Below are 65,371 nucleotides of genomic sequence, written 5' to 3'. Positions count from 1 at the left end.
ACCCGCACCCAAATAGCCCGACAACCCTAGTGGATTGGCCCGAACCCGAGCGGGTTAGCCACATTGATATCCCTAGTCGGAACGATCTCGCGGCGATGTGAAAACGAGAAGGGACTCGTCCACGCCGCCGGCTAAGACCGCGGCGTCGATCTTCTTCACCAAACACGACGGACGACGGCGGTGGAAGGAAACGAAGGCCGCTGCTCGTCCGAGAGCAGCGGAAACCCTAACCCTAATCGGAACCCTAACCCTAATCGAACCCAGCCACGCGACGCGAGACCGGAGCTGCACCGTGTTGAGCGGTTGCCGCTGGTTTATGCGAGGTCGTCGGGGCGGAGGGAGGTCGCCGGAGAAACGCGGCTCTCGCCGCGTTCTGGTTGATGTCGATGGAGGGAGATAACCGCGTTTATACGCCGGAAAAAAGGGGGGAAAGGAAGCAGCTGCGTCTCCAGCGCGGGCTGTCAGTGATCATCGGACGACGAAATGGCCGTTCCGGCAAGCCAATCGCCGGCAAATCTTCGTCGTCGATGATCATGCGAACCTTGGTCTCGAGATAACGATGAATGATTATTGTAATGATTATTTGATTCCTAAATTAAAAGATATCATTGAAAATAATATTATTTAATGAAATAAAATATTTTGGGAAGATTTTCTTAGATTTTAGGAATATTTTATTATTTTCTATATCTATAGAATATTTTATATCCTAGATGATATAGATAAGAATAATTTAATAGTTTCATAATTATTATATATCTAGAATCCTAATTAGGATAAATATGTAAGATTACATTAAATAATATAATTATTTTCTTCCTAATCTTGAACATGGATTTAAATTTGAATTTAATTTTTCATGTCTAATTAAGATTTAAATAATGAAATTTATTTTAGATATATCTTATAGAAAGACATGAATAAGAATTAAATTCTAGAATTAATTAATTCATAAACTAAGATACTTAAAGATAATAAAATATTTAATTATCCAGTCAATTAAATACCAACAGAATTTAATTAGTCTTAATCTGTCTTAAGGATAAAGGATAATTAATGAAAAACACTAACCCAAATATCTAAACGATAATTATGAACTTAAAGTTTATATATGGTCTTCATCGGTTGGACTGCCAAATTTTGTGAAGCTAGTTTCTAATATTATCGTCACCCACTCTGTGGGGACAATAATCCTACGAAACAGTAAGTTCATAAGGGCGGACTTCTCACATAATAAATAGAATGAACTAGAAAGTGGTTCCTAATATTATCGTCACCTGCTCTGTGGGGACAATAATCCTAAGGAACTCTGAGTTTCAGGGTTCAATCAAAATTTATGAGATAGCTTGATTTTGTTATTAGCACATGAACATTGTCATGGGAGTGTGTTGTAGAAATAAAATTCTGTAATGCTAAATCTGATGGTCGTGCTTAGGCAACATTAGGCGGCCATGCCATTTTGTGGTCCCTGGACTATTCGTCGGTGTTGTAACCAGTAAAATTGTCAAAATTTTAATGCGTATTAACCTCCTCTGGAGGGTACAAAATTTTTAATTTTGTTGTTGTAAGATTTTGAAAAGTTTTATGGTTAATCTACTCAATTTCCTTACATAAGTTTATGACAAATAGTAAATTTTTCTGTTTGCAGTGCAATAAAATCCGTCAAGATGTCTTTTAATCCTCTTTCTGCAATACTCAAAGAAAACAAACTCGAGGGTCAAAATTACATAGAATGGAAACAAAATTTGGATATCGTTCTCACAGCAGAAGAGTACAAGTTTGTGCTCACTACTCCACAGCCTCCAGTTCCCGCGGCTAACGCAGCGGTGGGAGTTCAGAATGCGCATAAACGGTGGCATAAGGCGAATGAGATGGCTAAGTGCTACATGTTGGCATCTATGTCTTCAGTACTCAAACATCAGCATTCTGCCATGGCTACTGCCGCCGAGATTATGCAAAATCTTGCAAATCCTTTTGGTACTCAGAATCGAATGGCTAAGTCTCAAGCTTTTCGGAGTATCATGACGAAGACTATGAAGGAAGGAACATCTATGAGGCAACATGTCCTCGAGATGATGAGCCACCTCAACCAGATTGAGGTATTGGGAGGGACGATTGATCCTGAGTCCCAGATTACTATAATCCTTCAGAGTCTTCCCCCTAGCTTCCAGCAGTTCAAGCTCAATTTCGAGATGAACAAGCGGGATTACACTTTGGCTGAGCTGCTGACTGAGCTTCAGTCGGCGGAGAACCTCATGGTTCAGGCTAAGGTAGCTATGCTGAGTTTGGCACCTAATTCCTCTGGCTCTAAGCCTCGCGTAGGAAAGAAAAAGGCGCCGAACCCAGTTGCAGCTAAGAATGCTAGGGAAAGAAGAAGAAGAAGAAGAAGGCCGATGAGAAGCATACTGGAAAATGCTTCAAATGTGGAGAGAAAGGTCATTGGAAGCCAGACTGTCCTAAAAAGAGCAAGGCTACAGGTATGCACCATGCTCCAGTAGTCGAGTCATGTTTGGCTTCGACATCTACTCATACGTGGGTTATTGATACTAGAGAAACTGATCATATATGTTTTGATCCTGACTTAATGCAGGTGACAAGATAGTTACATGATCGTGAGATCGAAGTCCAGCTGGGCGACGCTACTAAAGTGGCGGCCGTTGCAGTGGGAGACATTTATTTACGTTTTAGCAGTGATAGATTTTTGATTTTGAAGAATGTTTTGTTGATACCTTCTTTTAGAAGAAATTTAATTTCAGTTTCTAAATTGTCTTTTGATGGATATTCGATTTCTTTTAAGGACAATTGCGTTATTAAGAATATGGTTCTTATATCTGTCGTGGTATCATGGAAAATAATCTGTACACAATCACTTCTACACAGTTTAATCAACGTAAATAAGAACTCAATGCTACATCGAAAGTTTCTAAGAAAAGAAAAGAACCTTCAATTTCAATAAACGAAACGTACTTATGGAACCTTAGACTTGGTCATGCCAACGAGAGAAGGATTCATGCGATGGTTGATCAAGATCTTATTAAAGGTCTTGAGAAGGAACCGTTTTCAAAATGTGAATCATGTTTGGAAGGCAAGATGACTAAGAGACCTTTTAGGTCAAAGGGTAATAGGGCCAAGGAAGTACTTGAGCTCGTTCATACTGATGTGTGTGGACCAATGTTAACCGAGGCAAGGGGCGGTTTTCGATATTTCATCACCTTCATTGATGACTTCTCGAAAATTGGATACGGCTATTTGATGTGCTACAAGTCTGAAACTTTTGACAAGTTCAAGGAGTTTAAGGCTAGTGTAGAGACGCGTCATGGCAAGAGTATCAAATGTCTGCGATCTGATCGCGGAGGCGAGTACCTAAGTGCCGAGTTTTTGGACTACTTATCAGCGTCGGGAAATCAATCCTAACTGACTGCGCCGGGCACACCCCAGCAGAATGGCGTAGTTGAAAGAAGGAATATGACCTTTTTAAACATGGTCCGATCGATGATGAGTTATGCACGGTTACCAATTTCATTTTGGGGACACGCCTTACTATCAACAAGCCATATATTAGACAATTTACCTTCCAAATCAGTTCCTACTACCCCATATGAGTTGTGGACTGGGCGTAAGCCCAATCTAGAACATCTCAAAGTGTGGGGGTGTCCGGCTCATGTGTTGGAAAAGGATCCAACTAAGCTGGAATCTAGGACGGAGGTATGTGTGTTTATAGGTTACCCTAGAGGATCGAAAGCTTATGAATTCTATAGTCTCCGAGATAAGAAAGTCATTGTGAGCACATATGCCACATTTTTAGAGGAAGACTTTGTAATGAATCATAAATCCAGCAGTGAGATAGCTCTTGAAGAGCTAACTTCAGTCACAAGTTCCATTAACCAAGAACATGTACTTAGTATAACAACAATTCCAGAAATTTCAACTACTACTCCAAATGTTGTAGTGCCGCGTCGCAGTGGGAGGGTCTTTCATGAGCCCGTAAGGTACATTGGTTTGGGAGAGTGCATGGATCACTCCTCGGACAACAATGTACTTGATCCCTGGAATCTTGCAGAGGCGCAGGAAGATGTCGATCATTGCGAATGGGTGAAAGCAATTGATTCGAAACTACAATCAATGGTAGACAAAGATGTCTATGATTTGTCTATCCTACCCGAAGGCTGTACTGCCATTGGGAGCAAGTGGATATACAAACGTAAACGTGGACCCGGTGGACGAGTTAAAGTCTTTAAGGCAAGACTAGTGGCTAAGGGATATATCCAAAGGGAAGTCATCGATTACGATGAGACCTTCTCCCCAGTAGCCATGCTCAAATCGATCCGTATTCTTTTGTCTATAGCAGCTTACATAGATTGGGAAGTATGGCAGATGGACGTTAAGACTGCATTTTTAAATGAGAGTCTTGAGGAGACCATCTACATGGAACAACCCGAAGGCTATGTGGTAAAGGGCAAGGAACACATGGTTTGGAAGATTACGAAGGCCATTTATAGCCTCAAACAAGCATCTAGATCATGGAACCAGTGTTTTGATCAAACTGTTCAAAAGTTTGGATTCGAAAAGTGTCCTAATGAAAGTTGCGTGTACAAGAAGGTTGAAAAATGAAATGTTGTGTTCTTAGTTTTATATGTAGATGACATTCTTCTAATTGGAAACAATAAAAAGATGTTGTCATCAGTACGAACTTGGTTGTCCAGCCAGTTCGAGATGAAAGATATTGGTGATGCGGGACACATTCTCGGTATCAAGGTTCTTTGCAACCGTGCAAAGAGAACGTTGTGCTTATCCCAAGAATCTTGCATCGATTCAGTACTTAGACGCTTGAAGGAACTGGCAGCGGAAGCGCTGGTGGCTCAATTAATTTGCATGAATTAACATAATTTAGCAATCATTAATCACACCAATAAATCACATAATAATCAGATCTATTTAGAAGATTATTTAGACAAAATCTATTCGCGAAATTCTTACATGCATCATGCTCATAACTTGAATTAATCATGCTTTAGAATATTGAAACCTAAAACATGCTTTTCTACGGAGCAGAAAAGTACCTAATTAATTCTCCAAAGAATTGAAGATGGCTAGCAGCTTCTCCACGTGACGATTTGAATACTAGACCACAAATCTTCTCTCTGGTTCCCGAACTGTACTCCGATATCAGTGTGGGCTGATCTCACCAGAATACTAGGACTTAAATAAAGAAGACAGAAGAAATCCTTTTGTGAAAAGGAGAGGAATTCGAAAATCTCCTCGGCTGGGGAAGGGAATTTTCGAAAATTGCTAGGCTGGAAAAATTGTTATTTCTGTCTCCTTTATTCTCCTATTTATATTAAGTTCCTTTTGGGCCCAGACAGGGATCTATGGAAGGTTTTGGATATGGGCTCATCCAATTTACTTTTTACTAATTAAATTGAACCCACGATTTAATATAAGTTATAATTGGAATATTACGAGCAGCCACTACAGAAGTAATATTGAACTATCCCCATCAAAATCCGAAATTATAAGTAATCCGTTTAACTTTCATTTCCCGCGCTTAAGATAAAAATGTCCATTAAGTAATTAATGTCTGCTATGGACTTAATTAATTAACTTCTTATTAATTCCAAGAGTGGACTTAGCATGAAACGCTTATTTATTATTCACAGAGTAATCAAACTCCAACTAGCTAGGTTCCGAATAATAAAACCTTGTTTCGCGCTCCTCTTGAGGACATTATCAAACGAGACTCACCTCGCGCACGATTCAATATAATAGCAATCCTAGCACCGCTAGATATTGATCACCACTACCCAATATATCAGGATAATTGGGTTACGAAAAACCCGCACCATTTGATAAGTCAAAATAATGCATAATCAATACCGTATGCTCAATGCTAACCTACATTGATTAAGAAACAAATATTATCAAGACCTCGCCTTTCAGTAGATAGCCCAAGGACAAGTCTTTCTGTTAGATCCGTTTAGTGCTATACCACACCAATGTCATCTTATTTCAGTAAGGCTTAGAAATATGCGGACTGACATTGCAACCTTTCTCGATGGATAGTCAAATTCCATCTAGGTTGTGAAATTCATCTTTTTCTTTGTTTAGAACTGACCGTGTTACCTTAAAGTGGACGACGCCCACAACCGGTCTACTAAAACAAAGACTTAGACTTTGTTAAGTTAACTTATACATTTAAAATGCATTAACATCCATTAAATGTAAAACATAACAACATTATGACAAAAATAATCTGTTTTATTCATTGAAAAATAAAATAAGAGTTTTACAGTATTCAATCACTCGAAACGTGATTTCTAGTATACAAACTCTAACAATCTCCCACTTATACTCAAAACACTTTCGAGTATACAAAATGTGTTAACGTCAAATTCTCCCACTTATACTGAAAGCGGATTGAGGTCTTGAATTAGTCAAACTCCCATTCCTTCAACATGGCTTTCATACGGCTTTACCGCTAATGTCTTCGTGAAAGGATCTGCCAGGTTGTTCTCTGACTCAATCTTGACCACTTTTATGTCTCCTCTCTGCACTATATCTCGAATAATATGATACTTCCTCTCTATGTGCTTGCTCGCTTTATGAGCCCGTGGATCCCTCGAATTTGCCACAGCACCAGAATTGTCACAATAAATGGTGATGCTCTTGGGCATATTCGAAACCACACCTAAGTTCAGAAGGAAGTTCTTAAGCCATACAGCCTCTTTTGCAGCCTCCGAAGCGGCCACATACTCGGCATCCATGGTAGAGTCTGCAATGCATTTCTGCTTTACACTCTTCCAAATTACGGCTCCACCTCCTAAGGTAAACACATATCCGGAAGTTGATTTTCTCGAATCTATATCAGCTTGAAAATCTGAATCTGTATATCCTAAAGGACAGAGCTCGGCTGCATTGTAAACTAGAACATAGTCCTTAGTCCGATTAAGGTACTTGAGTATGTTTTTTACGGCAGTCCAATGTCCTTGGCCGGGATTTGATTGATATCTTGCTACCATGCCAACAGCAAAGCAGATATCGGGTCTAGTACAAAGCATATCATACATGAGACTACCAACTGCAGAGGCATATGGTATTCTTCTCATCTCTGCTATCTCAGATGCTGTCTTAGGACACATCTCTTGAGATAAATGGATGCCATGTCTAAAAGGTAGGAAACCTTTCTTGGCATCCTGCATGCTAAAGCGTCTAAGTACTGAGTCGATGTAAGATTCTTGGGATAAGCACAACATTCTCTTTGCACGGTTCCTTAGAACCTTGATACCGAGAATGTGTCCCGCATCACCCATATCTTTCATCTCGAACTGGCTGGACAACCAAGTTCGCACTGATGACAACATCTTTTTATTGTTTCCAATTAGAAGAATGTCATCTACATACAAAACTAAGAACACAACATTTCCCTTTTCAACCTTCTTATACACGCAGCTTTCATTAGGGCATTTTTCGAATCCAAACTTTTGAACAGTTTGATCGAAACACTGGTTCCATGATCTAGATGCTTGCTTGAGGCCATAAATGGCCTTCTTAAGCTTCCAAACCATGTGTTCCTTGCCCTTTACCACATAGCCTTCGGGTTGTTCCATGTAGATGGTCTCCTCAAGACTCCCGTTCAAAAACGCAGTCTTAACGTCCATCTGCCATACTTCCCAATCCATGTAAGCTGCTATAGACAAAAGTATACGGATCAATTTGAGCATGGCCACTGGGGAGAAGGTCTCATCGTAATCGATGCCTTCCTTTTGGGTATACCCCTTAGCCACTAGTCTTGCCTTGAAGACTTTAACTCGTCCATCGGGTCCATGTTTACGTTTGTATATCCACTTGCTCCCAATGGCAGTACAGCCTTCGGGTAGGACAAACAAATCATAGACGTCCTTATCTACCATTGATTGTAGTTCCGAATCCATTGCTTTCACCCTTTCGCAATGATCGACATATGCCTGCGTCTCTGCAAAATTCCAGGGATCAAGTACATTGCTGTCCGAGGAGTGATCCATGCACTCACCCAAACCAATGTATCTATCGGGCTCATGAGAGACCCTCCCACTGCGGCGCGGCACTACAACATCTGGTGTAGTAGTTGAAGTTTCTGGAATTGTTGTTACACTAGGTAATTGTTCTTGGTTAATGGAAGTTGTGACTTGAGTTAGCTCATCAAGAGCTATCTCACTGCGGGACTTATGATTCATTACATAGTCTTCCTCTAAGAATGTGGCATGAGTGCTCACAATTACTTTCTGATATCTGAGACTATAGAATTCATAAGCTTTTGTTCCTCTAGGGTATCCTATAAACACACATACCTCCGTCCTAGATTCCAGCTTAGTTGGATCCTTTTCCAATACATGGGCCGGACACCCCCACACTCTGAGATGTTCCAGATTGGGCTTCCGCCCATTCCACAACTCATATGGGGTAGTAGGAACTGATTTAGAAGGTAAGTGGTCTAAGAGATAGCTTGCCGAAAGCAAAGCATGCCCCCAAAACGAAATAGGTAACCGTGCGTAACTCATCATCGAGCGGACCATATTTAATAAGGTCCTATTCCTTCTTTCAGCTACGCCATTCTGCTGGAGTGTGCCCGGCGCAGTTGATGCACTTTTTATTTGCACTATAAATACCTGCAAGTATACAGAGTAGGTATAGTATAGCAAAAGGTTAGTACCGGGTATCGAACACGGGGAAGATGTACACAAAGTGTCTATCTTCTACTAGAACTCAATTACTATCTGGAGAAACAAGAATTTTTGGAAACTTTTGAAAACAGTAAATATTAAAAACAGTAAACAACTAAATGCAAGCAAATCACGGAGAGAAAAGTATAGAGATAAGGGGAATTCCAGGGATGTGCTTTCACTTTTATGGTTATACAAATTCCAAACTACAATACCCTAGCACAGTTAATACTTTGAAAGGACGAGTCACCTAGCTTATGCTCATGCGATACAAACGTTGATTACTAACATTAGGGTTGTCAATCCTAACACGTAACTCCAAAAAGCTCCTAAGACCCTTGAAAAGTCCTCACTCTCAATTAACAGTGCCGTATTAAAGGAAGCTAACTGTAGTGTCTACTAAGTGGATCTAACTCGCTAGAACTCTGTCACAGTTATGAAGCAAGTTGTATTGAATCATACATAATTGTGTCACTCAATTATGAAGCATCATGATTAACTTAGGGAAGAAACAAAGTAAAAACAAAACGGATATTAAATAGAAAACGGAATTGTATAACCAAAGTTGCTACTAACACATCCCTAGAATCCTATGAGTTTAGTTACACATGACTGAATAAACTAAAAACATAGATTGAAGGGAAAGTAATTTGAACATAAAACTAAAGCAAATAAAACCCGTAGGTTGAATCCTTGTCGTTCTTGATGTTCATGAAATCCTTCTTCAACTCCTTGCACAATTGAAGTACTCTAGCTTTTGATCTCTATGAATGTGTTCTTGTTGTGTGTCCCTCAAAAAAAACTCTTTTTTGATGAAGCTTGAGGTCCTATTTATAGGGGATGATTATTCCTCATCATAGAATGAAAAGGTCTTCAAAATTTGGTAAATCTTGGAGCAAATCTAGGGCTGGTCGGATTCGCCACCTTTCTCCGGCGGGCCGCCGCACCTTGGCCGGCGGTCGCCGGGCTGGAGTCCAGAGAATCTGACTCTTCGGTGGCGGACCGCCACATGTCCTCCGGCGGTCGCCGGGCGAGACTCTTCTCCTAGCGTAAATTTCCGAGGCGGGCCGCCACATAGCTCTGACCGCCGGGCGCCGGCGGTCGCCGTACAACTTCGCGGCGGTCGCTGGTCGCCGTCTGACTCCAGATTTCCAGACTATGCGTTTTTACTCCCCTTTTCGGCTCAAATATGCACATTTCTCACAAAACACGTCAAAATACCAAAATGTATAGAATATGCAAATAATGGACATGTAGAGTGATTTTGATAACAAAAACGGACCAAATAATGGCCTTAAAACAGTGCAAAATCCGGGCGTATCAGCAGTCGTTTGGATTGAATTCCCGCTACTGATAAATAGTCCAAAAACTCGGCACTTAGGTATTCGCCTCCGCGATCAGATCGCAGGCATTTGATAGTCTTACCATGACGCGTCTCTACTTTAGCCTTAAACTCCTTGAACTTGTCAAAAGTTTCAGACTTGTAGCGCATCAAATAGACGTATCCAACTTTCGAGAAGTCATCTATAAAGGTGACGAAGTATCGATAGCCGCCCCTTGCCTCGGTTGACATTGGTCCACACACATCAGTATGAATGAGCTCAAGTACTTCATTGGCCCTATTCCCCTTTGACCTAAAAGGTCTCTTAGTCATCTTGCCTTCGAGACAGGATTCACACTTCGAAAATGGTTCCTTCTCAAGACCTTTGAGAAGATCTTGATCAACCATCGCATGAATTCTTCTTTCGTTGGCATGACCAAGTCTAAGGTGCCATAAGTACGTATCATTCATTGAACTTGAAGGTTCTTTTCTTTTCTTAGAAATTTTCGATGTAGCATTGAGTTCTGATTTACGTTGATTAAATTGTGTAGAAGTGATTGTATACAGATTGTTTTCCATGATACCACGACAGATATAAGAACCATCTTTCTTAATAACGCAATTGTCATTAAAAGAAATCGAATATCCATCAAAAGACAATTTAGATACTGAAATTAAATTTCTTCTAAAAGAAGGTATCAACAAAATATTCTTCAAAATAAAAAATCTATCACTAGAAAAACGCAAATAAACGTCTCCCACTGCAACGGCCGCCACTTTAGTAGCGTCGCCCAGCTGGACTTCGATCTCACGATCATGTAACCGTCTTGTCACCTGCATTAAGTCAGGATCAAAACATATATGATCAGTTGCTCCAGTATCAATAACCCAAGTATGAGTAGATGTCAAAGCCAAACATGACTCGACTACTAGAGCATGGTGCATACCTGTAGCCTTGCCCTTCTTAGGACAATCTGGCTTCCAATGACCTTTCTCTCCACACTTGAAGCACTTTCCAGTAGGCTTCTTGTCACCCCACTTCTTCTTCTTTCCCTTAGCATTCTTAGCTGTCACTGGGTTCGGTGCCTTTTTCTTTCCTGGGCGAGGCTTAGAGCCAGAGGAATTAGGCGCCAAACTCAGCATAGCTACCTTAGCCTGAACCATAAGGTCCTCCGCCGACTGAAGTTCAGTCAGCAGCTCTGCCAAAGTGCAATTCCGCTTGTTCTCTCGAAATTGAGCTTGAACTGTTGGAAGCTAGGGGGAAGACTTTGAAGGATTATAGTAACTTGAGACTCGGGATCGATCGTCCATCCCAAAACCTCAATCTGGTTGAGGTGGCTCATCATCTCGAGGACATGTGTCCTCACTGACGAGCCTTCCTTCATAGTCTTCGTCATGATACTCCGAAAGGCTTGAGACTTAGCCGTTCGATTCTGAGTACCAGAAAGATTTGCGAGATTTGTCATAATCTCGGCGGTAGTTTCCATGGCTGAATGTTGATGCTTCAGTACTGATGACATAGAAGCCAACATGTAGCACTTAGCCATCTCATTCGCCTTATGCCACCGTCTATGCACATCTCGCAGTCCTTGCGCGGCGTTAGCTGCCGGCACTGCTGGGCGTGGAGTAGTGAGCACAAACTTGTACTCTTCGCTTGTGAGAACGATATCCAAGTTTTGTTTCCATTCGATGTAATTTTGGCCCTCGAGTTTGTTTTCTTTGAGAATGGCAGAAAGAGGATTAAAAGACATTTTGACGGATTTTATTGCACTGCAAACAAAAGAATTTACTATTTGTCATAAACTTATGTAAGGAAATTGAGTAGATTAACCATAAAACTTTTCAAAATCTTACAATAGCAAAATTAATAAATTGTATCCTCCATTGGAGGTTAATACGCATTAAAACTTTGACAATTTTACTGGTCACAACACCGACGTATCAATATCTTCCTCCTTTGGAGGTCAACACGCCTAATGCTGCCTAAGCACGACCATCAGATCTTATAAATAAAATTATGTAATGCTAAATCTGATGGTCGTGCTTAGGAAACATTTGGCGGCCATGCCGTGCTGCGGTCTCTGGACTATTCGTCGATGTTGTGACCAGTAAAAATGTTAAAATTTTAATGCGTATTGACCTCTGCTTGAGGGTACAAAATTTTAATTTTACAGTTGTGAAAATTTGAAAAGTTTTATGGTTAATCTACTCAATTTCATCACATAAGTTTATGACAAATAGTAAATATTATGTTTTGCAGTGCAACCTAAATCATCAACATATCAGTCAATCCTCTTTCTGCAATTCTTAAAGAAAACAAACTCGAGGGACAAAATTACATAGAATGGAAACAAAATTTGGACATCGTTCTCACGGCTGATGAGTACAAGTTTGTGCTCACTACTCCACGGCCCCCAGTGCCGGCGGCTAACGCCGCGCAGGCAGCGCGAGATGCCCATAGACGGTGGCACAAGGCGAATGAGATGGCTAAGTGTTATATGTTGGCCTCCATGTCAACAGTGCTTAGACATCAGCATGCTGCCATGGCAAGTGCCACCGAGATTATGGAAAATCTCACAAATCTCTTTGGTACTCAGAATCGAACAGCTAAGTCTCAAACTTTTCGGAGTATCATGTGCAAGTCTATGAAGGAAGGCTCGTCTGTGAGGGACCATGTCCTCGAGATGATGAGCCACCTCAATCAAATTGAGGTTTTGGGAGGCGTCATTGATGCCGAGTCCCAAGTTACTATTATCCTTCAGAGTCTGCCTCCTAGCTTCCAGCAGTTCAAGCTCAACTTTGAGATGAACAAAAGGAATTACACCTTGGCTGAGTTGTTGACTGAACTTCAGTCGGCAGAGGATCTCATGAACCAAGCTAAGGCTGCGATGGTTAGTTCGTCACATTGTTCCTCTGGCCCTAGGCCTGGCGCAGGAAAGAAGAAAGTGACGAACCATGTCGCACCTAAGGAAGCTAAGGGAAAGAAAAAGAGGAGGTCGGGAAAGAAGCAAATCGAAAAATGTTTCAAGTTTGGAGAGAAGGGGCATTGGAAGCCAGACTGCCCTAAAAAGGGCAAGGCTACAGGTATGCACCAAGCTTTTGTTGTCGAATCTTGTTTAGCTTCGACTTCATCTCATACTTGGGTTATAGACACTGGAGCTACTGATCATATTTGTTTTGATCCTGACTTAATGCAGGTGACAAGACGGCTATATGATGGTGAGATAGAAGTCTAGCTGGGCGACGCTACTAAAGTGGCGGCCGTTGCAGTGGAGGACGTTTATTTGCGTTTTAGTAGTGATAGATTTTTGGTTATGAAGAATGTTTTGTTGATACCTTCTTTTAGAAGAAATTTAATTTCAGTTTCTAAATTGGTTTTTGATGGATATTCGATTTCTTTTAATGACAGTTGTGTTATTAAGAAAGATGGTTTTTATATCTGTCGTGGTATCAGGAAAACAATCTGTACACAATCATATCTACACAATTTAATAATCGCAAATTAGAACTCAATAATGCATCGAAAATTTCAAAGAAGAGAAAAGAACCTTCAAGTTCAATGAACAAAACGTACTTATGGCACCTTAGACTTGGTCATGCCAACCAAAAGAGGATTCAGACTCTCGTGGATCAAGACCTTCTTAAAGGGCTAGATACTGAATCATTTTCTACGTGTGAATCCTGTTTGGAAGGCAAGATGACTAAGAGACCTTTTAGGGTGAAAGGTAATAGGGCCAAGGAAGCACTAGAACTCGTTCATACTAATGTGTGTGGACCAATGTCAACCGAGGCAAGAGGCGGCTTTCGCTATTTCATCACTTTTATTGATGATTACTCGAAAGTCGGATATGTTTATTTGATGCGCTTTAAGTCTGAAGCTTTTGACAAGTTCAAGGAGTTTAAGGCTTATGCGGAGACGCATCATGGAAAACGTATCAAGAGCCTGCGATCTGATCGCGGAAGCGAATACCTCAGTGCCGAGTTTTTGGACTACTTATTAGTAGAGGGAATTGAATCCCAAACGACTGCGCCGGGCACACCCCAGCATAATGGCGTAGCTGAAAGAAGGAATAGGACCTTGTTGAACATGATCCGATCGATGATGAGTTATGCACGACTGCCTATTTCGTTTTGGGGGCATGCCTTGCTTTCCGCGAGTCATATTTTAGACAATTTACCGTCAAAATCTGTTCCTGCTACTCCATATGAGTTGTGGACTGGGCGCAAGCCCAATCTAGAGCATCTCAAGATATGGGGGTGTCCAGCTCATGTTTTGGAAAAGGATCCAACTAAGCTGGGCTCAAGGACAGAGGTATGTTTGTTTATAGGGTACCCCAAAGGTTCGAAAGCTTATGAATTCTATAGTCTCCGAGACAAGAAAGTCATTGTGAGTACTCACGCGACATTCTTAGAGGAAGACTTTGTTATGAATCAAAACCCAGCAGTGAGGTAGCTCTAGAAGAGCTCACTTCAGTCACAAGTTCCATTAACCAAGAACAAGTCTCAATTGTTCAACATATTCCCGAACCTTCAACTTCTACACCTAATGTTGTAGTGCCACGCCGCAGTGGGAGGGTCTCTCATGAGCCCGATAGGTACATTGGTTTGGGGGAATCCATGGATCACTCCACGGACAGCAATGTACTAGATCCCTGGAATTTTGCAGAGGCGCATGCGGATATCGATCATTGCGAATGGGTAAAAGCAATGGATTCGGAACTACAATCTATGATAGACAAAGATGTCTACGATTTGTCCGTCCTACCCGAAGGCTGTACTGCCATTGGGAGCAAGTGGATATACAAACGTAAACGTGGACCCGATGGACGAGTTAAAGTCTAGTGGCTAAGGGGTATACCCAAAAAGGAAGGTGTCGATTACGACGAGACCTTCTCCCCAGTGGCCATGCTCAAATCGATCCGGATTCTATTGTCTATAGCAGCTTATATGGATTGGGATGTGTGGCAGATAGACGTTAAGACTGCGTTCTTGAACGGTAGTCTTGAGGAGACCATCTACATGGAACAACCCGAGGGTTATGCCGTGAAGGGCAAAGAGCACATGGTTTGGAAGCTTAAGAAGGCCATTTATGGCCTCAAGCAAGCATCTAGATCATGGAATCAGTGCTTCGATCAAACTGTTCATAAGTTTGGATTCGAAAAATGCCCTAATGAGAGTTGCGTTTACAAGAAGGTAGAAAAAGGGAATGTGGTGTTCTTAGTTTTGTATGTAGATGACATTCTTCTAATTGGAAACAATAAAAAAAATGTTGTCATCAGTTCGAACTTGGTTGTCCCGCCAGTTCGAGATGAAAGATATGGGAGATGCGGGACACATCCCAGGTATCAAGGTCCTTAGGGATCGTGAGAAAAGGATGTTGTGCTTATCCCAAGAACCCTACATCGATACTGTACTTAGTCATTTTAGCATGCAAGATGCCACCCTAAACCCTAAACCCTAAGGTTTCTTACCTTTTAGACATGGCATCCATTTATCTCAAGAGATGTGTCCTAAGACTGCATCTGAGATAGCAGAGATGAGAAGGATACCATACGCTTCGGCAGTTGGTAGTCTCATGTATGCTATGCTTTGTACAAGGTCTGATATTTGCTTTGCTGTTGGCATGGTAGCAAGATATCAGTCAAATCCGGGCCAAGGACATTGGACTGCAGTAAAGAACATACTCAAGTACCTTAAACGGACTAAGGACTATGTTCTAGTTTACAAAGCAGGCGAGCTATGTCCTATGGGATATACTGATTTAGACTTTCAAGCTGATCAGGACTCGAGGAAATCTACTTCTGGTTATGTGTTTACCTTAGGAGGTGGAGCCGTAATTTGGAAGAGTGTAAAGCAGAAATGCATTGCAGACTCTACCATGGAAGCCGAATATGTGGCCGCTTCGGAGGCTGCAAATGAGGCTGTATGGCTCAAGAACTTTCTTATGGACTTAGGTGTGGTTACGAATCTGCCCAAGAGCATCACCATTTATTGTGACAATTCTGGTGCTGTGGCAAATTCGAAGGAACCAAGAGCTCACAAAGCGAGCAAACGCATTGAGAGGAAGTATCATATCATCAAAGATATAGTGCAGAGAGGAGACATACAAGTGGTCAAGATTGCGTCAGAGAACAACCTGGCAGATCCTTTTACTAAGGCATTGGCGGTCAAACCGTTCGAGCGCCATGTAGAAGGAATGGGAGTTCGACTCGCTCGAGACCTCAACTCGCTTTCAGTATAAGTGGGAGAATTAGACGTAGTGCACATTTTTTTGTATGCTCGAAAGCTGTTTTTAGTATAAGTGGGAGATTGTTAGAGTTTGTATACTAGAAATCACCTTTCGAGTGATTGAATACTGTTAAAACTCTTATTTTATTTTCCAAATGAATAAATAGATTATTTTGTCATAATATTGTTATGTTTTACATTTAATGGATGTTTATTGCATATTTAAATGTATAAGTAACTTAACAAAGTCTAAGTATTTGTTTTAGTAGACCGGTTGTGGGCGTCGTTCACTTTAAGGTAACACGGTTAGTTCTAAACAAAGAAAAAGAATAATTTCACAACCTAGATAGGCTTAGACTGCCTATCGTGAAAGGTTGCAATGTCAGTCCGATTATTTCTAAGCCTTACTGAAATAAGATGACGTTGGTGTGGTATAGCACTGAATGGATCTAACAGCGAGACAGTCTTTATGCTATCTATTGAAAGACGAGGTCTCGTAAATTATTTCTCAATCAATGTACGTTAGCATTGAGCATACGGTATTGATTATGCACTACATTGAGCATACGGCCCCCTCTACTCCTAGTAGTGGTCGATTTTTTCTCCTCCGAGGGAAAGGATTTCTGTCTTCTCTATTTAAGTCCTAGTGCACTGGTGAGATCAGCCCACCCTGATATCAGTTCACAGTCCGGGAACTAGTCAGAAGATCCGTGGTTTTGTACTAAAGATCTTCACGTGGAGAAGGCGCTAGCTATCTTCGATTCTTTGGAGAATCATCAAGGTATAATGGCTGAACCTTAGAAAAGCATGTTTTAGGTTTCAATTAATTTAAAGCATGTTATTATTTGAGTTATGAGAATGATACGTGAGATAATTACGCGAATAGAATTTGTCTAAATAATCCGCTAAATAGATCAGAATTATTATGTAATTGATTTATGTGAGCGCTTCCGCTGCCAACCCCTTCATAGGGTTGAAAATTTATAACCCGAAAAATCCATTACCCGAATAGCCCGCACCCAAATAGCCCGAAAACCCGAGTGGGTTGGCCCGAACCCGAACGGGTTAGCCCAATTGACATCCCTAGGTGTATATATAGAGCGAAAGTAGTACTCCCTCCGTATTAAAAAAAATAGAAACATTTGAAACGACACCGGTTTTAATGCACAATTGGTAAAGTAAGTGAGAAGAATTGGTAAAGTAAGAGAGGAGAAAAGAAAAATGAGTAAAGTAAAAAAGAGGAAGAGAAAAAGTAGAGAAAGTAGTGTTAGTGGATTGTAGGGTCCATGTCCTAAAATAGAAAGATTCTAAAGTTATTATATTTAAGGAATGACCCAAAATTAAAATAGTTGCTATTTTTAAAAAACGGGGGGAATATAAATTTCTATTTTCAAAAATTGACTCGGCCGAACCAGTGTCAATAGTGCTGAGGAAATCGTAGAGCCACAACGACCACCGATCCACATGAGGGGGAGGGAGCGGAATCGATGCAAGCCTCCCCACCGCACGATGCCCAGTGCAACGAGGACGACGAAGAGCATCATTGCAGACACTCTTATACTACACGTTGAAATTGATCATTGTATGTTGTTATTTTTTTCGTCCGCGAATAGGAGTTTTATTTCTTTCCGACATGAATTTAAAGAAATGTTAGAGAAGTGGATGGAAAAAGTTAGTGGTATATGGATTCCACTTGTGTATATTAGTTTTAAATAAAATGTGAGTGGAATAAGCTAGTAGAATGTGTGACCCTACCACCATTTACAGTAAAAATGAACCGGAATTCCTATTTGCGGGCGAACCAAAATGAGAAAAAACAAAACTCTTATTAGCGGAATTGAGAATAAATATATAAATTTGTAAAATAATCTGTAAATTTTCAAAAGTCGTCAACTCATCATATGAAATCCTTGAGAATTTTGGTATTCTTTGATATATCCTGGTATATCTAGTTTGTGGTTGTGGGTCTAGAGAGAGTGTATGGTGTATGTTTGTGTCATGTGTGTATCTTCAGTGTAGTGCGCATACACTATGTGTGTGCATTGTGTGTGAATTTATTTTTATTTCATAACAAATTTCAATAATCTTTTTAGATATAAAATTAAATTATACTATATCCGTTCCATAAGAATATGCACGTTTCTTTTTTAGTTTGTCCTACAAGAATATCGGAAGGGATCACCTCATACATTGCATAATACATTTTATAATACACTACTAAAAATTTGACAAGTGTATACCATTTTATGGTAAAGTTATTTTAAAAATTAATTCCTTAACTTTCTCACTACTATATCTAATTAAAATAAATTTGTTAACTCTTAGTTAAAAAAATATCGCTGTTAAATTTTACTTTTTGAAAAAGATATATATAAAAAAATTCTAATTTTTATGCATTGTAAAAAATATAAAAATGTCAAAAATTTCCCTTTTTATTTCTTTTTTAATTTATTATGATGATTTAATTTTTAATATCACCAAAGAACGTCCGTCGCGTGCTGTTATATACAATTGTAATAAATAAAAGCTTGACCAAATATTTTTTATATATAGCTATTATCTCAATATAATATAATATAAAATTTTATTATATATATTCTATAAAAATAATTGCAAAATTATAATAAGTTCAAAAAACTTGACATAATTAATTAGTTGACTATGTTTTTTTAAAATTCGGGGTCTCATTATAATAGAATCAACTAATTATGTCAAACTTTTTTTTAATTAATTAAAATTTTGAAAGTATTTTTATGGAATACTAATTATTTACGTATATTATTTTATATTTCTATATATAAAACATGAAATTTGATCATATTTTAGTTAATTACATTTTTTTTATAAGATCGACATCTTTTACAGATATTAAAAATTAAATAATCTCAATAAAATTAGGAAAAGACGAAAATTTTTAAATTTTTTGAAATACATAAAAATTTAATCTTTTTATATAAATATTTTGAAGTAAATAAAATTTGACTTATTAAATATTTTTAACAACATACGTAACTTCTTTGATTAAATATAATAAGCAAAAGTGTATGAAATAACAAAAGTATTTTAATCAGATATAGTAGTGAGAAAGTTAAGGAAATAATTTTTAGAACTAACTTTTTTACCATAAAATGGTATACACTTGTCAAATACTCCCTCCGTCCCGCTTAAGATGACACGTTTTCCTTTTTAGTTTGTCCCAATTAAGATGACACATTTCTTTTTTTGGTAACTTTCTCTCTCCAATTAATACACTAAACCACTTTTTCTCACTCCTATTAAAATATCCATCTATCTTGATCTCTCTACTTTAATACCTACACCCACCTTCTCTCTTTCCAATTAAACACTTTAACCAATAACTCCTAAAATCTCGTGCCGGCTAAGCAATGTGTCATCTTAGCCGGGATGGAGGGAGTATTTAGTAGTGTATTATTAAATGTGTTATGCTATGTATGAGGTGATCCCTTCCGCAAGAATATGCACTTTCTAAGAGCATCCGCAGCGGTAGCAGGGACGCTGCTCGTCCGTCCGTGCCGCTGAGCACGGTGCCGTCCGTCCGTCGCTGGAGCTTGTCCGTCCGTGCCAGCGGCACGGCGCTGCTCTTAGCTAAGAGCACGTCCGTGCCGCTGAGCAGCCCTACGTGGCACGCTCTGATTGGCCAACGGCTATGCCATTGGCAAATTCGTTTTTTTATTTTTTATTTTAAAAAAAATTCGAAATTTATTTAAAAAAATGATTTTAAATAAAAAAATATATATTTTCCCACTTCTCAAAAAATTATATCCGTTTTCTACCCACTTTTAATTTATTTTTCAACTTTTTTTTCCCCAAAATTCACATTTTCATCTATAAATACCCCCACTTCAACACAAAAAAAAATCACATTCTCATCTATTCTATCATCATTCATCTACATTCTCTCATCTTTTTTCCTCATACTCTCTCATCTAAATTCCCACCACATTACACAATGTCCGGCTCCGGCGATCACCCCTCCGGCAATCGCGGTTGGAACCACGATTGGTTCGACTCCGAGGCCGGATATAGTCCGGAAACCCAATTTACGGCCCCTCCTCAAACTCAAGGTTCGAAAGCTCCGGGTGGCTACCGTCCTTACCCGTTGCACGACCTAAACGCCCCCGGGTTCGGGTGGGCTCCCGAACCCGGATCAGGAGGGAGCAACAGCTCTACTCCTACTCCTACTTCTGTTCCTACTCCTCCTGTTTGTGGCACCCGCACCCCGTACACTCCGGGTGAGATGATGGCGATGTTCAAAGCCTACTTGGCAGTCTCCGAAGATCCGGACGTCGGCACGAACCAAACCGTGGAAACTTATTGGTGGCGTGTCACTCGCCTCTACAATGAAACCCGACCGGCGGGAACCATCTATCGCAATGATAGTATGGTTCGCAATTGCATCTATAGATGCAACGAGGCAATCGGGAAGTTCCAGGGGATTTACCTCCAGGAAGAGCGGTCGGCGGGGAGCGGCACGAACGAGCTCGACATCATCACTGCCGCCTTGGCGGCATACCAACGGGAGGAGTACAAACCGTTCAAGTACCTCGATTGTTGGCAGGAGGGGCGCCAACATCCGAAGTATAGGGGCGGCATAGCAGCATCCTCCTCCAGCTCCTCCAGCAAACGGTCCAGGTCGGTTGCCCTATCCGACGGCGTCTCCGATGATGTGGCTACCCAGCTTGCCGGAGCTAACTTGGGTAGCCCCGACGCTGGCCCGAGCAGTTCCCGCCCGCAAGGAAGGAAGAAGGCGGCGGCCAACCGCCCCCGCCGTCACGTCTCGACTCCATCCGCCCCCGCCGCCCCCGCTCCCTTTGTGCCTCCTTCACCCCCGAACAACACGTTGTGGGCCATCTTGAGTCAACTCTATATGAACGATACATCTCGGATGACTCCGGATCAACTTGCAACACATGAGCAAATGATCCGGGGTCTCAAGAGGCAATTGGGGATAGATGACTAGTCTTCCACGTGTGTAATTTTTAATTTGTAGGATTTTAATTATGTATTTTTTATTTTCTAGGATTTTAATTATGTATTTTTATTTTTTAGTATTTTAATTATGTAATTTTTATTTTTTAGGATTTTAATTATGTAATTTTTATTTTGTAATGTATTTTTATAATGTAGAAATGTTTTTAATAATTGGAGTATTTAAATTGAATAATAGAATGGTGGGACCCTTGAGCTTGTCCTTAGCTAAGAGCACGGATGTGGGTGTTGTGCTCTTAGCTAAGGACAAGGAGTAAAATTGGGTCCGGGCCCACCTCCGTGCTCTTAGCTAAGAGCACGGATGGGGATGCTCTAATTTTGAAAACTGTTTCTCTCTAATGAGGTGAAATTCATTCTCCACTAACAATACTTTAATTACCTTTTCTCTTGACCTCTCTCTTACTTTACCAATTTTATATTAAAACGTCGAATCGAAAATGCATTTTGTTGAGACGGAGCGAGTAGAAGTTGAATTTAATATTTTAAATTCAATTTCGAATTTAAATATTTTTATAATAATAAATAGGAGTATACTACTCCCTCCGTCTCACAAAAGATGTCACACTTTCCTTTTTAGTTTGTCCCACAAAAGATGTCACATTTCCTCTTTTGGAAAAAGTTCCTTCTCACATCAATTATAAAATTATATTTTCTCTCACCACCTAACACACAAAATAACATCTCCTAAAATCCCGTGCCATTTTCCAAGTTGATATCTTCTTTGGGACGGAGGGAGTATAATTTTAATTCCACGCTGGCAATTCCATATACCAAATGAAACCTAAATTTCATTATGCGGATGAGTATCTACTAGTAGTAGTATGTAATGAAGCAAAAATAAAAAATTTGATGGGCCGAGCACAAAAACAGTTTACTTGAAGAAATTTTAGGGCCTTAGATATTATCGCAGCGTACGTATAAATCTACAACTCCTTACCGCTTAGGGTTTGGTTACCTCGTCGGTTTTGCAAATTTCATCAGCCAACATGGTAAACGTGATTAATGGCTTAGTTGTTGATTTATTTCTCTGTTTTTAGTTTCCGAGTAGATAAAATCTGAAACTTTCCTTTGTGTAAATGTATTTGATTCCCTGTATTTGATTTATTTTTTCTGATTAACGAGTTCATTTTATTAATTTTTTTCCACAGTTTGGTTTTCGATAGGTGATACATTTGTTAACATGTATTTTCTGTGTTATGAACCTAATCGAATTGATATGTTTAGATGTTCTGTTTCTGTATTTTCAGATGTTTTGTCTACTTATATTTGTTTCTTAGTGATCTAGGAAGATAAGATATACAGTAATAGATAACCAGGTTCCTATTTCTTTATTAATTACTCTGGCTTTTCTCCTTAATTTGGTAATTAAGGCCCAAAGGTTCAGTAGATATTATTACTGAAATTTTCTAGCATTGTGATTGACAGATTGTTATTCAGTTTTAGTGTTTCTCTCAGTTAAACTGCAGTGTTTGAGCTTCAATGAGGATAGCACTATGTTAACATTGAAGTGTTAATAGTTGACTAATTAGGTTTTCGCATCGAACTTTTTAATCAACTGTTATTCTCTATCGTGTAACTTGCAGCCAAAGCAGATTCATGAGATAAAGGATTTTCTGCTGACAGCTAGAAGGCCGGATGCACGTTCCGTGAGGATCAAGAGGAGTAAGGAAGTGGTTAAGTTCAAGGTTAGGTGCTCAAAGTACCTATACACCCTCTGTGTGTTTGATCTCGAGAAGGCTGAGAAACTGAAGCAGTCCCTTCCACCCGGTATGATATTTCAACCTTCTTTAATTGGTGGAATTTTCATCCTTGTACATATTGCAGGGAATTTTGATACCTTTGACAACTTGCTGCCTTTGTTTTTCTATTAGCTTATGCTTGTTAAAAAATTTGATTACGAGCTACTCATTGTTACTTCTGTATTTTTACCTTTACTGAAAAATTGACCTTCTTTCACTTTGTTTTCAGGTTTGAGTGTGCAAGACCTGTGAGTATGCTACCCCAAAAGATTTTTGGTTGGATTTTTTGCAAACAAATGGAATTTTGAACTTGTTCTACAAGTTTGGTGACTATTTTGCCATAGTAACTTTGGTCAAGACACATTTATCCTAATGATCTGCATTTATGTATTTTAGGTATATGAGGTTGTCTATAGTTAACTTTTTATGATTTTATTCAAAATATGTCTCGTTGCTATTAATAACTATCTAGTCCTGTTAAGAGCGTATTTGGGAAAAAACGTGTAGCCTTTCATGGAATATGGCTTGTCAGATTTTATCTGACATTTGGTTACATTTACAAAAATATGTATATCTTCAAACATTTGAATGGAGAGCCTTGTGGAGTATGTAGTTACATTGGAAATAAGAAGTCAAAAACGTTGGAAAATTTATAAATTACTAAAAGTTAAAATTTTTATATTTGAAGTTTAAACAAGCGATGCAATTAATCTTGTAATCCAAAATTGCTATCTAAATTACTTATAATCTTTGGCTGACTTTTGGCAATCCCACAAATTTAGTGGTCTAGAATATTACTCCATGTAGTAATTTGTAAAGATACACGACGATGGAAAATGGAAAGTACGGAGTATAAAGTCACCAAAACTTTTGCCAAAGTTTATTGTATGAGATAATAGAAAAATATTAAAAAAATTATGATCTATTAACTGATTTTGTAAGTTATGTAGTACGAGTAATTTATTAGAAGTCAACCAAATTGAACTGGAGCTCTACAAGTTCCAACATCTTTTAGTCATTCAACTTTATATGTAAAGAGTAAAATTCGTTAAAAGAACCTAGTATATAAGAGGGAATCTTTCCCACGATGAGTATTTAGGGTAAACTTATGGAATATTTTGGAATTAAGTAGATTTCCATGCTAAAAAATGTCGATAACTATTTATATCTTCCTTTCCAAACAGGATTGATCCAAAATAAACTAGTCTATCAAACGTGTGTTAAAGAATTGATGCATCCCCCTAACTATCCCTTCTCACTTATCAAACGGGCCTTAGTAGATGTTTGCAAAATTTTATTCACATTAGTGAAATGGTAATTCCCCGTGATTATAAAATTTGGTGGTTCTAGAAAGTAAACGATACCACTACTATTGAATCTTCATTCACCATACTATCCGTTTCATACACACTGATTTACTTATCTGTCCACACACTTGACCAGAATTATGGAAGAAGCAAAAGAGTAGTATGATACACTGAAACTTGATTTACAAAGATTCAAGGATTGATCATCTATGCTGTCATTTATTCCTCAGTGACATCTCAATTTCTTCAAGAGATCGCCCTTTAGTTTCAACTGTAAAATAGTAAGCAAATGCAGCTGCTGCCAACGATACGCCACCGAAGCCTGCGTAAACTGGACCCAAACCAAACTTCTCCACCAATTCAAGGAAAAACAGTCCCACCAAGAAGTTGAACACCTGATTTCAGCACACACCCAAATGTTATATTCATATTTTTTCATAGCTTTAGTAATAAACATTAGTTAGAGATTGATGAGTCTCAATTCAATGGATGCACACAAGTTATCAAATTCATTTTTCATTGATTCTAGTTATCTTTGGAATCCCTTTAACAAGAATGAGGGGATGCCCATGCAATTCTAGAGAATATAGTGCAACTTAACTATTTCTTTATAATGACTAATATAGAGAAACTTGAGGAAATAACAATTCTTAATTTGGATGTGTTATGATTTTCTGTACATACCCAGTGAACAGAGAAACTGAAGCCCATGATTTTCCCTCGTGTCCTGCTGCTGCTAAGCTCTGGAATAATAAGCCCAGTAACTGGACCGGCTCCAACAGCAAACGAAAATATATACCTACAAAATTAAACATGACATGCATTGAATTAAAAGTGTTGAAAAATCACCAATATGGAAAAGGACAACAGAAAATCACAAAGCTAACATGGAAACAAAGGTGTAATGCATGAAAAAATAGGAAGGCACTTAGCAATATCTGTTGTTTATCTTGTGCTATTTTGTTAGTGGACATACATGATAGTGCCCAATATTGATAAGTTGCTGCTGATCTCCGAGTCAAAAGGAAAGCTGATGGCCCCAACTGTCACAAACATAGACACAGCCTGCGAAAAAACAGACATGTAAATTTTGTTTGCTACTTGTGTTGTGAAACTAACTAGCACCCTTGGAAAATCAATTTGCTGAGGTGATACAACATTACTTTTATATACAATACATTTGAATGCCTTTTTAATTTTTTTAAAAACTGAACTCCAATTTCAAAATAGCAATGTTATCATCTTCAAGTGTAGTGTTCTATGTAGACATGCATGGTTAACCGTAACCGAAGCGGAACTGCCAGTAATTGAACCGGTGGCAGCACGTCTAGTTCTATGCAATAGACATAGACTTAGGTGGCTATCTGAAAATATGCTAATTTGTCACATTTATTTAGATACCATTCCAAGGTAACTTCCAATCAGAAGCACTTGTCTCCCTTGCTTGTCCATCAAGGACGACGCACATAGTGCACCTGAAAATCAGAGCATACCAGAAAAAATGAGGGCTTCACATAAGGTTAATGTGAAAAGCCAACACATTTGGTAGAGTCCACACCTGCAAAGTTCGTAATTCCAACAAACAAACTTGCTAAAGCGCTGCTCGTGATTCCAACGTCTTGAAAAGTCAATGATGAAAAATACAGAACCCCATTTATGCCAGCAAGCTGCTGCAATATAAAAAGGGCACCTCCAATGGAAGCAACTGCACCACAGCCACAGCACATATCCAATATTTAATCCCACAAACGATATTGCTAATTTTTTTTCAGAATATTTTTAGCATTCAAGTTCTTCAAGCACATAAGCACATATGTTGCCAAATAAGAAATGAAAATACACCTTGTCACCACCTCTAAAGTGGGGCTCCTCGAACAGATCCAACCAACTGCTATCTAAATCAGCACCATCGTTTCTGATTACGGACTGAATTTCTTCAATAGCTTGATCTACTTTAGACGGCCCCCAGAGGTCACGTATAACTCCTCTAGCATCATCAACTCTCCCTGCCTACAAAGTTTGTCAAGAAATACAAAGTCATGAGCATGAGATCAAAGAGGCATCTGAACAGAATCACTCGGATAAACAAAGAGAACATTATTTCATACTTTCCAAAGCCAGCGAGGGCTGTCAACAGCAAACTGCATGCCAAGTGCCAGAGCAATCCCAGGTACACTAGCCATGTATAATATTATTCTCCACCTAATAATTAATAGTACAAATATCAGCACTGGATTAATGAAGTAATGTCATGAAGTAGATTCTATATGATTACTGGAAATAGATGAGACAAGAAGATAGAGGTAGTCAAGAAGAGGATGGTTGAATACAGACATTTCAAAATATAGAATAGAAACTTAGAAAGTAGTTCCATAATTCTTACTCCCTCCGTCGTCCAATACAAGGAGAGTTTTGACCCGGTACGAGTTTTAAGAAATGAATTAGAAAGTTGGTTGAAAAGGTTAGCGGAAGGTGGGTCCTACTTTTATATATTAGTTTTATAATAAAATGTGAGTGAGATCAAGTTAGTGGAATGTGGGATCCATGCCATAAGTAGTAAAAAGCGAATGGAATGTTTATTGGTGGACGGATGAAAATGGCAAAATGGGAAGTTTATTGGTGGACGGAGGGAGTATAATAAAATTAAAGTGAGAACCCATACAAAAAAATTTGACAGGGGGTGCTTTACTATCCACACGAACCTGGCCAAGCTAGAAGAGTTGGATAGTAAACTCTTCACGATGGGGGTATTCAAACTCCCTCTGAAAAATCTATACCTAATCCCTCTTCCAAGATAGAATTAGAACCCATTGCATCAAATTACATATTTTCCCCTAATTGAATTGCAAGAATCATTATTAGGTAGACAAAATGTGGATTACAATGGAACATGGACAACATGTCACATTATGACCTTGTTGGCATTTTTCCCTCCAATAGTTACTCCTCAAATAGTTATGAACGAAAACCTTTAAAGAACTTAAAAACATTACATTTGGATCTAGTCTTCTAGAGCCAATAGAGTTGCATACATATGTATACTTACCAATGGGGATCATATTCTGAAGGAATAGCTAAAAATAGTGAAACTATGATTCCAAGGCATGTCCCAATCTGAGAAAAGGTCCCTAAGAAACCCCTGAAGTTTGTTGGGGAAACCTAAAAAGCAATGTAGAAGTTAACAGGAGAAGTGGAAATCCATATTAAAGCTATTAAACTTCGATTACTGCAATGTGAAATTCGTTTAGGCAGTTTATATTTTTAATTCGCGAGACAAGAATCAATTATTTAGTCTGAGGCTAAAAACTAAAAGCTCCATATGGAATTATGGACGAAGAGGTAACTCCTCATATGGGGCAGTAAAGAGCCTAAAACCTTTTCAGAGAAAAGTGGAGGCACATTTTATTGTAGCTTGAATAATGAAAAATTACATTTTTTTTTTATCAAAATAGATAATATTACCCCAAAGGTAGGAGTAACAAATTTTAGATGCTAACCTTACCTCTGAAATATAAATAGGAACAAGTACTGTGTTCACCCCAATACCAAGGCCCACTAGAAATCTTCCAAAGAGTATTTCATCCAAGGAATGTGCTTGAGCACTGCATAGTTATCTGAAAGTATTATTAACATGATGATTCATGATACGGATTGCACATCAATTAGAAAATTCAAGTGTTCTAATTTATGGGGTTTTTTCATGTAAATAAGTTACATAGTATCAGGCGCTCAATGAATTAGTACCTCATATTGCAGTTACTTTCTTACTTTTTTTTTTTTCTTTTTTCTTTTTTCACAGCATAAACGTCCAAATGCCCCATCATGAATCCATAAGAACAATTTGCTTTCTAAAACTTTTAAAGTGTCAAAACATTTCTAGAAACAGATGTACACAAGATCATGTGCCTATAGCGATTTGTGAAAGATTCGAGCAATTTTCATGATTAGAACAATACGAAATCACGTTAACTGAACAAACTCACCTTACAATTGCACCTAAAATGAGAGGAATAGTAACAAGTTGGAAGGTGCGGCGACAGCCAAGCTTATCAAGTAGGTAGCCACAACTATGCTTCCAATAAATGCACCACTGATGAATATGCTAACCACAAGCCCCTCAAGAAAGGAATTTCCCTCAAACCCGAGCTCTTTGGCTATAGACACAATAGGGCCATTCATTACACTGCACCACAATAAGATCACAGCAACATCCAGGTAATCATATTAGGCATATGCATTCCTCAAGCTGATTTCAAGTCTACCAAGTTCACTTTTTTCTAAAGCCAAAGTAAGCTATGGTCAAGTGGTTTAAAGTCTTATGCCATAAAAAAGGATCTAAAACACTTTACCCAATATGATAACCGAAGAGAAAATTGGACATGGAAGCAGTTAAAACATGGGGAAATGCAGGCAACCACCCAAAACCCGCCTCTTTACCGCCTTTTTCAGCATCTGAACATTAACACCAAAGCACATATAACCAATCCCCAAGATGATCCTCAGGACAAAAACATAAATAGCAAAACCCACAACTGGAAAAGGATGGGAAGGTCTGACTATAACCTGGGATTTTATTGGCGTGGGGACCCAAATCAGGAGGCTGCTCTTGTTTTGCACAAGTGATTTTGAAGTAGTTGTTGGGTAATGAGCGAGAAATGGAAATAGAAAATGGGTTCTTGATTGTGTTGGATGAAATCGTGGAAGGAAAGAGGGAAATTAATGGGTGAAATTTTGAGGTGAGGAGTAATGGAGAAGCCCCTAACATCTGAATCACGAGAAATGAAATGAATTGAGCGGGTATGATGCTGCTGGGATCACGACGATATAGATACTTGTTTCCCGATTACTACCTATCTAAACTAAATATATATAATTCCTACAAATGTTTTAAATATGGCGGTTTGCTAGAATTATCTCCAAGGCCTCATTTGTTTATCCTAGTACTTAAATTATGTGTTTTGTTCAATTATTATAGAATAATAAAACAGTAATTTGATTTGTGTCACTAATCTCCTAAAGGAAATTATACTCCGCGTCTCCAGTGACGCTTTTTTTTTTCTTTTGTTTTTGGTTGTTCCATTCTTTTCTATCATTATTCTTATTTTATTTTTTTTATTGAATTCATAAAACAAAAATAAATAAAATTTTGTGGTGAATAGAAAATGATCCATTTGGAACTAAAAATAGGACGAAGGAAGTATCAAATAAGATGATTCTTTTTCCTTGTCGAATTCCAAATTATTTTTTTTTTCTTAATTTAGAATTTTAAAAGAACAATATCACATTGTGTCTCACTATTTAACTTCTAGATGTGTCTCAAATATGTGAAGGGTGGTTGTTGGTCTTAGGGCTGGACAAAAATACTAAAATGCCGCACTTATCATATTAGAAAAATACTGAAAATATTGGTTTTTTGGTATACCGTAATTTTCGGTACGGTATGATATGATACCGAAATCTTTCGGTACGGTAACAGTATCAATTTTCCTATACCATGATATATCGTGATATATACCAAATATATGGTATATAACGTTGAATCGCTATACCGAATCCTCGGTGCATACCGAAATCGGTACATGTTGAAATATTATACTCTCTTCCCCCCCCCCTTCCCAAGATATTAGACTCATATACCATTTTGGGTTGTCCCAACATATTTGAGTCATTTTTATTTATGGTAAAAAATTACTTTATTACCAACTCCTACACCACTATACAACATCTCCTAAATTCTTGTGCCCACAAGAAAGAGGTCTAATATCTTGGGACGGAGGGAGTATCTATTACTCCCTCGTCCCATCACAAGTGATCAACTTTTCATTTTAGGTTGTCCCACTACAAGTGATTGATTTCCTCTTTTAGCAAAAAACAAAATATTTTTCATCTCTTACTTTATTCTATCTTTCTTACTTTATTCTCTCTTTATCTCACCTACTTTTTCATCTCTCATATTTTATTCACTCCACTTTAACTCAATAAATATCATTTCCTTAAATCTCGTGTCCAAAAGAAACTCATCACTTGAGGTGGGAAAGAGGGAGTATATTATCTAATATATTTACATAATATAAAATAGAATTAAAAAGAAAAAATTATCCGAAAATCCCACTTTTAAATATTTGTGTATACAAGAGATTTTTTTTTTTGCATAACGGTACTATGGTATACCGTACAATACTTCGGTATGTCGTAAAAGTACGGTATACCACAATGACTGTAAGGTAACGATATCAAAAATTAACGATACCGAAATTTCGGTATACTGCGGTATACCGAAATTTCAGTATGGTATCAGTATGATATTTTGTCATACTGCAGTTTTCGATAAGGTATGCGGTATGACGTTCTCGGTACGATATACCATACCGATCTACCCTAGTTGGTCTTCATAAGTAAGCTTTCATTTTTATCCGGATATTATTAAATCATTAAATGATTTTAATACAATAAAATTCATAGTTCCACGGAAATCTAACAAATTTTCAAACGCATTAAAAATCATATTCAGTACTTTTAGATCAGGATTTTTAAAGGAGTGAGCAGTACGTATATTTTATAAAGGGATATTAGTCTCTAAAGTTATAAATTTTAGCCTAAAATTTGTTGGTATTTTTTACGAACTTCTGTTAGGTTCTTAAGTATTGAGTTTCTTTTTTTACTCCCTCCGTCCCAAGATAAGTGATTTGTATTTTTTTTTGGGATGTCTCACTATAAGTGACCTATTTCCATTTTTAGCAAAAAGTCATCTCTCTTACTTTATTCTCCACCTACTTTATTCTCTCTTCTCTCCTCTACTTTTCCCTCTCTCATACATTACTCTCTCCACTTTAACTTATTTAAATACCATTCCTTAAATCTCGTGCCCAAAAGAAGTAAGTCACTTATCTTGGGACGGAGGGAGTATATTATATGGATGATCCGATCCGCAAGGACTGTGATTGGGAATTATTTGATCATCTTTCTCTGGAGAAGAGGCAAAATAGAATCAACTTGAATTCGGGACCGCTATTCGAAATCTTAGTGAAACACTGGATTTCTTATCTCATGTTTGCTTTTCGTGAAAAAATACCAATTGAAGTGGAGGGTTTCTTCAAACAACAAAGGGCTGGGTCAACTATTCAATCAAATGATATTGAGCGTGTTTCCCATCTCCTCTCGCGAAAGAAGTGGGCTATTTCTTTGCAAAATTGTGCTCAATTTCATATGTGGGAATTTCGCCAAGATCTCTTCGTTAGATGGGGGAAGAATCCGCACGAATCAAATTTTTTAAGGAACGTATCAAGAGAGAATTTGATTTGCTTAGACAGTGTGTGGTTGGTAAACAAGGATCGGTTTTTTAGAAAGGTACGGAATATATCGTCAAATATTCAATATGATTCCACAAGATCCAGTTTCGTTCAAGTAACAGATTCTAGCCAACTGAAAGGATCTTCTGATCAATCCAGAGATCATTTGGATTCCATTAGTAATGAGGATTCGGAATATCACACATTGATCAATCAAAGAGAGATTCAACCACTAAAAGAAAGATCGATTTTTGGGATCCTTCCTTTCTTCAAACGGAAGGAATAGAGATAGAATCAGACCGATTCCCGAAATGCCTTTCTGGATATTCCTCAATGTCCCGGCTATTCACGGAACGTGAGAAGCAGATGATTAATCATCTGCTACCGGAAGAAATCCCAGAATTTTTTGGGAATCCTACAAGTATGAATTTCCTAGGAACTCATCATTTCTTTTCCAAATTGAAATCAAACTTGTGAGAAATTTACTATAAAATCTAAATTCGTGAATTTGACTACCTAATCTAAAGTTCGTGGAACATACTAAATTCAATCAAAGGTTATGATTTTAAGAACCAATAATCTTGATATAAAATTTACTCTTTGTACAAAGTTTTCTATTTTAATTGGTACTTCCTCCGTTCACAAAATGTTGTTTACATTTGACTCGGCGCGAGTTTAAGAAACGTGAAGAAAAGTGAGAAAAAACTATTGAAATGTGGGTCCACATTTATATACTTCATTCGTCCCACTTTAGGAGTCTCATTTGAGTTCGGTACGAGATTTAAAAAATGTAAAGGAAAGTTGGTGAAAAACCTAGTGGAAGTGTGGAACGTGGGACCCAACTTTATATACTCCACCCGTCCACAAAAAATAGACAAGTTTTACTATTTTGGCCGTCCATTAAAATTAGACTACTTTCTAAATATGGAAAGTTTTAAATATTTAAATATTATTAATAATGTGGGCTCATGAACAATCCACTAACACTACTCATCTCTTACTTTTTTTCCATCTATCTTACTTTATCAATTTCATGTTAAAAACCGTGCCATACATAAATATGTCTATTTTTGGTGTATCACTGACGGACCCAGGTGGGGTTGAGTGGGGTCGACCGACTCCACCGTGGTCCTACGAGCACTATCGGAAACCCCATTCTTGGACCTCCGAAATCCCGCACAACTCCATCTTCGACCCCACCGAGCTCTGCCTTGACCGCGAGCGGCGGACTTCCACCACAATCCTTCAGCCTTTGCAGTAAATAAAATGAGAGATACAGAAAATTCGTGAGTAAAATAGAATAGATGAGAGAGATGAACACAGAGAAAGAGCTGAGAGTTCAGACGAAGAAGAAGATACGTTTAATGCTTATTTTATTCAATCATTTTTTTAGTTAAATGGGCTAAATATATGGGCCCATTATTGAATTAGTTGCTACCGTATGATAATAAAAGATAGATCCATTGATTAATGGAAGATAATTATATTTATATTTTATTATATTTATTGATTTTTTTTCACTTATTGATAAACATGAAAGTATTTATTTAAAAAATATTTAAATATATCATTAAAAATAAATATTTAAATTATAATAGTATACTCCTTCCATCGCCATTAGGAGTCTCATTCCTTGGCGGCACGAGTTTTAAGTAATGTTAAGAAAAATGGGTGAAAAAAAGTTAGTGCAATAGGAGTCCCACTTGTATATATTAATTTTAAATAGAGTGGAATGAATTAGGTAAAGGTGCGACCCTATTAATATTTATGGTAAAAGTGAACCGGGACTCCTATTCACGGACGGACTAAAATGGAAAAAATGGACTTCTATTCGCGGACGTAGGGAGTATATTTTTTAAATAATTATAGTAATATTATTTTTGTATTATATTCGACCCCACGAGTTTCGATTCCTGGATCCGTCATTGTGGTGTATAGAGGGAGTATTAGTTTTATAATAAAATGTGAGTAAAAACAAATTAGAATATCAGATTTATTATCACTTAAGAAATATTTCAACCGAGACTCCTAAAGTGAAAATAGACAATCAACTCCTACAAGCCTCATCATTTAGTTTTGTAAGTTGATTGTCCGGTCAATTATGCTTATAGGAGTTGTAGCTTCATCATGCGAGACTCCTAAAGTAAGACTAGACAATCAACTCCTACAAGCCTCATCATTTAGTTTTATAAGTTGATTGTCTGGTCGATTATGCTTATAGGAGTTGTAGCTTCATCATGAGAATATGGGTTTTATTTTAAAAAAGAGTTGAAGAGTCGATGAGAGTAGCTTTAGTAGAGAGTCCATCCGTCTACGGATAAAATTCACAATATGGATGTGACTGGTCCTACCTACACTAGTGATTATCCTAAGAATTAGCTATTGAGTGAAATCTTCTTATCTTCGTCTTCGTCTTTCATCTTAAAGTACTTTTGTGTTAGTGTTCCATTCCAATATCCATAACTAATATTCCCTTCGTCTCTAAAGAGTATGAACTTTGGGTTTGACATGTGTTTTAATGCATTATTAGTAAAGTAAGAGATAGATAGATAGAGAAAGTTTTTTAAGTATTATTAGTGAAGAATGAGTCTCACCTTATTAGAGAGAAGAGTGTTTTTAAAATTGAAAGTTCATACTCTTTGGGGACAGACAAAAAAGGAAATAGTACTCTTTAGGGACGGAGGAGGTACTTTTTTTAATCACCTTAGGTAATAAAATATTTAAAATACTACTCTCTTCGATCATGAAAAGGTAATGAAAGTAATGTTAGTAGATAATTGAGTCAACAATATTACTCCCTTCGTCCCACAATAAGAGTCACATTTAATCATTTCAGTATGTCCTACGATAAGAGTCACATTTCACTTTTACCATAATAGTAAATAGATCTCATATTTCCCCCACTTACTTCCCGCAAATTCAATTATAAAACCAATATAAAAGAGTGAACTCCATATTTGTAACATCCCTAACCCGAAACATGTATCATTTTGAATTATTGCATGTTTTATTGTCAAGGCGTAATATATATATTTAGTGGATATCCTAATAATCATTTTTGTTTTGTTTTATTTTGTTTTATTTTAATAGCAATAAATAAAATTATTTGTATATAGACTAAACATAATTATGAAGTTAGATGACTAACTTAATTATGTCTCATGCGTTTTATATATGTACAAATAGTCAGTACATAAATCTACTTAGTATTTATATATGTACATTTAGTTTTATTTTAATGCAATATAATTTCATGTGTGTGCATGGGATTTAAAAAAATATGTAGTGAGAGTAGAAAACGAAAAGAAAGTAATTCTTTATACTAATATAACTTATGAGATAAGTTTGGCAATGGATACGTGTAACTTTTATATCATTTGATAATTAGGGTCGTGTAACCTAAGCTACATAGTAAGGCGGTTATTTTTTTATAAAAGAAAATATACAATAAAAAAATAAAAGAAAAAGGAGTTGGAAGAGGTTAAACCAAGTAGAGAAAGAGAGAGCTCCTACATTTTTTTTAATTTTTGAGTTTTAGAGGTAAGTTTAAGAAGTTTAATCAATTCATGTACTCTTCGTATATGTGAATTTATTTGAAATCTATCCTAACATATTTTATATTTACCTCTCGTGTGTTGTATAAAGTTTGGGTTGGAAAATTATGGCATAGTATGTATTCAAAATGAATAAGCAAGGTTCTATGTTTTGGCAACATGTATATCTTTCTCTAATATATAAAGGTGAATTAATTAAGGAGAAATATTGACTAAAAATGGCTTAATGCATTTATATTATATTCTAAATATATTAGAAAAAAATTATTGGTTTATAATGAATAAGTCAGAATATGGTATGTCCTTGATTCGATCTCAGTTAGCAATTGTTATTCATACGCTAGGGCTAAATTGCTATTATATCATACTCCCTCCGTCCACAAATAAGAGTCTTGTTTTTCCATTTTGGTCCATCCACAAATAAGAGTCCCAGTTCATAACTACAATAAATGGTAAAGAGACCCCACATTCCACCAACTCATTCCACCAACTCATTCCACTTACATATCATTTAAAACTAATATATACAAGTGGGGATCCCTATTCCACTAACTTTCTTCCACTCACTATTCTTAACATTTCTTAAAACCCGCACCATTTAGAAATGAGACTTTTAATCATGGACGAAGGGAGTACATATTAGTCATCCGATAATTAAGCAGGATACATATTCAGGTATATTATTTTAAATGTGCATGTGTTATATAGGAACAAGGGCCATAGATAGAGAAACAGGGCCAAGTGCTCGACCTGATTATTTGTCTTAGCCAGGTGTATATAAATCACACTTTTAATTTTACATGTTTTATGTGCTTTTTTGCTAGGTGTTAAATAAAGTGAATAATTTGATCATATGATGTGACTCTGATATAATTATGTGTTATTTGATATAGATGGTGGAATATGTGAAATGAATTATATGATAGAAATATGTGATTAGTACAATTGATATGTTTGCACATGGTTTTGGAATTATTTGAATTATTGGATTAAAGAGGATCTGTGACAGTCATGGTCTGGGTCTGATATCAATGGCAATGGACCTACGGGTCATATACAATGACAATGGACCTACGGGTCATATATACAATGACAATGGACCTTCGGGTCATATATATGTATACAATGGCAATGAGACCTACGGGTCATATATACAATGGCAAGGACCTTCGGGTCATATATATATGTACAATGGCAATGAGACCTTCGGGTCATGATACAATGGAATCCCGGACAGAAGTCAGGCTTGATTTGTCACAGAATAATAAACTGAACAAAGTGGCATATGCATATGTACATGAAATTGTTTCTAATATTTGTTGGTTATTGTTATGTATATTGGTTAAAGAATATATTGATATCTGGGATGTGGAATTAAAGGTAAGGTTTATATGCACTGAGTTGTGGCTCATATAAACCACTAATATATTTCATGAATAAGATATCAGTGAACCTTTTGGGTTGACGTGAGTCATAGGAACTCCACATGTTATCAGGGTCGGCGGTTGACGCGTTTTTGCAACCTTCTCCCCCTCATCATTTTTGCATGTAAATGTATATTATAAAGAGTGGTGAGAGGGTCCCACTAATGTTCAGAAAGTTATGAAATATGTACTTGATAAATTTTAGTTTTTTAAATTATATAATATATGTGTTTTATTTACTTGACGTGTGGATTATATTTTAAATATTGAATTTATTTATAGTAAGTGCATAAGTCATAAGGGTTGAGGTGTGACAATATTCCACTAACTTTTTCAACTCAATATTTTTTACATTTCTTAAAACTCGTACCCATTCCAAATGTGACTCCTATTGTGGGACATAGGGAGTATTAGTTATGTACTTAGTTAAATTTCCAAAATTAGAAAGTTCATATTTTTTAGAGACGGACTAAAAAAAATTCGGAGTATTTTTCAGGAACGAAAAGTAAAGAGATCTAAGTTACGGTAATTAAATTCATAACATAACTTACACCATAAGCAATGGCAGACACATGATTTCGACTTAGGAGAGGGGTCCAATAAACTATTATCAGTTGTAGAGTATTTTTTTATATTTGTCTCACCGCAAGTAGTTGTGGCGTAGGAAGTCACGAAATATTAGATGAATAATGAGTAACTAATGATAAAATGATGGCGTCAATTAGGCCTGTCAAATCGGGTATCTGCGGATATCCGATCCGAAAATTTCGGGTATCCGATCCCGAATTTTCCAAAATCTAGTACCCGATAGCCGATCCGATTTTAATTATGGATACCCGGATACCTGACTCGGGTATCCAGTCCCGAATAATCGAGTATCCAGTCCTGATTTCAATTTTAATTTTGAGGAAAGTTGGGCGCGCAGAAAGGGCGGCGGCGCTGGGAGATGAGACTGCCCCCAGCTGGGCAGTAGATGAGAGCTCGTTGTGGCCGCCGCTGGGAGAAGAGACGACGGCAACGTTGGGAGAGGTTACAGCGCCGGCAGACAGCAGTGGGCGCAGGTGAGAGAGTAGTAGAGCTGGAGAGAGGAGGGAGTCGTGTCTGCTATAAATCTGTAACTCAGTTACTACCATTAATCCTAATATTTAATTACTTAAACTTTAAAATTAGAACTAATATAAGTAATTAGAAATTAAGTATATACTACATCTGTCCACCAAAATTTGTCCCATTTTATCATTTCCGTCCATCCCCCAAAATTTGTCTCATTTCACTTTTATCATTTTTGGTAGTGGACCACATATTCCACTAACTCATTCCTACTCACGTTTTATTATAAAACTAATATATAAAAGTAGGACCCACAATCCACTAATTTTTTCAACTCACTTTCATTACATTTCTGAAAACCCGTGTCGGGTCAAAGTGGGACAAATTTTGGTGGACGGAGGTAGTAGTATAAAGCGGACATGTCACAGTTGGGTATTTCATCTTTGGGTGTGTAAATAAGTTAAGTATATGCAAATTAGAATACACACTATATATTAATTTTTTAAAAAAATCGGATAGTTCGGGTATACCCGATACCCGAAAATTCAAAATTCTCAATACCCGATCCGAAATCTGAAAAATTGGATTTCGGGTATCCAATTATCCAACTTTTTCGGGTTCGGATATCGGGTATCCAATATCCGATATCCATTTTGACAGGCCTAGCGTCAATAACTTCCTTTTTCCCACTAAATGTAAAACATTTGTTTTTCGACGCAAGATTCTATTTAGTGTTTATAAGTTAAGTACATAAATAATAAAGTAATAGAGAGAAAAATATAGAGATAATGTTATTTTCATTTTAATGGAAAGTATAATAAATAAGGAGAATTTTTTTATTACAAAGTATGTGCGAAACAAAAAGAATGAAGTGTGTGCATTTGGTTTTTAGTACAAGATTTTTTTAGTGTTATTTTATAAGTTTAGTAAAGAAATAATAACATAAAGATAGAGAAAAATATATAGATAATATTGTTATTACTATTTTATTGGGGAGTAATAAATGAGGAGAATTTTTTTTATTGCCAAGTGTGAAAAAAATGAATTGTGTGCAAGTTTAATAATAGCTTGTGTAGTTGAAAAAATGGGAAGTAAACAAAATAGAAGGTGCAGTGTGATGGAAGTATAAGTTGTGCATGAATTTTAATTTTAGGAGGATATAAATTGTACATGAATATTATTCTTAGAAGGATTCGCACTCGAACCTCCCAATTAGAGGTGCCCACGGTTTAGAAATCGGCGGTTACGGTTCGAAACTGTCGATTCCAATTTTGGAAATTGTTGAATCGGAACCGAACTGTGAGGGTGTTTCGCGGTTATGGTTCCGGTTCCAAAACCGTCGGTTTCGGTTCCGAACCGGCGGTTTTTTTTTCAGATTTTTGCGGTTCCGGCTTGATTTTACAGTTTTCCGGCGGTTTTCGCGGTTCCGGTTCAAAATTTTTTGAACCTGAACCGAACCACGGTTCAAAAATTGACGGTTTCGATTCGGATAAATTCTCACGGTTTCGGTTTTGAACCGTAACCGCCAGCTATGGTTTCGGTATTAACCGCCGGTTCGATAAACTTTGGGCAGGTCTACTCCCAGTTGGTAGTCTTTACCTCAACCGCTCGAGGCTCGAGCTGATGAATGAGTTTTTTCAATTTGTGAAACTAGTATATATAGTTAAACTTACAAATGTTGGGGGTTCCATCTTTCACCACCAACGTTTTCGAAACAACTTTATTATTTCGGCATTGTTCTTTCATTCATTATTGAACCCAAAATACTTTTTCTCTCTTTCCTAATGGACTAGTCCTCTCAAACAAACTATCCTAAACAAATCTCTATATTTAATCACGATTAAATGTCAAAACGTTAGATTTGAGAGATTGAAGCGATCCGCAGGTAAGTTGAACGTCCGATCACAAAATAAAAAATAAAAATAAAAATAAAAACAAAAAAAATGTTTAATAATTTGTGTTGTACAGTTGGGAAGCAGCTCCAAGTTTGGTGTTGGTATCTAAGTAACCCCTTCTCTAATAGATTATGAATGAAAGGGTCCCTACTTTTGCAATATGATCTAAAATATAAAGTGACAAAAGCAAAAATTTATAAAGTGTGCAAAAATTAAAAATCAAGAGTGGTCTTATCCGAAATCTGGAAAAGCATTTACCCACTACATTATGTTGGTGGAAATTAAGGGAAGCTAATATGCTCTTCATATCACATTTTTCTTCATACATCTCAGTAGACAAAAAGACAACTCTGGGATTCATTTGGTGTACTTTTGCTTGCCACCCACACCTCCACCCAATGGCCTACTTGGATTAATCAGTGCTGAAGTTCGTATTCTCATAACTAGCACATACATTGATCATAGATATTGAGATTTATTCAATTTCAATTTTGTGATCTGATGTTCCAGTATATGGTCCATCCACTCAAATAAATTCAATTGAAGTCTATTCATTTTCAATATATATAATTAGTGTGGAAGCATTAAAGTTTGCTCCTTTATTAATTGTGTAGATGAATTAGGGTTAATTCTTAATGAGTAGTTCACATAGTATACTACTACAAATTAATATCAACTAGTTGAGTGATAATTAATAGTAGCATTAATCCATTTGTACCAAGATGATGCATTCATGTAAGCTAGGACGCAAAGATAACCACTACATGAAATAATAAATATTACTACTATACTCACTAAATTACACAAGACACTATAAGATAGTCCACTTTTAGTATAGTTTTCAGCAAATAAATATCTAATCACACTACTATAGGTTACTACACTATTGAGCACAGGTAGGTTTAGCGACAATAGGTAGCTAGGTTAATTAGACAAAGAAAAAGCATATCCATCTTCCCAAAACGATTCGTTACACAAGTGCAAAAGCTTTCAAACAAGAAGAACTGCAAAAAGCATAGAATTACAAAAGCAAAGAAGTATATATATAATACTATGAATTAGAAATGTGATGCTATTATAATTATATAGTAGCATTCATTTTGATGGTTTCCATACCGATGCCCATACTACAGGTTCCTCTTTCCATGCCAAAAAAATCCCAGTCTGATCATCCTCGGCCGCCGCCACCAACGACCACCCCGCCCTGTATCTCTTCAGCAGCGCCCTCACGTCGTCCACCACGTCCTCGCTGTGCGCCACCGCAGAGAATCCCGCCTCCCGGAGCCTCTCCGACCACTGCCTCCCCCTCTCCCTCTCATGCTCCTCCACTTTATCATCACCATCACACGCCAAAACCCTAACTATGCTCCTCAGGCACTCCCTCTCCAGCATCAGCTTCTCGTTGCTCGTCGCCGCGAAGCTCTCCTCCAGCATGTCGAAATACACCGTGTGGAACCTCAGGCACTCCTCGAAGCACTCCACGAAATCGTCCCTATTGCTCGAGAAATCCGCCTCTTCTTCCACCACCGTCACCACCTTAGGGTTTACCCATTTCATCGTCTCAATCAAATTAGGGCTCAGCGCGCCCACGCAGTTCACCGCCACGGCCTCTCCCTCGCGGACTGTTAGAGAGTCCTTGCTGAGATCGGCGACGACGGAGAGCTCGAAGGGGACGCCCATGAGCCTGGCGAATTTCTCGATCCGCGGGGTGATCTCCTTCATGGCGGATTTAACGGCGGCGGTGGCGGCGACGACGGTGAGGCGGAGGCGGGGGGTGTCGTCGGTGCGGGTGGCGAGGGCTTCTAGAAGGGTGGGCCACTGGGTGCAGAGGGTGGTGCTGACGTCGATGATGTGGAGGTTGGGCTCGCCCTCGAAGGCCTCCAGCGTGGCGCCGTTGGACGCCACGTGGCCGAATGTGGTCCACGGGCTGACCTCTTGGAATTTCAGGATTAGTTTTCTTGATGAGTCAAACGAGTGGCTCCGCTCCGCCACGGAGGCTAGGGTTTTGTAGCAGCGGCGGCCGGAGTCGGTGGCCTTGCAGAAGAGGGCTTGGAGGAAGTAGGCGGCGATCTTCTGGTCGGGGTCGCCGTAGGGGGAGGCCAGCTCGTTCAGCATCCACAGGAGGTGGTGCATCTTGCCGGAGTCCTTTTGCGACATCGCCGCCGCGCACTCGCGGAGGAGCTTCGCCGCCCACTTGGCCTCACCGCCGCCCTCCGCGGCCGAGTCCGAGGAGGAGGTGGTGGTGGTGCTCGGCTGCATGTCTCCTCTAGGGTTGAGGAATTTGGGATTGGCATCCATGGATTTAGCTAAGGTGCATTTGGCATAGATAAAGAGGAGAAAACAAAAGCATATGCAGGAATCTATATAATTTGTATTCAATGATCAGTTTATAGTTTATATATGGTCATTCTCATATCAATATGTTACTTACTATTTAAAGAGGAATGGGTCCATCACTCCATCATCATGCATTCATGCTAATGCTATATTAATTAAGTAATTAATTTTATGGTTTTGAAGTAGTTTGACATCCTTTCTATATACAAAGATATATGCCCTTTTCGGTGTTATTTAATAATGTGGGAGAAACCAAATTAAATTGAGTATTTGGTGCTTCAATTAGCATTTTGGTTTTGGAATTATTGGTTGAGTTTGCTTCCAAACTTTTATTCTATTTTGGATTCAATAGAAACTAATTATATATGCTTCAACTGATAGCCTAGGAACAAACGGGAAGACAAAATGATCATATGTTTATGATGTTAGCCTCTCAACAAAACACTAATTAATCATTTTCATGGGGTATAAATAATTAAGCATATATTTGAGCTCAAGGGAATCACGATTAAATAATAATTTTTGGTTTAAGGCTAATTAATTAGTAGAGTCCAGGTAGGACTTGTGCTCTAGGTAGGCTAATGATGACAAGTAGATGATGATAAAAACTATATGCTGAAGAGAAAACGTATGCATAATCCTTCATTTTGACTTGGTTTCTCCAAACTTTGGGTGTAAATATGTTTTTATTTTTTCCTTGTTAATAGTAATTCTGTGTTGTTGAATTTATTAGCTGCACTATCAAAACTCAAAGTGTATGTATAGAAAGCACTTATATCTTTAAATAATTATATTATTTAAAATAAATAATTTCATTAAAATAATTAAAAATATATATAATTGAAAAAAATCACAATTTAAATAAAAAGTTGCATAGGAAATGAAAACAATACATAATTTAAAACACTTTTAATTGAATTAATTTAAGTTTAATGCAAAAACCTTTGTTATAAATTACTTACATAACAACATTTTGGAGCAAATTTTATAGAGTTTCAAATCAGTATTACATTAAACATACATCTAATTAATCATGTTGTGAACTTTTGCACAATGCACGTAAATACGTAATAATGAAAATACTTCGTAAAACTTGCTCTAATTATGTGCTAAATTCAAAGGATAAAAACCTACTCACCTATAAAAAGTTAGGCAAAAGTGGATGTAAGAGATAAGATATGAATAACTGTAATGAACATAAGACCTACTTTAGGACCTTGGACGTTTTTTCAAAGAATGAAGACAACTCATAGCTATATTCACCAAAGCAACTCACCTGACCAAGTTAGAAATCTGTCAACACAAATGGGCATCTCAAAACTACTCACATGCTTATAAACTCATGCTCGATACAAAAGTTTTGATTCTTGTCATATTTGCAAAAGATATTTTCATTCAGCATCTCATCACTGTTTATAACACAAATCTTTCCAAAAATGAAGTGACCTATCCTCAAACTCAATATGTCATTCCAAAAGGCCACCACATACTCATCCATAGATGAGATACTCATGAAAGGGTCATCATGCAAACTTCGATCCATCTTTGCAAAGCCAAGATGTTAATTTTCCACCTCCACAAAGCCATTCACAAAATTTCTATCAAAATAAGTAGGAAAACCTAATAAAATTAACAACCCTATTCTCCACACTAAACCCAAAAGTCAACAAAAAATCAACACAGCCGGGTCAGCCCTAGACCTTACCCGAAACTATATATATTCAGCTCGAATCGATCCCTAATCTGATTAGGATCTGATCCAAATCTAACTCATTTTCCTTTATGACCCAAACTCAGGGTATATATGTTATTTAAGAAACACTCGTTATCTACATAAACAAGACTTATAATGAATAAAAGTAACTATTGTGTAGTTACGGTTCTTACTACAAAAAATGTTTTTAGCACAACGCGTTAAATTTTTTGAAAAAGTAACCACAATTTTGGACGCAAAAGAATATGTCCTAAACTCGAAGACAAATTATCTTAATCATTTGTATTTGGAGGACATTTCCATTTGCGGCTCCTAAGCGTTGGTGATATATTTAGAAACATAGACTAGCATTATTAATTGCACTTAAAATGTCCTTAGTCCTTTTTTTTAGTGTCTTATCAGTATAATAAAAAAGTGATACTTCATTATTGTTAAAATATTTTTTTTTCTTAAGAAAATTCGAGTCAGATTGAGCTTGTTGCGCCTCAAAAATTAATTTATGGCTACTCCTAGTGGTAACTCTTAAGACGAAGCCATAGGATTGTAATCAATTTAATTTACAATAAAATAGAAAGTGATTAAATTAATTGACCCGAGCTACTAGCATACAAAGGGTAAGGGTTGTATAAATTGGCAAGTGGAATCATTTTATTGATCAAGCTCTTATTTTTTCCTTTTACTACTCTTCCGTTATCTCCGTTTCACTTTAAAAAGTTACTATTTATATATTGTTTTTTATTATAATTTTCAATATATAAAAATTTATAATCATACATATATATGTACTCTAAATATGAAAAGTTACTACTCCGTCCACGGAAAATATGAAAAAAATACTCCATCTGTCCACGAAAAATAGTCTCATTTTGCCATTCACAAAAAATAGTCTCATTTCTGAAAATGGAAAGTTTTTCTCTCATACATACTTTATTCACATTTTTTCTTTATCTCTTTTACTTTACCTGCTTTTTCTCATTCTCTCTTACTTTAGTAATTTCTCATTAAAATTTGTCCCGTCTACAAATTAGACTATTTTTTTTTTTTTGACCGAGGGAGTATGTTTTAAGTTGTGTTGATACGTAGATGAAAAATAAAGTATTTTTATTAATAAAAATTGAATAAAATTGGTTTGAAGGTCATAACTTAAGATTGCCTTGAGGCACCAAAAATCAAAGGGCACATTAGAGAATTTGTTGGATAGTTAGAAAATTAGAGAATACAACAAACACAATATAATGGCTTCTCCTTCAATCATTGGAGTCGTGTCTTTTATTCCTATACTACTCTTATAAATAATGGGAGATTTTAGTTCTTGGGCCCATCTAAATCCAATTGAATCGACTTTGAGCACGATTTATAACGGCAGACATTATAGTACTTAAACTAAGCATATCTGATACTGGAATTATATTTAATTATGGAAATATTACTTCGAGCACAAAAGAATACGTGATATCTGAATATTAAAATTATAATTAATTATGGAAATATTACTTCGAATACAAAAGGATACATCATACATGAATATTGAAACTAGAATACAAATTTAAAACCTAAAATGTTTAATGAATAAAAGGTTACAGGGAACAGGCTTAAAAACAAGTGGATATGCGATTTGAACATATGGTGCTCGATGGAAAGAGTGAAATTGTAATACACCTTATGTATACGAGTATCATTTTCTTCACATGAGAATGACATGTTTTTTCTGTAGATTACAGATTAAATTACCGATAATGGCCAGTTCCTCGGTGTTTAGTGACGGATTACCGACGGAAAACAGTGTTACTAACGGATTTAACAGATTATGACGAAATTTCCTTAGTCCACAACTATAAAAAAAATTACCGACATGTAAATTAACGACTACAAAATTTTCATCGGTAACATTATTAACCGACTGAAAATTAGGAATTACCGTAGCGCAAGAAATTTCTGCCGGTAAAATTGATTTTTTTTGGTGAAATAATACAATGGAATGTACGGCAACATACAACATATAAACAAGATGTAACATAGATTGATCAATTGGATGTATACATAATATTAATACCATTTTTACTGAATTCATGTATCTTTTTACATAGATCACAATTTTATTTTCAAATAAAGAGAATTATTTTATCTTAAGTTTCAATATCATTTTCAGTCTATTTTTTTTCTCAAACCAATATAATTTTTATTCAAAATATCATTTTGTATGTAAAACAAAAACAGTCAACTCCATAATCATTTTTCATGATAAAACAAAAACAATCAACTATCCAGACGTAGTTGAGGCTGTCTTCTCTATTTTATTATCTCTCACTTTAACCATTATACTTCATCCTATAAAAATATGTACATTTTCCATTTATGGAAAGTTCCTCCAACTCATTACCCATATACATCAATATATTTACAACTTATACCATTATGGCCCAACTTTACAACTCAATAAACAATAATAATAATATAGGTCTCACTATCAACTAACACTACTTTAACTACCCTTGTGGGCCTTAACTACCTTGAGATAAAGGGAGTATTATTTTCAATCAAGCCCAATATCATTTTTACAACTCAGAATGTCATTTTTTTATCAATAAACATAATATTATCATCACAGAAAAACAGTATCATTGTTCATGTATTACAATATCATTTTCTCAGCATTGGATATAATACAATGCAATTAGGATTTGCTAGAATAGTCATAAAACACTACAAAAAAACTCACCAATTAGTGACGAAATTCCTTCATTTAACAGATTAGTGACAGATCAAGTTTCGGCAGATCCGACATTAATAAACTTGTCAATAAAAAATTTTAGTGACGAATTTTCCGTTACTAAAGTTACTGTGACGGAAACTATAGGCGACTGCTTCGCATTAGTAATGGATAAATCTGTTACTATTAGTGACCGACACTTTTTAGTCACTAATTCCGTCACTAGTTGTTGAGCTATTGGATGCTGTCACTATTTTCCGCTTTTTTGTAGCGAAATTACTTTTAATTTGATATAAAAAAAATTAAATTAAAAATCTTGAATTATTTTAGGAAAAAAATTGATTTCTATATATTAAAATGTCAAAAATACATCTTCTTATTTAAAAGTTAATGAAAAAGAGAGATTAATTGTAGGCTTGTAGCCACTAAAACCCAAGATTATAGTCCTGATTAAGTTATTAGTTATTATGTAAGATGTGAGTAATTTTTTTTATTAAATTCATGCGGTTAATGTGTATTTTGCATAAAATATACCCCTCTCTATTTATTAGTATTGACCCGTATTCGTTTTTTTTCGACTCATTCAGTTAAGTTATTTCTTTTTTGGTAAAATCCAGAACATTTAATCTCTCATACTTTACTCTATGTCCTACTTTATTTGTCCCTATTTATCTACATTATTTTCGCTATCCTACTTTATTCACACTCAACTTAACTCACTAAATATTTCTTCCTTAATTTTCGTGCTCAAAAGAAATGTCACGATACAAATAAAATGAATGAATTACAACGTTAAGCTCGAACAAAATATAAAAAGTAAATAATTAGAAAATACTAGTGTTATTTAGTATTTGAGTTAATGTACATGATCGAAATACAATTGTAATTTGATGCTACATTTATTAAAAATGAGTTTGAGTTAGAAAATATAATCCAAGCCCCAATCCCATTTTTCGACTGCCACATCAGTTTCTATCATTTCAGCCCCAACATCCGCAAGACTACAATACCCAACCCCATCTTCAGCCACAATACAATTTCACAACCACTGTTTCAATTCAATTTTAGTTCATATATATTTGGCCTTAGTTTTAATATTCTATATTTTCCCCATTCTTTAAAAATAGAGATGACATTAATTTTAATGTATAATTAATAATGTAGAAAAGACATGGAAAGAAAAATTAATAGAGTATGAATGTGACTCATCTCATTAAAAAAAACTGAGTTATTAAATATAAAAGTAGGTTATTTTCATAGGACAAATAAAAATGAAAAAGGTTTTTATTAATCATGCTCAATTTTTCAATTTCACAACCATTATTCAATTCAATTCAATTTTAACTTCATATTTGACCTTAGGTTTAATATTCTATACTCTATTCGTTCCTTAAAAAGAAAGATGACACAAATTTAATGCATAATTAGTAATGTAGAAGAGAGATGGTAAGAAAAATATTGAAGTATAAAAGTAAATTATTTTTGTAGGACAAATAATGAGTTATCATTTATAAAAGTGAATTATTTTAATTGGACAAATAAAAATGATTTTTTTTTTCATTATTGGATATATAATGGTATATTTTGTATCCCACCTCAAGTACATATACAATCAGATACAAAAAAAATCTGTATAATACATATCAAGACAACATATATATTAAAAGTATCTTGTGTTTTGAAGTAAACAAAATATATATTAGATGTTCTCCGAGTTTTTAAAAAAGTTATTTGATGTTCACTCTACAAAAACATTAGGATGTCCCTTATGTATACTCTTTTTTTAGGTATACTCTTATCCACAATATCAAAATAAAATAGAATCCACATTAATTTAAGGTGTACTACATGATAGAAAGCCTAGGATTAATTATATTTGAAATAAATTAAATATGTTTATGATATGTAGTTTCAAATTTGTAATGATGATGCCGACTAATAATTGAACCAAATTATATGAGGGATAGGTAATTGAATGATCATCACATCTTTTCAATATAAAGTGATGACAAAGAGAAAATTTCACGCAACCTAAAGATACACATGCCATGTTTCATTAAATTATAACAGAAGCTAGCACAAAAGTTGGTTGCCTCAATAGTGTTACTTTTTAAAAGGATAGCTAGCAAATTTCACTTCCTTTTTAATAATTTTGATATTTATTCCAATTTGATTTGATACATATCTAGATCAAGTCATTTTAATTTCCAGAAATCTCGAGAAAATTACAATTGTCGCCTGAACCCAGGCGTCTGCTGTTCAGTGTGATTGAGAAAAAAATGAAGCATAGAAATATAATTTCATGTATTGTAGATGTTATTTAATTAGTAGGATAAATTAAATCCCATGCTATCCTTCTTCTAACAAAATGCTGTATTTATCGAACACAAGTGTGATACAGACCAAATAGGAGAACTCAGCCGAAAATACGAACTTGATAGGAGATAGAGCTCATTTAATCTACATATCTCACATCAGTTGTTCTCGTAATCAAATGTGGGAATTGAATCCATAACAAAGTGGTCTATATTTTTGTGATTTTGCTTGGTACATGCTCGATAAATCGGCGATGATCATTTCATTGAGCGCTTGGATACTCGCTAAATAATGTTTTTTTATTACTGTGCTCGCGACAACGTGAAAAACAATTGGGATAAATTCCTATTCAATCACGATTCAAATGTACAATTTGAGGAGCCTATAACGAGTCTAAAAAAATAAAATTGAGTTCTATCTAGGTGTAGTCCCTAACAATTATCAACGATGCAGGAGTATAGAGACATCACAATAAATGTAAGTGGGGTTGGCATTGGAGACCCAAAAAGTTTGAGCATGGATCCCAAGTTGAGAAGGTTAGAAAATGACAGTGTGTTGTGGCAATTTTAAAGTATCAAACTCGATAAATGTCCAACTTTGCTCCAACAACATGTACCATTCTTACTTGATGCGCTTTCAAGATATACAACCACTGTTCCCATCATGTCTTTACATTATTTTAGTTGGTAACCCCATGATTTTACAATTTATCGTCTATGAGCACTAGGAAGGTGACTTGACTAGCATTGGGCTATATTGATATTTATGTCGAAATTAAATACTCATACAAAATTATGTAAACGTACATAAATGTTAACTTATTGTAGTACTCTCTATTTTCTCGAACAAAGAAAGTTACCATCCGTGGCAATTGAGTCGTTTTATCATTTTGATTTATATTCGGCATTAGTTAACTCATTTCCATATTTAAAAATAATTAGGAATATAATGACATTTTGAGATCCTAGTTAAATTATCATGACTAGCTCTTAATTAAATATTTCGTCTTATTTTAAGTGACACTTTTTCTTTTTCTTTTTTCTGGATGTCTTAATCAAATTGACACATTTCTTAATATGAAAGCATTATAATCACTGTTTTATTCTCTTTCCACTCAACTCATAGAAAAAACTGCATAAAATCTTATATCGAATAAAAAATATGTATTCCATGTAGAGTCAGGTGGAGGGGCTCCTTTGATGAACCCTAACTTCTTCCATATAACCCATAATACTTATATACTGAGGCATGGGGGACTCTTGGAACTCCCGCTCATTTTAGATTTTCCTATATATGTATTATTCATTCAATAATTACCAAGTCATTCCATAGACCAATTGGTCGAGTGGTTGGTCTAGTATCCCATACGTCACAGGTTCAACCTTGTTAGCAAATATTTTGTAACACCCCCAACCCAACGTCTGCAGGAAGAATAGGTAATGTCACCCGTCAAGTTTGGCAATTTAAAATTTTTATTTTCTGAATAATTCAAACCAAATAATTAAATTATTAATTAATATTTAGTATTACAGCGAAGATAACTTAGTATAAAATTTAGTTCTAACATGCCACAACTGACAATTCAAAAGATCTATCTCTAATAGAGCACAGTGACCCACCAAGGATGCAGCGCTGCGACAGACATGAACAAACATCAACTCGTACTCTCCAATGCGAACTAACCTGTAGCAAACTCAACACTTTAGCCAAAATCCTCTTCAAGTAATCATACAACTTAAAATTCTAACAATTCTTATTATTATGTTATTTACCAATTATTACCACATCTATCATATTATTATCATTTTATTTATTCCTAACATAATTTAGGCAGCATCTCCCTTATAACCATTACATGCCCAGAAACCAACAATTGAGTAATATCAATCACTGAACATATCAATAGTCATCATCCTCTATCTCATGGAATTTACCTGACTTATAATCATACATCTCATCGTAAACCAATAGGATAGAATACAAAGTAAAATATATCACCAATTATTATTCACACATTAACATGTATATTAATCATCAGCATTTTCACATAATCAAACACATATAGCCCCATTAAGTGCTTAGTGACAGACTAGGGTACACGGACCAGATCAGAGGCAGAATTAGAATCTCAGAATCAGATGCAGACGCGGATTTTGTCCTCAAGAGGACTCCGCACAGACCACCCATTTAGGGTGCAGAATCACAGAGAGTTCAGAGATAGATCAGAGACGATCCTCGCTTCGGTTATCCAGAAGACGAGTGATCACAGATAATGCAGCGCTGCTGTCCTATGGCATGCCAATTGTACCCACAGAATACACTCAAGCATGGGGCATAAACACAGTCAAGTATACTTTGTTTCTGACAGTTTCAAACGTAACACATCAACATAGACAGATCAGACATATCACAGATAGACAGACATCATCACTGACAGGTCAGACATATACACCTCATCAACATATATAATTTATCATATTCACTTTTAAAAAAAAGTCATTTTCACACTTATCACGTCATATTTACAGTCACAATCACATTCTACTCTTTTTCTTAGCTCATACCAATTTATTCAACAACTAATCTTATTTTCATATTTAATTCATAAGTCTTTTATCACAAACTTAATAATAATTTATCAAGACAATATGTCACATATTAATCACATTAAAGCACATAAGAGAATTAGGCCATTTAAGTGCTGAGCATGCTACCTGGCGGGCTTATGAGCATAAGCCCTTTGAACACCTTTATGTTTCAGTCACTTTGCACCTTTTCTCTTCCAATCCTTATCCTATCTTTTTACCACCGTCGATAATCCTCCGCCTTATGCACTACTCACAAGTAACTCATATTAATTATAAATTCTATACATTCTTTATGTCATTAATTATTCTATATGTTCACTATGTATCCATTTTGTTTCATTAACCCTTTTAATTAAAATCACTAATTATTTTGTTATTATTCACAAGATACTATTCATGGATTATTTTCATAAATTCTTTAATAATACCAATAGACTTCAATAAATTCCAAGATCAATTATACACCTTCTTTATATTATTATCTCAAGTACATATCAGATTCATATTAATTTATATCATTAAGTTATCTTAATAAATTTATCAAACCTTATGTTACTATCCATGCCACTATTTCCAGAATGTAAATACTTATGTGGTTAATATTCTAAAATTTCTAATCTTGCTTCGAAACTCCTTAAATAATTTACCTAATCACACACTATTACCCTGGATCATAATTTCCTGAATAAAACTCAAAAATAAATTTATTTTTTTATATCATCTTAGTCTTCCCTTCATTCTCAATTTTCTAAAATAACAGTTGTCCTGGACTGATTCCTTATTCGCATTCTATATTCATTCGGAAGGATTTAGATGCTTGATCTTATGTTTTTAAACACCTCAAGATGTCTAGTTTAAAATGCATCAATGTTCATCCAAAAATTAATAATAATTTGGGAGATATTATCATTTTCCCACAGACTATCAGAAATGGACAGTTTCTGTCAATGTTTTCAAACCAATTATTATAAATACTAACGGAACTTCTAAAATCGCCAAATTATTCAGGGCACTACTAGATACATCAATGTTGTTTTAAAAATTATTAAACCACCGTTTTCACTGTCCTAAACATGCTAAACAATTCAGAACAAGTCACCGAAAAACAGGGGATTTAAACCTCTAAAATCAAATTTTGTATCAATTCACTTTTAATCATCCCATAAACCATAAACTTCATATAGATTGAACGTCTAACTATCAAAACCAGAAACCTAATTTTTACTTTCAATTTTCATTTAAGACTTCACCAGTTTTTAAAAGATAGATCAAAACATGCAATAATCTATCCAGTAATCACATATTTAGCGATAAATCAAAACAATTCATGTCACCATTCTCCTCCCTCACAGCCTAACAAAATCCCTCAACCTTTCAATTCAATATTTCATCAACTTTCATACTATAGAATAAGATTAGTAAGAGAAAGTTACCTCAACGCTATGAGTACACAATCAAATCGATATATATATTGATCAACATTGGAAGAAAATAGATATGGAGGTTGGGGAAGAGATGAACGGCGGTTTTGCCGGATGGAAAACAAAAACAAGGAGAAAACAAATGTAGCTCTAATACATAAAAGTATTTCCTAATATTTAATTAAATGTGTGGTTAAAAATTTGGACAAATGGCAAATAGTAAAACATTACACATATTCTCTAGAATTTTCCTTAAATTTACAAGCCATATTCCATAACCATTCTAGATTATTCTTTAATATTTAAGTAGTTAAGGTATTTGATATTACACGAGACACACATACATATACATATTAGGAATTAAAGTATGTTTATCCACCATTTAATAATATTACAAATATAAAACCTAATTTGGTGAATTTCATATCGAAATAGTACATTTCGTCTAAGATAAATTATGGGATGTTACATATTTGTTGATTGGAGTTTCTCTAAGCTAGACAGCTAAATAAAGTCATTTATCCATTAATTTATTTAGAATTTTTATTTTCTCATAGCTAAATTAATTTACTTCCTCCGTCCCACTTAAAATGAAATATTTGAGAATCGGCACGGGATTTTATGTAGTGTTGTTCTGTGAGTTAATGAAAAGAGAGTAAAGTAAGAGAGATCAAAAAGTAAAGATAGAGTTGTTTTTATTTTAGAAAACGTTTCATTTTTAATGGGACAACCAAGAAAGGAAAACGTTTCATTTTTAAAGGGACAGAGGGAGTATTTGTCTAGTAAGTACTCCATCCGTCCCACTTTAGCAGTCCCATTAACTTTTCTGCCTTCGTTTTGTAAAAAAGATAATAAATAGTTAGAGTGGGGAAATGGTAAAGTAAAAAAAAGAATAATGTAGATACGACTTTTCTCTACATTATTCTCTCTCTTACTTTACCATTTCTCCACTTTAACTATTTATTATCATTTTTACAAAACGAGTGCAGAAAAGTCAATGGGACTGCTAAAGTGGGACGGAGGGATTCATTTGTTTGATTCTTATAGTTAATTCATAGCTACTAATAAATTCATTTATCTTTTTTCACACTCGTAATTTTATACTAATTTGTTTATATTTTTATGTAAATATTGTTATTGTAATATCACAGAGTAATTTTTATAATCTAAGAATAAAAATAATTATATGCATATATATCATATTGGCAAATTTAATTTTTGTGCTTTTTATTCAAATATATTCTTCAATTATATTGGCAAATTTAATTTATTTGCTCATTTTTAAATTATTTATCTCACATTATGTGTATTGTTATGTTGTGATTGTTTCTGGCGTTATCGTTACTAGCTAAAAACACATAATTGACAGTCCTGTATTAAAATCCTGCGTCCGCCGCTGGTTATATATCAGTTCAAGAATAGCAGGAAATAGGATAAGATAATGATAAGCCAATAAATGAAAACAACTATCCAGAATTGAATAGGAACGGAATTTAACATATAGTTCATGTCAATATACAAGTCATAATATATAAGTCCGTGGATAATGTATTGCATTGGGCAGTAAGTTCATGTCAATATACAAGTCATAAGTTTATTATTCTCAAAAGAAGAAATGTGATGAGTTTAATAAGATTGGCCTGGCCCATAGTTCTCTAGGGTTTCTGTAGAAATTAATACTCCATCTATTCCTTGTTAATTAGACAATTTTTTCCGACACATAGTTTAAGAATAATGTATTAAATGGATGGCGAATAAAACAAGAGAATAAAGCAAAATAGAGAGTTACTTTTTGTTAAAACATAAAAATGACTCAATTATCTTGGAACTTTCCCAAATATAAAAATGACTCAATTAACATAAAACCGGTAAGAGTATAAAGTCCATAATAACAGTACAATCTTGATACTTAAATAGAAGCACGAATTAAGTTTCTATTTCATTTCATAGTCAAAGGTATGTATTTAATTTTTGAGTCCAAAGTACGATAGATTATGGTGATTTCCATGTGCAAAAATAGGGTCAAATTGGTGCATCAAAAAAATTGGTAATTACTGGTGGTGAAACGGGTTACCCGTCGGTATCCGCACCCGACAAGTTGGGTATCTGTACCCGATTTTAGCAAAATTTGTTGTCCCAATATTTGCCCGCAACATATCAGGATTACCCGATATCCGTGTCAGGTATCCCGTACCCAACATTGCGAGCACCCATACGCGACTAGAAATCCTAAAAGAAATTTTGAAAATCCTAATAGCTGACAATATTCCCTAATTTACTTTATTAATATCGATAGTAAGCTTTGAATAGATTGGGATTAAAAGTGAAGGGACACTCTATAGCTAGTTCAGGTGAGCTTTCAATTGTATGTTCTATAAAGTACTCCCTATGTTCCGTCTTAATAGAGGCATTTCATTTTCTGCACTTATTTTGGAAAAATAATACTCTTCTCTACATTATTCTCTCTTTTGCTTCACTTTTTTTCCACTTTAACTATTTATTATTTTTTTTCCAAAATGAGTGTGTATATGATTATTATTATTTAACTATTTATTTTTTTCTCCACTTTAACTATTTGAAACGCTTCTATTAGCATGGAATGAAGGGAGTATTAAAAGATGGTATATGACTAATACCAATAATATCGAGATTAACGGGTATACTCGCAAAACTCTAAAACACACTATCCATTCCCGCCTGTTCCCGTTATCGTCGAGTAGTGAATACCCGTTACCTGGCGGGTTGCGGGTCGAGATAAAAATAACCCATTTTACAACCCCTAATGCAGTATGGTATTTTCAATGTGATACACGATATAATATTTTTCGATACTATATATCGTAACTTCTTATTTTTAGTTTGATTCTAGTCCAACTCTTTAAATGAGTGTGTATATATAGGGAGGGTTAGGAATTAGGATGAAGCAAAATCTTATATCAAAACTAAGGTTAAATACATGGTTCATTAAGATATAAAATGAATGGGCCTAGATCGAATTTATCGTGTGTTCATTATTTGTACAAGAACATAACATTGGTAGATCTAATTTATTGTGTGAACATTATACTCTTTCCGTCTCATAACAAGAGTCACATTTAATGAGAGCACGAGTTTTAAGTAATGTAAAGAATAGATGATTGGAAAAGTTAGTGGAATTTGAGGTCTACGTTTTTATATTGATTTTATAATAGAATGTGAGTACGATGCATTAGTGGAATGTGAGACCTACTTATCTTTTATGGTAAAAGTGAAATGTGCTACTGTGGGCGTACCGCAATGGTGAAAATTGACTCTTATTGTGAGATGGAGGAAGTTCATATTTTAGCATTATACACGTATAAGCATGTTGAAGTTAATTAGCTTTAATTTCCATTCCTTATAGTATAAATTAAGATTTTCTAAATTGCTTAGGTTATTTTGATATATTTCTTTGCTTTACTAGTTAATTAGAAATAATAGATGGAAAGTTATTGATAAATATTACTCCCTCCGTCCCACTTTAGGAGTCCCGGTTGAGTTCGGCATGAGTTTTAAGAAATATAAAGGAAAGTTGGTGAAAAAAGATAGTGGAATGTGAATCCTACTTTTTTATATTAGTTTTATAATAAAATGTGAGTGGAAAAAGGTTAGGGCATCCACAATGGGACGCCCTAAACGATGCCCTATGCACCACCATGTCAGCATTTTATCCTCCTCCTAATCCACCTGCAGTGGGCCGGACTATAGCCTGCCCTAAGCGACACCCTAAGCATTTTACTTCTATTTTGTATTTATATTTTTATGTTTGCAAATGTAAAAATAAAAATAAACATATAAAAACAACACAATTAAAGGGAAATTCTAAATTTACTTAATTAAAAAAAAGTTATAAAATAAGAAATAAAAAAAAGCACTAAATACAAAAAAAGGAGGCTAGTCTAGAGAAGTCCCAACTTGTGGCTGAGGCCATCGATCATCCGTTGGATGCCCTCGATTTGAGTCGGGTTGGTCGCCTGCATGAGGGCGGTGTGCGCGTCCAACAACGTCCTGTAGTCGGAGGAGGCCGCCAAATCCGCGTACGCATGGGCCGCAGTCGAAGTCGCAGAAGGCGTCGAACTCGGGGTCGGCGACGGGGCCTGGTCAGGCGGCGCGGCGGAGGAGGATGTGGCCTTGCCCTTGCTCTTGGCAGCCTTGACGCCAGGGGGACGCTGGGAGGACATCGGTGTGCCGGAACTCTCATCCTCGAACACCGGACTGTTGAGGTCTATTGGAGACGCGCCGCTATCGCTACTTGTATAATCAGCGAGGGTGCGCTTCGACGCCCTCCTCCTCGCCGTTGTCGATTGGGGAATCACACCACCAACGAACTTCTGCTTGTCCCTCAACAGCGCCCAGGACTGGTAGTGCTTGAAATCGCCGTACAATGAAATGTACGACTGCATCGCTTTGTCCCGCACATCCCGAGACTCTCGCCACTGGCCTGCTCCCTCTCGCACTTCTCGTACTCCCCCGCGAACAAATTTACCTGCTTCTTTATTTGATCCCAGTGCTTGCGGAGCTGCTCCCTGTGGCGTTTGTACGCGTACGCCGGCTTGGCCGAGTTGTATTTCTCGGCGATGCGCTCCCAATACGCAGTCACCTTCTGGTTGTTGGCGTACACCGGATCCTCCAAAAGATCAATCCAACATCTCGTCAAGACGATGGATTCGGGGTCGGAGTAGTTCGTCCTTCCCGGGGCGAACTCTTCACACACCTCCCTTGTAGGCAACTTCTGGGCTCGTGCCTTGGTCCGCTTCTTCTTGGTGGCGGACCCAGACGCGGCGGCGGAGGAGGAAGCGGCAGCGACGGCGGAGGGGCGGTGGCGAGGTGCGGCGGCGGATGAGGGGCGGTGGGGAGAAGGCTCCATGTCGGACAACCCGTACGAATCGGTGCTGAAGTCGGGATCGTACTCGGCGTTGGTGTCGAATGGCCAGTATTCGTCGGGTTCTGTACCTGGACATCGTGCACCACCGAACATCGGACTATTCGGATAATCTCCAGAATCCATTTTGCTGAAATGTAGAAAATGTAGTGAATTTGAGAGTGAAGAGTGAAGTGAAAAATGAAGTGAAATGAGAGGAATATATAGGTTTTGAAAATTTAATAAAATTAAAAGAAAAACGGAAACGAGTCGCATCGTCCGTGACCCATCGTCTGTGTCATCCACAGTGGCGGACGATGCGACGGACGATGGGTATCCTCCGAGCATCGTCCGCGGACGATGTATCGGGCGTAGACAATGGGTCAGTGGCGGATGATGCGAGGGACGATGCATCATCCGTCGCATCGTCCGCCCCATTGGGGATGCCTTAGTGGAATGTGGGGCCTAATACCATTTATGGAATATTCCAACCAGGACTCCTAAAGTGGGACACCCAAAAATGGTAAATCGGGACTCCTAAAGTGGGACGGAGGGAGTACTAATTGCCTTTAATATTATTTTCTTGTACCAATTAGAGTTCTCTTTCTACTTTATTCCTTTAAGTTTTATTGTTTTGTATGTTTAAAATTTTCTTTGTTTATATAAAAGTCTCATTGTTAGACTAAAAAGACATACTTTTGAAGATTAATATTATGAGTTTGATCTCTCTTGAGTTCTCTCTCAAATTATTTATTCATTGAGGCTTTGATTCGACTTATCAAATGAATTTTCAAGCTCGTTTTTGGCATCTTTCACTCTATCTCACAATTGATCAAAATGTTCATCATCTTGTTTGTGTCGTCATTCATCCACCGTAATAAGTATTCCACTGTTCTTGCATGATTCCTCGCCGTTCTTCAAGTAAACAACGATGTTCGCATCATCATTAAAACCACTGCAACAAACTTCATTAAATCACATTTGTACATAGACGTAGGGCAGCATATTAATGCAATGAAGAACTTTATACTAATGCAATGAAGAATATTACTCCCTTCGTCCCGTTTTAGGAGTCTCGGTTGAGTCGGTCACATGTTTTAAGAAAAGAGTGTTTGATTATGCAATAAATAAATATTGTAGTGGATGTTGGGACCCACTTTTAATTGAGTGTCCAATAAATCAATGTTGTAGTGGATGTTGGGACCCAATTTTAACATTTTTTTATTAGTTGTAGTGGATGTTGGGACCCACTTTTAACACTTTTAACACTTTGTAGACATTTTTTATTAATTTATCCCAACCGGTACTTCTAAAGCGGGATACCCAAAATTGATCAACCGGAACTCCTAAAGCGGGACGGAGGGAGTATACTAATACAATGGAGAGCATTATATTGTAAGAGCATTCACAATGGCTTTAGGCTAGCCATAGGCCAGCCACAAACTATTCCTGCCACATCATCAACACTAAAATTCCTCCTGCCACATCATCAGGACAAGCCACTGGACAAGCAATAGGCTAGCCACAACAATCAAAATTAAAAAAACAACTAAATTTACGAAATTAAACACAAAATACGGAATAAAATTTACGACACATATATGGGAAAATTCATTAATTTCATTAAAATAAAAAAAGTACATTAATTAAATAAAAATTACATAATAAAAAAAATACATATAACAAAAAAAACTATCGTCGTGTAGTCCTCCGCGCCCACAACTCTTCAATTAAATCCTTTTGGAGTTGAATATGAGCCGCCACTTGGCGCATGTCGGCATGTGCCTGAAGGCGGCCGATTTCATCGTGAGGTACCCCCCTTCGTACGTTGGGGGTGGCCACGTCGTGGCTTGGACCGGCTTCATCGTTATTGGCCCAACTAGTCAGTTGTACACCTTCATCTTCGACTAACATGTTGTGCATGATAATGCAGGCGTACATTATAGAAGCAATATAGTCGACATGCCACAAACGCGTTGGACCCCTAATTGCCGCCCATCGGGACTGGAGCACACCAAATGCGCGCTCCACGTCCTTGCGCGCCGACTCCTGCCGTTCCGCAAAGTAGGTCTTCTGTCCTCATTTGCGCATCTGATCGTCTTCACAAAGACGGGCCACCTAGGGTAGTAACCCATATCATGCCGGTTGCCGTTGGCGACAAAACTGATGGCTGGACCGACGCCCTGGCACTGCTCGTTGAAAAGGGGAGACGAGTGGAGGACGTTGAGGTCGTTGTTCGACCCTGCTACCCCAAAATACGCATGCCAAATCCACAGCCGATAATCAGCTACGGCCTCGAGGATCATCGTGGGATTCTTTCCCTTGTAGCCGGTGGTGTAGATGAAGGGGTTGGCAGCGTAAGCGCTCACATAAATCAATTACATAATAATTCTGATCTATTTAGCGAATTATTTAGACAAATTCTATTCGCGCAATTGTCACATGTATCATGCTCACAACTCAAATAAATCATGCTTTAAATTAATTAAAACCTAAAACATGCTTTTCTACGATTTAGCTATTTTACCTTGATGATTCTCCAAAGAATCGAAGATAGCTAGCGCCTTCTCCACGTGAAGATCTTCAGTACAAAACCACGGATCTTCTGTCTGGTTCCCGGACTGTAAACTGATATCAGGGTGGGCTGATCTCACCAGTATACTAGGACTTAAATAAAGAAGACGAAAAACTTATCCCTCGAAGAAGAGGAAAAATCGTCCTCTACTAGAGAGAGAGAGGGACGAAATTTTTTGCTAGAAAAAGTGTGTTTTCTGTCTCATTTATTCTCCTATTTATATTAAGTCGCATATTGGGCCCAGATAGGGATCTATGGAAGGTTTTGGATATGAGTTCCTCCAATTAGCTTTTTACTAATTAAATTAAACCTAATTTAATATAAGCTTATAATTGGAATATTACGAGCAGCCAGTACAGAAGTAATATTGCACTCCCCATCCATATCCGAAATTATAAGTACTCCGGGTTTCCATCGCTTGATATTTATTTTCCGCGCTTAAGATAGAAACATCCATTAATTAATTATTATCTGCTATGGACTTAATTAATTAATATCTTATTTATTCCAAGAGTGGACTCAGCAAGAAATTCTTATTTATTATTCATAGAGTAATTAAACTCCAACTAGTTAGGTTCCGAATAATAAAACCTTATTTCAAGCTCCTCTTGAGGATGTTATCAAACGAGACTCACCTCGTGCACGATTCAACATAATAGCAATCCTAGCACCGCTAGATATTAATCACCACTACCCAATATACCAGGCTTATTGGGTTGCGAAAAACTCGCACCATTTGGTAAGTCAAAGTAGTGCATAATCAATACCGTATGCTAAATGCTAACGTACATTGATTAAGAAACAAAAATTTACGAGACCTCGTCTTTCAGTAGATAGCATAAAGACATGTCTCGCTGTTAGATCCAATTCAGTGATATACCACACCAACGTCATCTTATTTCAGTAAGGCTTAGAAATAATCGGACTGACATTGCAACCTTTCACGATAGGTAGTCTAAGCCTATCTAGGTTGTGAAATTCTTCTTTTTCTTTGTTCAGAACTGACCGTGTTACCTTAAAGTGAACGACGCCCACAACCGGTCTACTAAAACAAAGACTTAGACTTTGTTAAGTTACTTATACATTTAAACATGTAATAAACATCCATTAAATGTAAAACATAACAACATTATGACAAAAATAATCTGTTTATTCCTTTGAAAAATAAAATAAGAGTTTTAACAGTATTCAATCACTCAAAAGGTGATTTCTAGTATACAAACTCTAACAGTAGAACCCTTCCAGGCAGCGGGAAAGTTCTTCCACTCCCAATGCATAAAATCTATGTTGTCTAACATCCCCGGGAACCCATGCTTCTCCACGTACATCTGCATCAGATCCTGACAGTCTGTCGGGGTAGGGCTTCGAAGATACTGGTCCTTGAATATTTCAACAACGCCCTCACGGAAATAATTCAGACACTGCAGGGCAGTTGTCTCACCGATGTGGAGGTACTCGTCCCACATGTCTGTCGCGCCTCCGTAGGCCAACTGCCTAATTGCCGCAGTGCACTTTTGAATAGAGGTGTGGCCGGGTCTGCCTGCCGAGTCGTACCTGAACTGGAAACACAGGTATCGACGCTCTAAAGCGTCAACGGTACGCATAAACAGCTCCAAGCGCATCCTAAAACTCCGCCTGAAAAGGTTGGCCCCCAACCGCGGCTCCGAAGCGAAGTAGTCGTCATATAGCCGCTGATGTGCAGTTTGGTGATCCCGATCAATCACTGCTCGGCGGTGGACAAAGGGTCGAGGTCGAGGTACCGCCGGCTGCAAAGCCCCCTGTATCAGCCGGTCTATCTCACCGGACGTATAGGCCTCCAATGCTTAGTCCATTTGCCTTTCGTACTCCTCAGCATCCCCACCACTACTACCACTACTAACACCCGCATTACTCATTTCACGTTGTTGCTCTTGTATAGAAATTAGGAGAGAGAGAAAACTCGTTAACACAAGTGGTGCGAATGAAAATGACGTGAAAATCGCGTATATATAGTGTTTCAAAAATTTAATTAAAAAAAAATTGTTGGCCGATCACTCTCCGATCGCCCGCCTGCAATGGCAGCCATCCAATCAACGAGCGCATCGGCCAGCGCTCGCAAACCGGCGTGCGCTCGCCGAAATGGCGCTCGCCGGTTGCAATGGTTCGCCGAGCGGACCGGCCAACGCCGGGAATTGGCTAGCCGGCCCGCTCGCCGCCATTGTGGATGCTCTTAGTTTTTGAAATATTTAGAGATTGTCATCTTTCATTGAAACTGACATGTGACATTAAATATTAAGAAAAATATAATATAACATTATATCATTGCAGAGGCGGACCTAGCAAGGAGCATGGGAGACCCTTAGACCACCCACTCATTTTAGAATTTCCTATATATGTACTATTCATTCAATAATTATCATGTCATTCCATAGGTCAGTTGGTCGCGAGTGGTTGGTCTAGTATCTCGTTCGTCACAGATCCGAATCCCAGTAGCAGCGAGTATATGTTGATTGGATTTTCTAAAAGCTAGACAGCTAAATAGAATCATTTATCCATTAATTTATTTAATTATTTTTATTTTCTCATTGCTAAATTAATTTATTTGTCTGATTCTTATAGTTAAACCATTAATATTTTTTCACACTAGTACTTTTATATTATTTTGTTTTTTAATGTAAATATTGTATGTAACATCATAATCTAAGAATAAAATAATTATTTACTTACATTCTATATGCATATATATGATATTAGTAAATATAATTTTAATGTTATGCTTTTTATTTAAAAATATATTCTTCAATTATTTTGAAGATGACCTGTACTTGAATTTATATTGCTCATTTTTTAATTATTTATCTCATATTATGTGTATTGTTATGTCGTGATTGTTTCTGGTGTTATTGATACTGAAAATATACAATTGTTAACGTTAGTTTGGACGCTCCAGTATCAAAGTCCCGCATGTGCCATTGTATCAATGCATTGAGTTCATTATTTACTACATTGCATCTACCACATTATACAAATATATCTACAACACCTTCGATTATTAGTTAAGATTGATTTTCTAATCTATGCTTAGTACATAAATGAATCTTATAGATGTTGTAATCTTGAATTTTTGACGGCTGATCACCTTAATTTATATTACTGGATTCAAGTAGTAAAACACCTTAAAGTATGGATATTACCTACTTTAAATTATCAAAACAACCTCAAAAAGGGAGCAATAAAACTCCTAACAAAAGTTCGTCCATGCTTTCCGAAAAATGGAATAAACTGCTGCTCATCGCCCCACGTAGCCGCAGGTGAAATAATAGAGATTGAGAAGAAGATAAGATACAGAGAGAGAGAGAGAGAGAGAGAGAGATAGAGTTAATCGTGTGGACTGTGGAGTAAACCCCTATAAACTATACATATGTTTAGATTTTTAAAGTGATGGAACAAAACCATGTTTTTTTAGTACGTAAGCATATTCAAGTCCATTCAACACAACATAAACTAGTAATTTTCCATAGACATTTTCTTCATGGATAATCTTAATAGGAAATTACTCCTATTAACAAAAATTGTAAATTAAATACTACAATATAATCATAAACCTAATTGGATTGATGAATCGTAATTAATAATTGTAAAATTTAACTAAGAACACTGGTCATGTAATTGAAAATAAAAATTGTGCAACCCTTCAAATGTCTATAGACTATAGGATATAGCAGTATCTAAAGTACTTCTTGGGTGGGGGGTAACGCACATTAATACTTCAATTTTAAAAATAGTTAATGAGAGATCTCGGCCGACGTGAAAACCCCATCTCCAAAGCTCTAATGAAGAACTATACTACTATTAATTAATCATCTATGGCAACGTAAACGTATTATATACGATGGATCTAGAATAATAGTATATGGTGGCGTGAAAGCCGTCCAAAATTCTAAGTTGCATTAAATTCCATGGCAACGTGATCATAGTACTACATTAATTGGAGAATAATAAAAGAATGCATCTAAGGGAACAAGCTAATTAATGAAGCAAACATATACTAATACTACTATTTTTCACAGCTTGGCTTTCCGATCTGCCTATGGCTGTGCTTCACTATATATTCACGCACTTTTCACATCGAGATTGGATAGATTGGTTTTGGTACAAAAAAAATGAGGAGAGAAGGTGGATTTGATTTGATATTGATATCGTTGGCGGTGGCGCTAGGGCTGAGTTTGTACGTGGGGCGGATGCAGGCTGCGGTGACACTGCCGCCTGAGTCGAGGGCGCTGAAGCGGCACTTGTACAAGAAGCTCAACACGTGCGCGAATGTGGAGCCGTTTGTGAGGCATCAAGTGAGGCTGTGGTGGACTCGAGAGAAGAACATTACTGCCAAGCTGCTTAAGCTAGTCTACGCAGACTGCATGGTTAATGTCAGTATTTCTTTTTCACACAAATCTTAAATACTATACTAGTTTTAATTTTGTTGACTCGTGGGACTAATTCACAGTATAATATTTGTGATGTTCATGCAGGGGTGCGATGCGTCGATTCTACTGGACGGGCCACACACGGAGAAAACATCTGGAAAAAATTCGGGGTTGGATGGTTTTGTACTGATTGACAAGATCAAGAAGGTTCTGGAAATACGATGCCCCCGCGCTGTTTCTTGCGCTGACATCCTCCATCTTGCTACTCGCGATGCTCTTTATTTTGTACGTTCAGTGGCCCATGAGACATATATAGTGGTTTCAGTTGTGACGTTAGCTACTGTTGTAGTTTTTTTTTATTATTATTTGCCAGCAATGACTGATTAGCATATATAAATTATAATAGGCGGGAGGACCCTCGTATCCAGTCTACTTAGGCAGAAGAGATGGAATGGAATCAAAAGCATCATGGGTAGATCTCCCCTCGCCGGCCATCTCCATCGATCAAGGAATCGCCTACTTCAAATCGAAGGGCCTTGACGATATGGACTACGCTACCCTTCTTGGAGCACACACCATGGGAAAAACGCACTGCGCCAACCTCAACGACCGTCTCTACAACTTCAACAAGACTAGGAAACCTGACCCCTCCATTGCCAAATCCCGACGGGATGAACTGCGAAAGCAATGCCCCAAAACCCTCAAGAAAGGCCAGAAAGACCCGACCGTGTTCCTGACTGACGACCAGTACAGGTTCAGCAACAAGTACTACAGCAACCTAGTGTCCAACAAGGCAGTTTTGAAGGTGGATCAAGACCTGCTCCAGAGCTACAACACGAGTCAGCTGGCGCTTGAATACGTGGCCATATTGGAGCACTTGAAGCAGCAGTTTTCGCTCTCGATCAGCAGGTTGGGAGG

At 36.9% G+C, this 65,371-nt stretch overlaps 3 protein-coding genes, 1 long non-coding RNA gene and 1 pseudogene across 4 annotated transcripts in view; 2 read left to right on the top strand and 3 right to left on the bottom strand.

Moving 5' to 3' along the window:
- Nucleotides 1-22,087: 22,087 nt before the first annotated feature.
- Nucleotides 22,088-23,587, top strand: LOC125223522 (large ribosomal subunit protein eL38z/eL38y-like). Its single transcript, XM_048126703.2, has 3 exons — nt 22,088-22,244; nt 22,839-23,022; nt 23,224-23,587. The coding sequence occupies exons 1-3, from the start codon at nt 22,242-22,244 to the stop codon at nt 23,244-23,246; spliced, it is 210 nt and encodes a 69-aa protein (XP_047982660.1). The 5' UTR covers nt 22,088-22,241; the 3' UTR covers nt 23,247-23,587.
- Nucleotides 23,588-24,338: 751 nt separating this feature from the next.
- On the bottom strand, nt 24,339-29,154 carry LOC125223871 (Major facilitator superfamily protein). Its single transcript, XM_048127183.2, is given in 13 exon segments — nt 24,339-24,696; nt 24,986-25,100; nt 25,278-25,366; nt 25,703-25,776; nt 25,860-26,006; nt 26,155-26,311; nt 26,410-26,503; nt 27,348-27,460; nt 27,804-27,903; nt 28,285-28,366; nt 28,369-28,484; nt 28,651-28,753; nt 28,865-29,154. Coding segments are annotated over 13 exon segments (1,572 nt in total). The 5' UTR covers nt 29,067-29,154; the 3' UTR covers nt 24,339-24,516.
- An 11,287-nt stretch (nt 29,155-40,441) lies between these two features.
- On the bottom strand, nt 40,442-41,905 carry LOC125220082 (protein SHORT-ROOT pseudogene; annotated as a pseudogene).
- Nucleotides 41,906-50,074: 8,169 nt separating this feature from the next.
- On the bottom strand, nt 50,075-52,736 carry LOC125217863 (uncharacterized). The gene is made up of 3 exons (XR_016134356.1): nt 52,612-52,736; nt 51,305-51,424; nt 50,075-50,273 (listed from the first exon to the last, which is right to left on the bottom strand). It is a non-coding gene; the product is annotated as an uncharacterized LOC125217863 (long non-coding RNA).
- An 11,444-nt stretch (nt 52,737-64,180) lies between these two features.
- LOC125222649 (putative peroxidase 26) overlaps nt 64,181-65,371 on the top strand; it is a 1,347-nt gene continuing 156 nt past the window's right edge. Inside the window, exons 1-3 of the mRNA XM_048125376.2 lie at nt 64,181-64,456; nt 64,559-64,738; nt 64,860-65,371. The exon at nt 64,860-65,371 is cut by the window's right edge and continues 156 nt beyond it. Coding sequence (XP_047981333.1) covers nt 64,196-64,456; nt 64,559-64,738; nt 64,860-65,371 — 953 coding nt within the window. The 5' untranslated portion in view covers nt 64,181-64,195. The remainder of the gene's footprint in view (nt 64,457-64,558; nt 64,739-64,859) is intronic.

The sequence above is a fragment of the Salvia hispanica genome, chromosome 1, assembly GCF_029641045.1.
Source record: "Salvia hispanica isolate PSC_SH4W2 chromosome 1, Shi_PSC_v1, whole genome shotgun sequence".
In the NCBI taxonomy this organism is placed as follows: Eukaryota; Viridiplantae; Streptophyta; class Magnoliopsida; order Lamiales; family Lamiaceae; genus Salvia; species Salvia hispanica.
Note: the sequence above shows the minus strand (reverse complement) of the source record. Positions and strands in the feature narration are given on the sequence as shown.

Excerpts from the sequence above, each read along its gene's own strand:
- LOC125223522 (XM_048126703.2), top strand. Across the intron at positions 23,023-23,223 it reads GAAGCAGTCCCTTCCACCCG|GTTTGAGTGTGCAAGACCTG; the intron begins GTATGATATTTC and ends CTTTGTTTTCAG.